Here is a 64,766-nt window from a genome sequence, read left to right as displayed (position 1 = left end):
TAATGGAAAATGAAGATCTCCATTTAATAAAATTTCTTTATCTATCAAATATTTATTTTTATATATAGAATTAAAATTTATAAATAAATAAAAAAGATTATAATGGTAAAATTTGGTCCACGAAAGCTTTATTTGGAAAAAAAAATGAACACAACTATGATATTATTCCTAAATTATGCTTACACATATCCTTTGAGATATCTTGATTTCAACTTATACAATTATGCTAATGTTTTCTAACAGGGGCAGTCTTTTTCATTCAGGGAGCAAACCGGTTCATAAGAGTCATTCTAAAGTAGTTTGATGCATCCATCATAACTCTTATATACATAATCTAGTGATACTAACATGTACAAGTTCTTAATATGTCATATTCAATTGAGAATGTGGGAATGTTTCCACAAGTCCATTCTTCTTTTTTTTATTTAGTTATTATCTTAACATTATGGACAACACGATTTCTTATTTTGTTGCTTATTTGTAATTGATATAACTTATGATATTATGGTTAAGAATTTTTTCAAAGTTATTTTTAATCTTATAGTTTAATTTTTATAAAATACATGCATATAATGGAAAATGAAGATCTCCATTTAATAAAATTTCTTTATCTATCAAATATTTATTTTTATATATAGAATTAAAATTTATAAATAAATAAAAAAGATTATAATGGTAAAATTTGGTCCACGAAAGCTTTATTTGGAAAAAAAATGAACACAACTATGATATTATTCCTAAATTATGCTTACACATATCCTTTGAGATATCTTGATTTCAACTTATACAATTATGTTAATGTTTTCTAACAGGGGCAGTCTTTTTCACTCAGGGAGCAAACCGGTTCATAAGAGTCATTCTAAAGTAGTTTGATGCATCCATCATAACTCTTATATACATAATCTAGTGATACTAACATGTACAAGTTCTTAATATGTCATATTCAATTGAGAATGTGGGAATGTTTCCACAAGTCCATTCTTCTTTTTTTTGATTTAGTTATTATCTGAACATTATGGACAACACGATTTCTTATTTTGTTGCTTATTTGTAATTGATATAACTTATGACATTAAGGTTAAGAATTTTTTCAAAGTTATTTTTAATCTTATAGTTTAATTTTTATAAAATACATGCATATAATGGAAAATGAAGATCTCCATTTAATAAAATTTCTTTATTTATCAAATATTTATTTTTATATATAGAATTAAAATTTATAAATAAATAAAAAAGATTATAATGGTAAAATTTGGTCCACGAAAGCTTTATTTGGAAAAAAAAAATGAACACAACTATGATATTATTCCTAAATTATGCTTACACATATCCTTTGAGATATCTTGATTTCAACTTATACAATTATGCTAATGTTTTCTAACATGGGCAGTCTTTTTCATTCACGGAGCAAACCGGTTCATAAGAGTCATTCTAAAGTAGTTTGATGCATCCATCATAACTCTTATATACATAATCTAGTGATACTAACATGTACAAGTTCTTAATATGTCATATTCAATTGAGAATGTGGGAATGTTTCCACAAGTCCATTCTTCTTTTTTTGATTTAGTTATTATCTGAACATTATGGACAACACGATTTCTTATTTTGTTGCTTATTTGTAATTGATATAACTTATGATATTATGGTTAAGAATTTTTTCAAAGTTATTTTTAATCTTATAGTTTAATTTTTATAAAATACATGCATATAATGGAAAATGAAGATCTCCATTTAATAAAATTTCTTTATCTATCAAATATTTATTTTTATATATAGAATTAAAATTTATAAATAAATAAAAAAGATTATAATGGTAAAATTTGGTCCACGAAAGCTTTATTTGGAAAAAAAAATGAACACAACTATGATATTATTCCTAAATTATGCTTACACATATCCTTTGAGATATCTTGATTTCAACTTATACAATTATGCTAATGTTTTCTAACAGGGGCAGTCTTTTTCATTCAGGGAGCAAACCGGTTCATAAGAGTCATTCTAAAGTAGTTTGATGCATCCATCATAACTCTTATATACATAATCTAGTGATACTAACATGTACAAGTTCTTAATATGTCATATTCAATTGAGAATGTGGGAATGTTTCCACAAGTCCATTCTTCTTTTTTTTATTTAGTTATTATCTGAACATTATGGACAACACGATTTCTTATTTTGTTGCTTATTTGTAATTGATATAACTTATGATATTATGGTTAAGAATTTTTTCAAAGTTATTTTTAATCTTATAGTTTAATTTTTATAAAATACATGCATATAATGGAAAATGAAGATCTCCATTTAATAAAAAAATTTTATCTATCAAATATTTATTTTTATATATAGAATTAAAATTTATAAATAAATAAAAAAGATTATAATGGTAAAATTTGGTCCACGAAAGCTTTATTTGGAAAAAAAATGAACACAACTATGATATTATTCCTAAATTATGCTTACACATATCCTTTGAGATATCTTGATTTCAACTTATACAATTATGCTAATGTTTTCTAACAGGGGCAGTCTTTTTCACTCAGGGAGCAAACCGGTTCATAAGAGTCATTCTAAAGTAGTTTGATGCATCCATCATAACTCTTATATACATAATCTAGTGATACTAACATGTACAAGTTCTTAATATGTCATATTCAATTGAGAATGTGGGAATGTTTCCACAAGTCCATTCTTCTTTTTTTTGATTTAGTTATTATCTGAACATTATGGACAACACGATTTCTTATTTTGTTGCTTATTTGTAATTGATATAACTTATGACATTATGGTTAAGAATTTTTTCAAAGTTATTTTTAATCTTATAGTTTAATTTTTATAAAATACATGCATATAATGGAAAATGAAGATCTCCATTTAATAAAATTTCTTTATTTATCAAATATTTATTTTTATATATAGAATTAAAATTTATAAATAAATAAAAAAGATTATAATGGTAAAATTTGGTCCACGAAAGCTTTATTTGGAAAAAAAAAATGAACACAACTATGATATTATTCCTAAATTATGCTTACACATATCCTTTGAGATATCTTGATTTCAACTTATACAATTATGCTAATGTTTTCTAACAGGGGCAGTCTTTTTCACTCAGGGAGCAAACCGGTTCATAAGAGTCATTCTAAAGTAGTTTGATGCATCCATCATAACTCTTATATACATAATCTAGTGATACTAACATGTACAAGTTCTTAATATGTCATATTCAATTGAGAATGTGGGAATGTTTCCACAAGTCCATTCTTCTTTTTTTGATTTAGTTATTATCTGAACATTATGGACAACACGATTTCTTATTTTGTTGCTTATTTGTAATTGATATAACTTATGATATTATGGTTAAGAATTTTTTCAAAGTTATTTTTAATCTTATAGTTTAATTTTTATAAAATACATGCATATAATGGAAAATGAAGATCTCCATTTAATAAAATTTCTTTATCTATCAAATATTTATTTTTATATATAGAATTAAAATTTATAAATAAATAAAAAAGATTATAATGGTAAAATTTGGTCCACGAAAGCTTTATTTGGAAAAAAAAATGAACACAACTATGATATTATTCCTAAATTATGCTTACACATATCCTTTGAGATATCTTGATTTCAACTTATACAATTATGCTAATGTTTTCTAACAGGGGCAGTCTTTTTCACTCAGGGAGCAAACCGGTTCATAAGAGTCATTCTAAAGTAGTTTGATGCATCCATCATAACTCTTATATACATAATCTATTGATACTAACATGTACAAGTTCTTAATATGTCATATTCAATTGAGAATGTGGGAATGTTTCCACAAGTCCATTCTTCTTTTTTTTATTTAGTTATTATCTGAACATTATGGACAACACGATTTCTTATTTTGTTGCTTATTTGTAATTGATATAACTTATGATATTATGGTTAAGAATTTTTTCAAAGTTATTTTTAATCTTATAGTTTAATTTTTATAAAATACATGCATATAATGGAAAATGAAGATCTCCATTTAATAAAATTTCTTTATCTATCAAATATTTATTTTTATATATAGAATTAAAATTTATAAATAAATAAAAAAGATTATAATGGTAAAATTTGGTCCACGAAAGCTTTATTTTGAAAAAAAAAAATGAACACAACTATGATATTATTCCTAAATTATGTTTACACATATCCTTTGAGATATTTTGATTTCAACTTATACAATTATGCTAATGTTTTCTAACAGGGGCAGTCTTTTTCACTCAATGAGCAAACTGGTTCATAAGAGTCATTCTAAAGTAGTTTGATGCATCCATCATAACTCTTATATACATAATCTAGTGATACTAACATGTACAAGTTCTTAATATGTCATATTCAATTGAGAATGTGGGAATGTTTCCACAAGTCCATTCTTCTTTTTTTGATTTAGTTATTATCTGAACATTATGGACAACACGATTTCTTATTTTGTTGCTTATTTGTAATTCATATAACTTATGACATTATGGTTAAGAATTTTTTCAAAGTTATTTTTGATCTTATAGTTTAATTTTTATAAAATACATGCATATAATGGAAAATGAAGATCTCCATTTAATAAAATTTCTTTATCTATCAAATATTTATTTTTATATATAGAATTAAAATTTATAAATAAATAAAAAAGATTATAATGGTAAAATTTGGTCCACGAAAGCTTTATTTGGAAAAAAATGAACACAACTATGATATTATAGGTTATATAACAAATGATTTGCCACACAAATAGTTAATGATAGAAACAAATACTGGTATTTTAATATGGCATGAACAATTGCCACAAAAAGTTCTCTACTATGGCGTTATTTTCTGCAGCAAAAATACATACATTTGTGGCATCCAATTACGCCATAAAACACATGCTTTGATGGAGTTTTATTATGCCACAAAATACATGCTTTGTGGCGTGATATTCTGTCACAATACTTCTACATTTGTGGACATATGGTTCGTAATAAAATAACTTGTTTAGTAGCGCCAAGAATTTGCTACTATACTATCGTTCGTGATGTTGTTTATTTCATCACTATATAATATCTAATTGTGGCAAACAATTTTGTTAGCCACTAAAGATTTTAGTTTCGCGTTCCTAGTGGCTAAAATTATATACGCCACAAAAATCATTAGTGGCAAAATTTTAGTTTTTTATGGCAAAAACTTTCCCCATAAAAAATTGTTGGGTAATTAATTTATTAGTCCCTATATTTTAATAAAACACACTGTTTAGTCCCTGTATTTTCAAAAACACATGGTAAGGTCCCTAACCTTTTTCTCAGTGAACTGTTTAGTCCTTCTGTCTGTTTGGTTATATTTTTTACCGTTTATGACTTCAAAAATGACTAAATTACCTTTTACTATTTACCTTCAAACTTCAGAAGAGGAAATCCAATTTAGAAGAAGAAGTTATTTGTATGGAGAACAAGAAAAGAACAGACTCAATGCTTACGAATTTGAACGAATAAGAAGAAAATCAAGAAAAAGAAAACTCAAAGTTGATTTCAGATGCATTAGAGTTTAAAGGAAATGAAAATAAAGGAAAAGAAGAACGCAAATCCAAATTGACTAACAGAATCTTCATGAGAGTCTAACGGCATGGACTAAACAGTTCACTGAGAAAAACATTAGGGAATAAACAGTTCACCGAGAAAAACGTTAGGGATTTTACGGTGTGTTTTTAAAAATACAGGGACTAAACAGTGTGTTTTGTCAAAATATAGGGACTAATAAATTAATTACCCAAAATTGTTTTTCTTTTAGTGAATGTACGTCAAACAATTAATTAGATGAAGATCCATCTAAAGGATTGTTGAGCGATTTCCGCAAGTGCACGGTATACGCTTGTAGTAATAATCGGTTAAATTTACTTTTAAGGTTTATAATATGGAAAATCGTTTAATCGGTTTTGGTTTTGAAATTGCTAGAATGAGAATTAGATTAGAGTATGAAAATGTTAGAAAATATTCTGATTTAAGAATGAATTTACGAGACAGGAACGTTTAGTACTTTTTAGAAAAGTAAACAAATGTATTTGTTTGCATTAAGCAAAGAAAACAACTTTAAACTTTGTATGAATTATAAAGATGAAATAAATGATGGAACCTCTAATTATTAGGCTTTGAACATGACAAAACCCTATCCGGGATAATTGCCCTTAATCAAATTAAAACTCTTTCGAGATAATAATTTGCCTAAGTGTTCAACAAAGTTTCCTTGTAAAGATTTTGAATTAAATACGTTTTAATGAAAACACCAGCATCCACTTCGGATCCTTTACCAAAGTGCTGCATAAAAATCTATCGAATAGAACGGACTTTATTAGATGAAATATAAATTGATACAAGTTTACAGAGAACATGGAGCATGGAAACATTCGACGACTTGCAAGTGAACGGGTTGACAATCCTTTCCTTGGGTTTCGTTAGAGTTTGTCAGGCTCAGGGGCGGATCCTCTACTCAATCTTCTCGTTGAATCTTCGTAATAGAGACTTGGTCGGTCTACTACCAAAATGAAAACTAAATTGGAACAATGTCTAAACGCTACTGAACTTGTTATTATTGAATAAACAATGTGTGTACAGCATATTACTTTTTACAGAATCGAAATCTAACTTCTGAATCACTTGACTCGGAATTTCTGCATAAATTCTATACTAATCTCTTTCTTCTACATATCTTCAACTCTCCATCAACTCTTTATTTATAGATGTTGAAGAGTCTTGATTGAAGTGTTGTGTCTGTTGTGAAGGATCGTATCCGTTGTGAAAGGACGTCTTTATCCACCCGAACGAACGTGTTTCGTCGAAAACGAAAGTGTGCAATTTGGCTTCTACAGACTCCTACTCGTACCGAGAATATTTAATTCTCTACCGAGAATGGGGGAGCATCAATTGGTCTTCGAACGAAGGGAAGGAGAAGTTGAAGAACGCGTGTCGCGACCGAGAATTTGGGGGCCGCGGTCGCGGCACGGAACATTTTTCACTTCTTCGGCTTTCGTTCTCGTCCTCGATTTGGCGTTATTAATTTTCGTCGTTTTCGACTCCTTTTGTAGGGTTTTTCTTCTGTTTTTGAGCTCTTTTCGTTCTTATTTGGATTTTACCAAATATTTATGTACCTTACAAGAAAGAAACATATTCGAGAGTAAAAGCTTTCTAAACAGTTATAAATAGCATAAATTCGTAGCAATATTGATGTAATTATTGATGATATTTTAGGTATATTTTGGGCTTAACAAATCTCCACACTTAATCTTTTGCTAGTCCCGAGCAAAATTTTACTGAATTTATTATCTAACTAATCTCTTTATGAAAATAAAACATATATCTCTGTATTACCTTTTGAATTAGTTAAGCCGAAAAGACTTACTTCGCATGGCAAATTTATACGCAAAACATCAAACTAACTTAGTATAATATACGATATATCACTCGTCTTGTATTTTCAATTTTGAATTGAAGTATTCGGGACGATATAAGCACGCATGTTATTGAGTCTTTTGTCTCAAGGCATTTCAAAGCACAAAATTTCTTTTCCTAAACCTAAACTAATATATGAGATATATTATTTTTAAATAAGTACTTAGGATTAATTTATTTACTTGGTTACGCCCGAGATAAGGGTGGTCTTGATCGTAACCTTATACGTATTTTATTGCTTTGTGTTCACTTAAGAGGTACCGACCATGCCATGGGTGGACGCAATCGTTACTTTAAACTTAAACACGCTTATTTTTTTGCTTTTAACGTTCCTTCCATACCTCGATTGTGATAAGGGTGGTCGCAACCGTGGCCAAAAGTAAACGGTACTTAATTTTCTTCCCTTTCATACCTCGATTGTGATAAGGTTGGTCTCAATCTTGGCCAAAAGTTAAGAATTCAACTAATTGATTAATTAATATGAATTTAAAATTAAAATTGGGAAAAAGAAAGATAGCACATTCATCCTATATTGACTTAAAATTCAACATGTATTATGGCTAAAGTTTCCTTGAAAACTTCAATTGGTGTTAATGTAAGACGAAATCAAACCGAGCTAAAAATTGTTAGTTCAATTTAATGCCTATAAACCTAATTGAAAATTTAAAATAAGATTTATTGTATCATGAATTGCATGATATAAAATAGAGATTTAAAATAAAGAATTTATTTAATTAAAATACATTTACTCGAGACAATTTTACTTAAAATCGTATTGGAGATTTGTGAAAAATTTGAAAAATATTACCCGTATACGTATAGAAATATTGTTTTTCTAACGATAATGATAACCTAAGCAAATAATCATATTAACTTATGATTAACTTATGAACATATGAAAAATGTGTTGCAATATATTAGTGTTGCATTTGCATAAAAAAAAAATTATTCGTTGTTATTCGTTGCATTTTTTCTTTTCGTTTTGCAAAATAATATTTTCGTTGCATTTATTCGTATATGTGTAAATGATATATGTATATCTCCTCCCACACTTAAATTGGACCATGTCCTCATTGGTGCAAAAATTGAGAAAACATAAAAATTAAATACGAAATAAGGCATACGATAATAAAGACAGAAATTGTAGCCAATGAAACATTCAACATAAAAGTAAAAATGGAAAATTGTACCAAACATAGGAAAATTAAAATTGTACCAAATTATAACAAGATAAAAATAAAATTAAAGAAAACAACCTATGCTTGAGGCGGGGAATCCGGAGGTGTAGGTGAAGTCTCCACATTTCGGCGTCGGAAAAATGAAAGCATCTGATGCCGAGTCGATCTATGCTCACGCCTCAAAAGGTTGAGGTTGTCATTCATCACCATGTTGTTTTCGACCAAATCATCAATTCTTAAGTTCATTTGACGATTGTTGGAATTGATTTGGTTCAAAATCCTCCGCAAATCCATCGGATCATCCGTTTGAGGTGCTTGGGGTTGTGGTTGAGCTTGGGGTTCATCCTCCTCTCCTTCTGCCTCTCCGCCGCCTTCGGTACCTACAAATTGAGAACTTGAAGCGCCACCACCCATAGTGCCACGAAGGTGGGCAATACAGGAGGCATACGAAATAAAGACGGCGGGACCTTGCGGAAGCAATAAATGAGCCCGCTCAAGAGTCGAAATGTCCAAGAGTGGAACATACCCACGGTAGGTGGACATGTCAAAATCCGCCAATTCACCCCGCGCTCCCAACACAATAGCGGTGATAAAATTACAAAGAGGGATTTGAATGGTAGTAGCCCTCGAAGCACGGAACAAATTATCAAACAACATACCAATGCTATCAATCTTCAAGCCTTTAAACAAACATACAAATCCCGAACCTGAATCTTTGAACTCTCAACACGCCCAAACAAGGAGAAACTCAAAAATTTATGAAAGAAGAACACACAGTTGTCCTTAATCAACTTGCTTGAGGTGTTTTTCGAATTAAAATAGTCTTGGTCCGAAAGAGTTTGCCAAACAACATCATTATCAAAATCTTTAGGCTTATCATAAAAATCAGAAGTAGGGAAACCAAACATGTTTCCCATTGCTTCATAATCAATGGTGTAAGTGGTACCATTATTCCTAAAAGAGATTGAGGTTTTCTTCTTGTTCATGGTCAAAGTGACCAAAAATTCCACCACATATTCATTAATACGCGGAAAACGCATATTAACGAATTCTTGCCAACCCAACGCCTCAATAAAAGCATCAATCTAGTAGAGAAATTCAATGCTCTTACCGAATGGAAGTCTAGGAAGTGCATGTCCACAAATTGGCGATCAGCTTGTGGAAAATGTTTGAAACGAGCGGCTTCCTCCTCCGAAACGATGTCGAAATAAGCTCCACATTGAACCCGAAGGCGATTAGCTTCCGTAACAGTGGGCTTGTTACCAACACGCTTAGTTCTTACCATGGTAATGGTGTTTAGGGTTTGAGAAGAAGAAGAAGAAGAAAAAGGAATTGAGAGAAAGAGCAAAGCTAGAAGATGAGTTTGGGAGTTGTAATTGGAAGTGATTGAATGGAAAAGAGGATAGAAATGGTAATGAATAAATTGGAAAGAGTAAAAGTAGGTTTATGGGGAAGAGTTTGGAGTAAGTGATTGGGTAAAAATAGAGGTGGTGTGAGGTTTGTGTAAGAGGTAGGTTTATATAGGGGGATTAGGTAAATGTATAGGTAGAATAGGAATAGGAATAGGCAAAAATTGAGTCAAAAATCGGAATCAAAAGGGAATATAAATCGCGTGTCGCGACCGCGAATAGCAAAGCCGCGGCCGCGACACGCGACTTTCAGGGAATTTTCGCCCTGAAATCGGTCCGTTTTTGCTGCTCATACCGATAATTATTAATTCTCGGTAGAGAATTGGTCAAAACTGGCTATTTGGATGCCGATTGACTTGGTTTGTGCAATTTTGTTGATGGAATGGTTCCTGAACTTAATATAAAGTGTCCCTGCACTTAAAAACTAAAATAAATGACATTAATTGCAAGGAAAACCAAAGGTTTAACCTCAATAAATTGAATTAAAGTGAAATAAATGGTTTATGAAGAATTAATGAAACTTAAGTGGTCATTTATGCATATAAGTTAAAAGAATCATATTAAGTGCATAATAAGTGCATATAAATATATATTAATTATATGAATTTAATCAATTGAATAAATTAAATAAAAAAAAACTTAATGTATTAAACTCAATGAATTAAGTTTGTGAAATTGGATTAAGTGTGAATATATGTGTTAATTAAGAAAATCATGCCAGGTTATTTAAAGCATTTTTTTTTATCTTCATGTGACAAAAAAAATAATAAGTAGAATTGTTCAACATTATGGATTATATATAGATTTAACCATGATTATATAAGAAATGGAAAAAAACATATATCTAACCATTGTAAAATTAATAAATTAACTAAAATGAAATAGAAATTTTATTGAATAAAACAAAACATAAAAACAAAAAAATGAAACTAAATAACACAAAATACACAAATATTTACAAAAATAAAACTTATAAACCTAAACTATTTTATATACTCATCCCTATCAAGCGGGATATTTCTAGCCTTAATACGATCAACTTGAAACTGCACGAAAGTTTCACGTTCCGGTGTAGACAGAAAGTGAGGCCATGCGCGAAAGACACGTTTCACAAGTCCTTCGTGCTCGAGAAATTCATAGTCTATCGTCGGGAAGAATTCATCATCACTCCAGGGAACATCAATGGTACCCTTGGTACCAAGAATTATTCCACAGATTATATTACCGAACCCAATCTTTTTATCCTTGGATCGAGAAGCGGCGACAAGACCCTCCATCAGAATCTTTGAAGAATCTACTGCATTTCCCTGGAATATATCTCCAAGAACATAAAGATCTGTGTCACGGGCCACACTACTAAATGTGCGACCGAATAAACTGTGACACAAGAATTTATGCAAATACAGCATGGAGTTGGAGTGAAAGGAGTGATTATAGGTGAGTTTTGAATTGAATCGCCAAAAACCGGTGAGCATTCTCCAAATATCCGTGGACGTCATGTCTTTTCCAGGATGACGTTTGATTATATCCCTCGGGGGAAAGCCAAACCAAGCATGCAACTCGGGATAACCGAAAGTGAAGATTTCACCATCTCGACGAAAACTGAGACGTACCCGTCGTTTGTTAGTGAAACGAACGGTACAAAAGAATTCGAGTATCCAGTCGCCTATTATTGGAAATCGCATTTTGGCGAATTTTGTCCACCCTAGGCGATCCAAATAGCAGCTCATGTCATCACTAATGCCAAGTTGGGTGTTAAGAAACTCATCTATATACAACATTCCAGTGAAGAATTTGTAACGGAGATTCCAGTAAAGCCTACCTTCATCGTGATTGAAGATAGGAAAAGGCGCCCCATATCGCTTGGATAAGTCTGGGCGTTTGTTGATTGAGGCAGCATTGTGCCTTGAAGGTTTGTATTTGGTAGGCATGGTGTAGAATTTAAAGAAACAAGGTTTCTGTTACCTAATGAAAAATGGTGTTTGAAGAAATCAGAAATCTGACAAAGATGAAAGGATTTGTAACAGAACTTGAATCTTCTAGGACTAATTTATAAGATTTTAAGATGAAAAGAGGTGTTGTTTTAATCATGAAAAGGTATAAAATTACACCTTTCGGAAATGAAAAAACTTAAGGTTTCGTTTGTCAAAGGGTTCGTCTAAAGGTTTAGGATGATTCAGACCTGATTGTGCAGGAAAAACGCGTGTCGCGACCGAGAATTCCAAATTCTCGGTCGCGACACGCTGATTTCCTTGCGGAAATCAGGCGTCGTAACCCTTTTCCTGATTCACGGTAGAGAATTTATTATTCTCGGTAAGTTCAGAAAAAACCTAACCTATTTGGACAACTCTGAAAAATAGGATTCTCGGCTGAGAATTCCAAATTCTCGGCAGAGAATTGCCTGAAACTTCAATTTCACTCTAATTTCCTAAAATCAAATCTAAAATCGTGAAATAAACATATTTTATGCATTTAAATCATAACATAAAGTCATCTAATCACAAAAATGGCATTTGGAAAAAAATAAAATAAAATAAAATAAAATAAAATAAAAATTAAATGAGCAAAAATAAAAAGATATAAAACAAAATAAACTGTGATCGAAAAACTGAGTGATTTATACGTTAGATAATCTTGTTACGAACGAAATTCCTATTTGTGAAATATTTTCGTAATAGATTTTACATCGATTACCATTAACTTTAAAACGAACTCCGTTAGGACCTTCCAGTTCTAAAGAACCATAATCGAATGTTTTGACGACTAAATATGGTCCTATCCATCTGGACTTAAGTTTTCCTGGAAATAAACGAAGTCGTGAATTAAATAACAGCACTTTATCCCCAACATTAAAGTGTTTGACTTTAATTTTGGCATCGTGCCATTTTTTCACTTTTTCTTTATAAATCTTTGCATTTTCGTAAGATAGATGGCGTAACTCATCTAACTCATTTAAATCGAGCAAACGTTTTTTACCTGCTTGTCGTAAATCAAAGTTAAGTTCCCTAATAGCCCAATGGGCTTTATGTTCTAATTCGACTGGCAAATGACATGCATTCCCATACACTAAGCGGTATGGAGTCATTCCTATTGGTGTTTTAAATACAGTACGGTATGCCCATAACGCATTATTTAGTTTACAAGACCAATCTTTTCTTGAGGATGAAACTGTTTTCTCTAGAATCCATTTGAGTTCTCTATTTGATATCTCCACCTGACCATTTGACTGAGGATGGTATGGCATAGACACGCGGTGACGTACTCCGTATTTTTTTATAAGCGTTTCAAAACTTCGGTTTATAAAATGAGTACCGCCATCACTAACGATGACTCTTGGACAACCAAATCTACAAAATATATCGTCAAGAAAATTAACGACAACTTTAGAATCGCTCATCGGGGTTGCAATTGCTTCAACCCACTTTGAAACATAATCAACAGCAATTAATATGTAAGTTTTACCGAAAGAAGGGGGAAAAGGTCCCATGAAATCTATTCCCCACATATCGAAGACTTCAACTTCTAATATGGTTGTGAGGGGCATCTTATCTTTCCTTCCTAGATTTCCTGTTCTTTGGCACTTATCACATCGAGTAATAAATGAACGGACGTCTTTAAACATCGTAGGCCAAAAGAAACCACATTCAAATATTCTAGCTGCTGTCTTGGTAGCTCCATTATGTCCTCCATAAGAGCTAGAATGGCATTCCGACATTATGGATTCATATTCATTTTCACCAACGCATCTCCTAATTATCCCGTCACCACAAGTTTTGAACAAAAAAGGATCTTCCCAAAAATACTGTTTAATGTCGAAGAAAAATTTCTTCTTTTGTTGGAAATTTAATCCTTCCGAAACAATATTGGCTGTAAGATAATTAGCAATATCTGCATACCATGGTGACATGACGCTTTTCATTTGATAGAGATGTTCATCAGGGAAATCATCTCGTATACCGTTAGTTTCACCTATAGGACCGTTCTCATCTTTAAGTCTCGATAGATGATCGGCGACAAGGTTTTCTACTCCCTTTTTGTCTTTTATTTCTATATCAAATTCTTGTAACAATAAAACCCATCTAATTAGACGCGGTTTTGCATCCTTTTTAGCAAATAAATATCTTAATGCTGCATGATCAGTATAAATAATAACTTTCGAACCTAACAAGTATGACCTAAACTTATCACATGCAAAAACTACAGCTAACATTTCTTTCTCAGTTGTGGTGTAGTTTAATTGTGCACCGGACAGTGTGTGACTTGCATAATAAATGACATGAAGTTTCTTACCCTTCCTTTGACCTAAAACACATCTGATAGCTAAATCACTTGCATCACACATAATTTCAAATGGTAAATCCCAATTGGGTTTAGCAATAATAGGTGCACTGACTAAAGCTGTTTTTAATGTTTCGAAAGCTTTAACGCAATCTTCATTAAAATCAAAGGTGGAATCTTTCATGAGTAGATTAGTGAGTGGTTTGGAAATTACAGAAAAATTCTTAATAAATCTTCTGTAAAAACCGGCATGTCCTAAAAATGATCTTATTCCCTTAACAGTAGTTGGAGGGGGTAATTTTTCTATTACTGAAGTTTTTGCTCTATCCACTTCTAATCCTTTTTCAGATATTTTGTGACCTAAAACAATTCCTTCGTCAACCATGAAATGACATTTTTCCCAGTTTAATACCAAATTTGTTTCTTCACACCTAGACAAAACTTTATCCAAGTTTTTTAGGCACGAATCAAAAGAATCTCCATAAACTGAAAAATCGTCCATAAAAACTTCCATGATATCTTCAATGAAATCATTAAAAATCGCAGTCATACAACGTTGAAATGTTGCAGGTGCGTTACATAGACCAAAGGGCATTCTCCTATATGCAAATGTTCCATAAGGACATGTGAAGGTTGTTTTATCTTGGTCATCCGGGTAAATGTATATTTGAAAGAATCCGGAGTAACCATCTAGAAAACAGTAGAAAGTGTGACCAGCTATCCTTTCGATCATTTGATCAATGAAAGGAAGAGGAAAATGATCTTTCCTAGTTCCTTTATTTAGATTGCTATAATCTATACAAACTCTCCAACCAGTGGTGGTTCGTGTAGGTATTAATTCACCTTCTTCATTCCTTACAACTGTTATGCCTCCCTTTTTAGGTACACAATGGATTGGACTAACCCATTCACTATCCGAAATAGGGTAGATGATTCCATTGTCCAGAAGTTTAGTAATCTCATTTTTTACTACTTCCTTCATATTGGGATTTAGGCGTCTTTGCCTATCCGCTTTAGGTGGCTTATCTTCTTCTAAGTGAATTCTGTGCATTACGATACTCGGATTAATACCTTTTAAGTCTGAAATTTGCCAACCCATACTTCCTATCCTATTTCTAACAACTTCTTTCAATTTCTCTTCTTGAACTTGTGTTAATTTGTTAGAGATAATTATAGGTAGAGAATCGCCTTCGCCTAAGAAAGCGTACCTCAAATGACTTGATAATTCTTTAAGTTCTAATTTAGGTGGAACTATAATTGAAGGCGGAACTGGTCCATTTTCACGAATCAAAGGTTCTGGGTACTTATCTTCTAGTTCCTCACTCATTATAGGTTCTATTATTTCTTCTTTTTGAACAATGTCATTTACACATTCTTCAATTAAATCAAGTTTCATACAAGCGAAATCTTCCATAGGATATTTCATCGCTTGGTTCATATCAAACTCAATCTTGTCATCTCCTATTCGTAAAACTACTTTCCCTTCCGACACATCAACTAGAGCATGTCCCGTGTTCATGAACGGTCTACCAAAGATTAGCGGACAATTAACATCATAAGAAAAATCTAAAATAACGAAATCGGTAGGAAAAATAAATTTGTCAACTTTAACTAAAACATCCTCGATTATACCGTATGGTCTTTTAGTGGTTTGATCCGCTAATTGCAAAACCATATTGGTACGTTTGATATATTCTTCTAAGCCTAACTTATTAAAAATAGATAATGGCATCAAGTTAATGCTTGCTCCTAAATCACAGAGACAACTGGGAAATTTAATATCTCCCAATTTACATGGAATGGTAAAACATCCGGGATCTTTGAGTTTAGTGGGCAAATTGCTTGACACAATCGAACTGCAATCTTCAGTTAGTGAAACGGATGAAATTCCTTCCCAACTGATTTTCTTTGAAATTAAATCTTTGAGGAATTTACCATAATTGGGAATTTGCGTAATCGCATTCATAAACATTAAATTAATATGCAAATTTTTAAGTTTATCTAAAAATGTTAAAAGTTGTTTATCATAGTCCTTATTGCGGACTTTGTGTGGAAAAGGTGGTTTGGGTACAAAAGTTTTTGTACTAGAGTCAATTGGTGCATCTTTTTGTTTTAAAGTATCTTCTTTGGGCTTTGGTAAATCAGTTCCAGGTAAGGTCGAATTTCCGGGCATTTCCGGGCCTAAGTAATTTTTCCCTGAACGAAGAGTGATAGCCTTAACATGCTCTTTCGGATTTTCTTCCGTATGGCTTGGAAGACTTCCCTCTTTGCGGGATGGAATTAATTTAGCGAGTTGTCCAATTTGAATCTCCAAATTATGGATGCTAGATGATTGGTTTTTAATAAGCTGATCGAATTTATTCTCGATCCGTTTAAAACCATCGTCGTGATTACTTATTTTTCCGCTCATAGCATCAATAAATTTATCGATTTTAGAAGATAAAGTGCTAATCGTATCTCTTGATTGGTTTTGATAATTAGCAGTACGATTTTGATTAGCAGTAGCATTATTATTATTATTATCTCTCCAGTTAAAGTTAGGATGATTTCTCCATCCAGGATTATATGTATTGGAATAAGGGTTATTATTGTGGTTTTGCCCTTGGACAAAATTTACCTGTTCAATTTCACTCATACCTTCGTAATCCACATCCGTTTGGATTGGGTTACCATTAGGATCACACGGTGCCATAAACTTATCAATTTTGTGCGATAAGGCAGAAAATTGGGCTTGCAACATCGCTACTGGATCAAGATTCACTATACCTTTAACTGATGACGTTGCTGAGGATGATGGTTTCACTATTGGTACGTGTCCACGTTCCGCGGGCCACATACATCTGTTCCATTTCCTCCAAAAGTTCTCTTGCTTGGGCAGATGTTTTCTTCATGAATAACCCTCCAGACATAGCGTCCAATGAACCTCTAGTTGTAGGATTTAGTTCATTATAAAATGTTTGTATTAAAAGTTCAGCGGGCAATTGGTGGTGTGGGCATAAACGTTGGAGTTCTTTAAAACGTTCCCAAGCCTCATAAAGAGTTTCATTATCATTTTGAGAAAAAGATGTCAACTCTTTAATGACTCTTGCGGTTTTTGCTAAAGGAAAATTTTTTGATAAAAACGTTTGGGCTAATTGTTCCCAAGTGGCAAAAGTTGCGGCTGGCATAGAAGTTAACCATTCTTTAGCCCTATCCTTCAAAGTGAAAGGAAAAAGGCGAAGTTTGATTGCTTCTACAGTCACATCTGGGATTTTAAAAGTGTCACAAATTTCAAGGAAATTTGTTAAATGGGTGTTAGGATTTTCGTTAGTTAACCCATAAAATGTTACATTATTTTGCAACATATTAAGCAACGCTGGCTTAATTTCAAATTGATTTGCGGTGATTCTGGGTCTAACGATACTATTGGTCACACCGGCCACACCTGGCCTAGCGTAATCCATAAGTGTTGGTGGGTCTGCCATTTTACTAGATTCGGTATTTGTCTTTACTGGGGTTTTGTTTTTGTTTTTGTTTTTATTTTTGTTTTTGTTGTTGTTTTTGTTCTTCTTAAGTGTCCTTTCAATTTCTGGGTCTAGTCGTTTTGGTGGTATGCCTGAACTTCGAGAACTGCGCATGAACTTGAAATCTTGCACGAACCGAAACTACCTACAAAACAGAATTTGAAGGATAAATATATTAGTAATTGAAAATTATTAAATTTAAAAAAAAATTAAAATAAGTATGAATAAACCTAGATTCGAAATAAAACACGAAAAATTTAAAATTTTGTCAAAAATTTTGGCGTTCCCCGGTAACGGCGCCAAAAACTTGTTGAGCGATTTCCGCAAGTGCACGGTATACGCTTGTAGTAATAAAAGATATCGATCCCACAGGGAACGTTTTTCAAACAAAACTTATTTATAATCGGTTAAATTTACTTTTAAGTTTTATAATATGGAAAATCGTTTAATCGGTTTTGGTTTTGAAATTGCTAGAATGAGAATTAGATTAGAGTATGAAAATGTTAGAAAATATTCTGATTTAAGAATGAATTTGCGAGACAGGAACGTTTAGTACTTTTTAGAAAAGTAAACAAATGTATTTGTTTGCATTAAGCAAAGAAAACAACTTTAAACTTTGTATGAATTATAAAGATGAAATAAATGACGGAACCTCTAATTATTAGGCTTTGAACATGACAAAACCCTATCCGGGATAATTGCCCTTAATCAAATTAAAACTCTTTCGAGATAATAATTTGCCTAAGTGTTCAACAAAGTTTCCTTGTAAAGATTTTGAATTAAATACGTTTTAATGAAAACACCAGCATCCACTTCGGATCCTTTACCAAAGTGCTGCATAAAAATCTATCGAATAGAACGGACTTTATTAGATGAAATATAAATTGATACAAGTTTACAGAGAACATGGAGCATGGAAACATTCGATGACTTGCAAGTGAACGGGTTGTCAATCCTTTCCTTGGGTTTCGTTAGAGTTTGTCAGGCTCAGGGGCGGATCCTCTACTTAATCTTCTCGTTGAATCTTCGTAATAGAGACTTGGTCGGTCTACTACCAAAATGAAAACTAAATTGGAACAATGTCTAAACGCTACTGAACTTGTTATTATTGAATAAACAATGTGTGTACAGCATATTGCTTTTTACAGAATCGAAATCTAACTTCTGAATCACTTGACTCGGAATTTCGGCATAAATTCTATACTAATCTCTTTCTTCTACATATCTTCAACTCTCCATCAACTCTTTATTTATAGATGTTGAAGAGTCTTGATTGAAGTGTTGTGTCCGTTGTGAAGGATCGTATCCATTGTGAAAGGACGTCTTTATCCACCCGAACGAACGCGTTTTGTCGAAAACAAAAGTGTGCAATTTGGCTTCTACAGACTCCTGCTCGTACCGAGAATATTTAATTCTCTACCGAGAATGGGGGAGCATCAATTGGTCTTCGAACGAAGGGAAGGAGAAGCTGAAGAACGCGTGTCGCGACCGAGAATTTGGGGGCCGCGGTCGCGGCACGGAACGTTTTTCACTTCTTCGGCTTTCGTTCTCGTCCTCGATTTGGCGTTATTAATTTTCGTCGTCTTCGACTCCTTTTGTAGGGTTTTTCTTCTGTTTTTGAGCTCTTTTCGTTCTTATTTGGATTTTACCAAATATTTATGTACCTTACAAGAAAGAAACATATTCGAGAGTAAAAGCTTTCTAAACAGTTATAAATAGCATAAATTCATAGCAATATTGATGTAATTATTGATGATATTTTAGGTATATTTTGGGCTTAACAAGGATGTCTCACGAATCTCAAACCGAGAAATTAGATAAATTATATATATATATATATATATATATATATATATATATATATATATATATACTAAATTAGTATGTATTAGAAACTCAATAGTGCATTAATAATTGTTTATCTTACTGATTTGTGTAGATTGAGGGTCTAATTGATTTTGACCCTAAGTTGAAGGGGTCAAATGATCTTTATTTTATGCGTACAAAGTAATAGGCCTAACGTACAGTCTTTTTTTGTTAACATCTGGGACCTACAATCTGAAATTCATTTTTTTAGGACACTGCTAATACTCATTCCCTCGTGTTGGGTTTTCTCCTTCATCTGGTTTTGGGTTTTCTCCTTCATCTGCATCTCTTCATTTCTAGTTTTCTCTATGTCTACATACACCAAATACTTGTACTTCAAATCCAGGAAAAGAAATCAACTCAAATACTTCAAATTCCTGAAAATAAACCTTTTTATGAAAAAAAAATGGCATACGTGGGTATCAGTTTTACCCAGGAGGAAGTAAGATCAATAGTCTTCCTTTAAGCTTTAAAAGACATTTAATACTTCCAAAGCCAGAGGATCAAAGAAAAAGTAATTTCATTTTTTATTTTTAGGCTTCTACTTCTATGATTTCACTTCTAATTAGTTTGTTCTTTCTTTTCATTTTTTTCAGATGACTCTTGTGTGATACACTCTACAATCAACACATTGGAGGCTAGCCGGAGGCTAGCTAAATGGAAGATTAATCTATTTTAGGAGACACCCAGACTATCGATCCAACATGCAGTCGATGCTGGTCCCACTATTGTTTATGTTTTTAATTTCTTAGGCTATGAATGGGAACTTGGAGGTTCTAGCGTGTTTAAGGACAATGAAAAGGGAGTTACGCTTGCAAGTGATTATCCTTACACGGGTGGGAAACGTCTTAATCAGTATCGAGAGGTAGATTTTTGTTCTCTTTTTTTGTTTGTTTGTATTATAAACTAGTGTGAATAATCTGTATTTTCCTTTGAAGTATTGGAATATATATGCAATAATCTGTTGATCTTTTTTGTCATCACTTATGTTATAGTGTCTCTCTCAAAGTATATCCATTATTGTTAGTTAATTCTTTTAATAAAATTTACATCCTTATTCTAAAACTGCAATTATTTGTTCTAAGCTGTGACAGTTAGGACCATAATATTGTTTAATTGGAAGATCAAGTTTACATGTATCTTCTTCGATTAAGGCTTGGTTGCACCTTGTTCATTATTACTGTCGTAATGCCTTGAATCAGTATGACACACTCTATTCCAAGGTAAATTCTTTGTCATCGTTTATAATCAAACTGTCATAATCAATCACGACCCCTACTTTTGCTTCCTTAGTCCATCTCTTTTGGATGTATTGGTCTGGTAATTTGACGAAATCTTGATATTTAACTAAATAACTCAAGATATGCCTACATTGGATGCCAGAGCACTCTAATTTTCGGTAACTATAAGAAGCAAAATTAAGTTCCTTGTTATATAAAACTTTGTCTTTACTATCTACTCCATTGTTTTTTTAACCGTAAACATTTGATGATTCTCGGTTTCACTAATAAGCTCAATCTTTTACTTCAAACAGACCCACATTTCATCCTCAAATATGTAATAGATTTCATTCGTATGAACCTCAACCATATGACCCAAAAGGTCATGATTTATTTTTATTTGAGGCCTCTTGTTCATATCTTTGATATCTTCAACCAATTCCCCATGGCGTTGCTTAAGGAGTCCTCTGCCAAACCTCACCATAAAATCAAACAAAGAGTTGCTTTTGTTGATATATTTCTTAAAAAATGTGTGGTTGGTCTCTGCCTGTTGAAGGAAAATTAGGCTAAGGTATAGCAGCAGAAATATAAAAATTTTAGCCTACTTCCTTTTAACCATAGGATCCGTTAATCGTTATTTCATATAAAGAGGGATAAGAAGAAATACCTTTTGAAGAACAATCTACCGTTGTTAATGAAGCGCCCACAACTCTTCTCCGAGTTCCCAAGCACGAAGTAAAACACGGTGAGGTTAAGTAAGAATCAACCATATGAGATGCAACCAAAATAGATTGCCTCTAATTAACCAACACAAGATCAAAGAAAAAGAAGATAGATGAAATTAATCGATCGATGGAAGCCGTATGAATTCTTGTCCACGAACTAGGGGAGTCGAATTCTCTTTCTCTCTCTAAGCTAGGGATTTCGAAAATCACTAGGTGGGATTAGGGAGGCTTAGGCGAAATTCATGTATAGAGGGGGTATGTATAATCGCTTGTATCTAAACCCTAATTAGATAGGAATAGGTTACTTAATAGGAATTCAATTCGGAATAGGATTCCCAATTATTATCTCATTATATATCTAATATATCTAGGATAATAATAAATAACCTAATTGGATAATAATAGGAGTATATTAATCTAATTAAAACTCCTAACTTAATTATCTCTTAATTAATTTAATTCATATTCCTAATCAAATTAGGATTAATGGAATTAAAATAATTCCTTATTATTACATATAAATTTTGGCCCCCTCTAATTAAATGGGCTTTACTGGGCTCAATTGGGCTTCCATCTATTAATGACATCCATCTCTCTTTTGGTTCCAAGTCTTATGTGTGATCCATTAGGTTCTTACTACTTCTGGCCGTATGCAACTATTAAATTAATTTCTTCAAGAATTATATTTAATCTTTGCATAACGGAATGATGTACTGAGTATGTTATTGGCAAGTCTGTAATCATTCCCCCAGAGTCCGTTAAGAAGACAGGTTGATTCTGTCGTTAACCCTTCCGTATTAGTTACAGTATAATTCGATCCTTTATCAACTACATCCGTGAACTGAATCTTATGACTATGGGTGATGTCAAGTCACATATAGCGAGACGTTCGTTTTACTTGTATAGGCCGAGTCAACTCAAAATAGATAGGTTAAGTGAAATCTGTATTTCTTACTCTTAAGCTATCACCTTGCAAGGATTTAGAGTTGAGTCTTCCACAAGCGATCCTTGGATGTATCTCCCATTAATCGGGAGTGATAAATGCTCAATCCAATGTATAACTACCCTGACATTACCTCCTGTGACACCCAACCTTTGCCGTTCACACCCCAGAGTCATCTCTGTTAAGGATCGTGGGACAGCAGGATCAAAGTCTCACATTCAGTAATTCAGGATGACCAATTAACATTCCTTTGAGTCTGAGGATTAGTTATACCTATTAATACTAATGAGATGAACAGGTGACAAGGATGAATCTACCCATCCTGTTATCTCAAATCAGATCCTCAATCCTAATGAACGACGTTTCATCGGATCTATGTAACTGTCCAAATATCTATATATATGAAGCTTGTGAGATCAGCTTTCTATCGGACAGAAGACATTGTTACATACAAGTCTCAACAGTGATATATCAATCCTAAACATATCACTTGACTTGGGGTGGTTTTAAGTTTATTAGTTTATTATAAAGTTTTATCTCACTTCATGCTTGTATGAACACTTTATAATCACTTTAAACAAACTTACGGATTTCCTTTTATTAGACTTTATTTAGTGCTTAAAAGGGATTGCCTTTATATAGTTATAAAACATATATCTCATTAAAACAAATGATATAAAGAACAATTCATTTACATTAAGTTTGTATCCTAGAACAATTGTCTATAGGACACTAAACCCCAACATACTCCCACTTGGACTAAAGCCAATTGTTTCTAAAACTTATCCCAGTAGAAGTTAAATGACGATCATGTACTTTCTGGGTTAAAGGCTTTGTCAACGGATCTGCAACGTTGTCCTCTGTAGGTACTCTTTCTATTCTCACATCTCCTCTAGCCACAATCTCTCTTATGATGTGGTATCGCTTTAGGTAGTGCTTGGATGCATTATGAGACCGCGGTTCCTTTGCTTGCGCAATGGCTCCATTGTTATCACAGTACAGAGTAATGGGATTGACAATGTCAGGCACCACACCTAGTTCTGTAATGAACTTTCTAATCCAAACTGCTTCCTTTGCTGCTTCCGCAGTAGCGATGTACTCTGACTCGGTCGTGAGAAAGCTATGCTTCCCTGCTTGGAACTCTTCCAACTGACCGCGCCCCCATTCAAGATAAACAGGTATCCTGATTGGGATTTAAAATCATTCTCATCTGTGAGATGACTAGCGTCTGAAAATCCTTCAATTTTCAGATCTCCTTCTCCGTACACTAGGAACATATCTTTAGTCCTTCTCAAGTACTTAAGAATGTTCTTGACGGCAATCCAATGCTCGTCTCCCAGATTCCCTTGGTAACGACTCGTTATAGATAACGCGAACGCTACGTCAGGTCTAGTGCACAGCATATCATACATAATCGAACCGATCGCGCTGGCGTACGGGACTACAGCCATGCGTCGTTTGTCATCATCAGTTTTAGGACATTGATGATTGTTTAACTTTACTCCATGTAGCATGGGTAAGTTACCTCGTTTCGATTCAAGCATGCTAAACCGATTTAGCACCTTTTCAATGTATGTAGCCTGTGAAAGACCAAGTAGTCTTCTCGATCTATCTCTATAGATCTTTATACCAAGTATATAAGCTGCTTCACCAAGGTCTTTCATTGAGAAGTTACCGGATAACCATACTTTTACCGACTGTAATAGAGCAATGTCATTTCCCATTAATAGTATATCGTCCACATATAGTATGAGAAATGCTATAGAGCTCCCACTTGCTTTCTTGTAAATGCAAGCTTCTTCGCAATTTTGTTAGAAACCAAATTGTTTTATGGTTTCGTCAAAATGCTTATTCCAGCTTCTAGATGCCTGCTTGAGTCCATAAATGGATCTCTGAAGTTTGCAAACTTTATTTGCATCCTTCGATATGAAACCTTCAGGCTGCATCATGTATACATCCTCAAGCAGGTTTCCATTTAGGAAAGCTGTTTTCACATCCATTTGCCAAATCTCATAATCGTAGTGAGCGGCAATAGCAAGCATGATTCTGATTGATTTGGACATAGCTACAGGAGAGAAGGTTTCGTCATAATCAACACCTTGTTTCTGACGATATCCTTTCGCTACCAACCTAGCCTTGTAGGTGCTAACCTTTCCATCCATGTCAGTCTTCTTTTTGAAGATCCATCTGCACCCGATGGGTTTTATCCCTTCGGGTGGATCAACCAAAGTCCACACTTGGTTAGTATACATGGAATCCATTTCAGAACCCATGGCCTCAAGCCATGCTTTAGAATCTGGACTAGTAAGAGCCTCTTCGTAGTTTTCGGGTTCATCGTCTAACACGGGAACCTCATTATCATCTCCCACTAGAAAACCATATCTAACTGAGAGTTCACGAACTCTTCGTGATCTACGAATAGGTGCCACTGGAGTCTCATCTAATGGGACTACTTCGGGTACCTCAACCGCTTCTGTTGTTTCAGTCGGTGTTTCTTCCTCTTGAACTTCGTCGAGTTCAATCACGCTTCCCTTTTGTGTTTCTTTGAGAAACTCTTTCTCTAAGAAGGTTGCGTGCTTGGATACTATTACTTTCTGATCATCTGGATGATAGAAGTAATACCCTACAGTTTCCCTGGGATATCCAATGAAGAAACATTTATCAGATTTAGAATCTAGTTTGTCGGACGCAATGCGTTTGACATACGCTGAACAACCCCATACTCTCATAAACGAGAACACGGGTTTCCTACCAACGAACAATTCATATGGTGTGGAACTAGCGGATTTAGTTGGTACTCGGTTCAGGGTGAAGAGGGCAGTTTCTAAGGCATAGCCCCAGAACGTCTTTGGAAGTAAGGCCATGCTCATCATGGATCGTACCATATCTAATAGGGTACGGTTCCTCCTCTCGGATACACCATTGTGTTGTGGTGTATAGGGAGGTGTCCATTGTGAGCATATCCCACATTCAGTTAGATAATTCAGAAAATCATCTGAAAGATATTCGCCACCTTGATCGGATCGAAGCGTCTTTATTTTCTTTCCTAATTGATTTTCTACTTCATTCTTGAAGCATTTGAACTTGTCAAAAGCTTCTGATTTGTGCCTCATCAAGTAGATGTAACCATATCGAGTATGGTCATCTATGAAGCTTATGAAGTATCTGAATCCTCCTCTTGCTTGGACCGACATAGGACCACATACATCTGAATGAATGAGTCCTAGAGTGTCTGATACACGCTCACCTTTATTGCTAAAGGGTGTCTTTGTCATTTTACCTTTTAAACATGATTCGCATGTTTCCAATGATTCGGAATCGATTGGATCTATAAGCCCATCTGAATGTAGCTTTAGCATGCGTCTCTTGTTTATGTGGCCTAAACGACAATGCCACAAGTAAGTTGAATTATCTAGCTTATGTCTTTTGGTATCAATTGAAAAAGCATGAATTTTGTTATCTAACACATAAATCCCATTTTGTGAAATTCCTGAAAAATAAAAGATCGAATCTTTATAAAAATTGCAACTCTTGTCTTTTATTGAAATATGAAAACCGTCATCAACAAGACGGCTAATAGAAATAATGTTACGAGACATCTCAGGAACGTATAAACAATTCCTTAATTCTATTACAAGCCTAGAGGGCAAAGGTAAAACATAATCTCCAATTGCGAGGGCGGCAACTCTTGCTCCATTTCCTACTCGCAAGTTTATGCTTCCTTTCTTTAGTTCCTTAGTCTGATTTAGCTCCTGCATATTTGTACAAATATGAGATCCACATCCGGTATCAAGTACCCAAGATTCAGACTGTGAAACTGTATTTATTTCAATATAAAACATACCAGATGTAGAAGCACCGCCTTTGCCCTTCTTGAGGGTGGCTAGATACTCCTTGCAGTTTCTCTTCCAATGCCCGTCTTTACCACAGAAATGGCATTCTCCTTTGGGCTTCTTCACTTCCTTTCCCTTGGACACAGCTTTCTTACCTTTCTTGGGATGTTTAGGATTGGGAAAATTCCCTTTCCTCTTCTTTGATCCCTCAATTACAAGAGCCGGTATGGTCTTGTCTTTCTTCATATTGGGCTCAACTGACTTGAGTATATTTGCAAGCTCTTCAAGAGAGGTTTGCAAGTCATTCATCTGATAGTTCATGATGAACTGTGAATAACTTTCTGGGAGGGATTGAAGAATTAAGTCAACACTTAATTCGTTATCCATCGCAAATCCAATACTAGAAAGTTTGGTAATGTAGCCAATCATCTTGACACAATGTGTCATGACTGATGTGCCCTCTTGCATCCTGCAACGATATAACAGCTTGGATATCTCGTAGCGTTCGCACATGGTTTGTTTCCCAAACAATTCCTTTAGGTGCATGATGATGGAATTGGCATTCATCTCCTCATGTTGCCTTTGTAATTCCGATGTCATCGATGCAAGTATGATGCATCCGGCATGATCGTCATCAGCCTTGTGCTTCTGATAAGCATCAATTTCCTCTATGGGAGCATCATCTTCAGGGACAGGGGGTATCGGTGTATCAAGTACATACCCAATTTTCTCGAACTTCAAAACAATTTTGAGGTTACGAAACCAGTCGGTGAAGTTTGAACCATTCAGTTTGTTATCGGTAAGAATGTTTTGCAGATTGGTTTTAGTCATGATTTTAAGAGTGTGTGTTTAAACAAAACCTGAGAGTGATAAAGAGTAAACGTATGTCATTCATTTGCTTTAAAGTATAACAATCTAAAATTATAGGCCTTTTAATTTATTTCAGATTGCTCCCACTATTTTGCCAAATTAATAGCCCTCCATATTAATTCGAAGAATTTCACAAATCCTTTAGTGAGCTAGGATCCTAACTCCTGAGATTTTACCTTGAGTTTGCTCAACAAGCTAGTCTCATTTGTTAGGTAGATTCATGTAATCAATCACATCTCGAATGTGACTCCTAGGTTATTGGGTTACTAACCACATTAGTAACTAATATGCTATTCACATTAATCCCAACCATATTGCCCATTAGTTTATGACAACATGAGTTTGCTCATCTAATTATCATAATCTAATTTAAGTATTACCCCATATTCATGAAAGAATGACTTTCGATAATTCAAGTGTTACCATAAGACCCCGAGCTTGAGTTTGCTCAACAACCCAAAGGCCCCCAGTACTGCCGGCTGAATTATAATATTAGGAAGGGGCAACCGATTTTAATAACTTGCTTATTTACTTAACTTTTTAACGAGGGATTTTATTTAGGTCTCATAATCTAACTTAGTCTTGATTTGCTTTAGCATACATCAGACGCATACATTCACATACATTGGCGTTATGGACATATCATCTAAATTATTCCGTCGAGCCAGAGACGGAATAAAAGGGCAAACCTAAGGAAATACTAACTATTACATATTTCTCTTTAGGTCATTCGTCTTCTCCATGGCGCCTTGAAATTACATATTAATTTCTATACTACTATAAGAAAACTTCAATTGAAATGAAGGGAATCAGATGAGAGGAGAAATTACAATAGATAGTAGAAAGGCAGGACGCGCAGGCCCTATTTCAAAAATACCAAAAGACTAAAAGAGGGTCCAAATATGTCCATAACTCCAAACATGCATAGACTCAATTAAATAAATTTAATTGGTTGATTACATAACCGTCTTATGTAATATTTAGGTTAATCACATTAACTCGTCAAATTAACTTTCATCCAATTTTACTTCTAATCGTTTTGTATCTTTATATTAATTCTTAGATTAATATAACCATATAAAACGTCGATTATGCATGTCCCAATTATTTTGATTTCAATTCATTTAACACTTTGATTTACAACTTGGTAAAAACAAACTTTTAAACGAATTTTCATTCGATAATCAAAACAGAAAACTATTGATTTCCGAAACATATATATATATATATATACACAAATTATATTCAAGCCGATTTTAACAATTAAAATCAAGTGGGATTCGGGCCGGGGGCTCGAAACTGGGTTGCTGCCGCGAGGCAGCAGCCCCGCGATAGCGGCTGGTCGCGCCGTGAGGCGCGACCCGAGCCGCTGTCGAATTTATATATATTTTTTTTTATTAAAACATATATATATATATATATATATATATATATATATCAGATTTTAAAACGGTTTTAAAAACGATTTTCAAAAATAGGAAAAACTACAATAGATTTCCGTTTTATCTTTTAGAATTAATAAAACTAATTTTATTAACCTAACTATAAAACTAATAGATTTTGTTATAATGATTATCAACCGAAATAATTAGGAACATACGCATAATCTATTTTAATTAACAATTAACTAAAATTTATTTATCTTTAGAATTAATTAATCAAACAATTTGTTAATTAATCGTAACCATAAATATTTATTCAATCCTATTGAAAAACTTCTAAATTTTCATATATGAAATAACGGATTCAACGATGGCTCTGATACCACTGAAGGAAAATTAGGCTAAGGTATAGCAGCGGAAATATAAAAATTTTAGCCTACTTCCTTTTAACCATAGGATCCGTTAATCGTTATTTCATATAAAGAGGGATAAGAAGAAATACCTTTTGAAGAACAATCTACCGTTGTTAATGAAGCGCCCACAACTCTTCTCCGAGTTCCCAAGCACGAAGCAAAACACGGTGAGGTTAAGTAAGAATCAACCGTATGAGATGCAACCAAAATAGATTGCCTCTAATTAACCAACACAAGATCAAAGAAAAAGAAGATAGATGAAATTAATCGATCGATGGAAGCCGTATGAATTCTTGTCCACGAACTAGGGGAGTCGAATTCTCTTTCTCTCTCTAAGCTAGGGATTTCGAAAATCACTAGGTGGGATTAGGGAGGCTTAGGCGAAATTCATGTATAGAGGGGGTATATATAATCGCTTGTATCTAAACCCTAGTTAGATAGGAATAGGTTACTTAATAGGAATTCAATTCGGAATAGGATTCCCAATTATTATCTCATTATATATCTAATATATCTAGGATAATAATAAATAACCTAATTGGATAATAATAGGAGTATATTAATCTAATTAAAACTCCTAACTTAATTATCTCTTAATTAATTTAATCCATATTCCTAATCAAATTAGGATTAATGGAATTAAAATAATTCCTTATTATTACATATAAATTTCGGCCCCCTCTAATTAAATGGGCTTTACTGGGCTCAATTGGGCTTCCATCTATTAATGACATCCATCTCTCTTTTGGTTCCAAGTCTTATGTGTGATCAATTAGGTTCTTACTACTTCTGGCCGTATGCAACTATTAAATTAATTTCTTCAAGAATTATATTTAATCTTTGCATAACGGAATGATGTACTGAGTATGTTATTGGCAAGTCTGTAATCATTCCCCCAGAGTCCGTTAAGAAGACAGGTTGATTCTGTCGTTAACCCTTTCGTATTAGTTACAGTATAATTCGATCCTTTATCAACTACATCCTTGAACTGAATCTTATGACTATGGGTGATGTCAAGTCACATATAGCGAGACGTTCGTTTTACTTGTATAGGCCGAGTCAACTCAAAATAGATAGGTTAAGTGAAATCTGTATTTCTTACTCTTAAGCTATCACCTTGCAAGGATTTAGAGTTGAGTCTTCCACAAGCGATCCTTGGATGTATCTCCCATTAATCGGGAGTGATAAATGCTCAATCCAATGTATAACTACCCTGACATTACCTCCTGTGACACCCAACCTTTGCCGTTCACACCCCAGAGTCATCTCTGTTAAGGATCGTGGGACAGCAGGATCAAAGTCTCACATTCAGTAATTCAGGATGACCAATTAACATTCCTTTGAGTCTGAGGATTAGTTATACCTATTAATACCAATGAGATGAAAAGGTGACAAGGATGAATCTACCCATCCTGTTATCTCAAATCGGATCCCCAATCCTAATGAACGACGTTTCATCGGATCTATGTAACTGTCCAGATATCTATATATATGAAGCTTGTGAGATCAGCTTTCTGTCGGACAGAAGACATTGTTACATACAAGTCTCAGCAGTGATATATCAATCCTAAACATATCACTTGACTTGGGGTTGTTTTAAGTTTATTAGTTTATTATAAAGTTTTGTCTCACTTCATGCTTGTATGAACACTTTATAATCACTTTAAACAAACTTACGGATTTCTTTTTATTAGACTTTATTTAGTGCTTAAAAGGGATTGCCTTTATATAGTTATAAAACATATATCTCATTAAAACAAATGGTATAAAGAACAATTCATTTACATTAAGTTTGTATCCTAGAACAATTGTCTATAGGACACTAAACCCCAACACCTGTTGGCTACTAGACATGTTCGCTGAGAAAACATGATTAACATATGCTAAAATCCACTTGGATCAAATTTTACATTTTTATATTTATTTAGCCATATAACAAACAGTTATAAATTAGAGTTAAGAATGAAAAGCATAAAAAAAATATTATTAGTCATGGATTAAATAAAAAAATTATAATAACTATGAATGGAAAAAGTTTAAAAAAATCATTGCATTTAGGTGCAATCCAGTTCATCATCTCAATCAGTAGGTTCAATCATTGTCACAATAATATATAAACCAAATGCAAGTAATATATAAAAGAAAATAATCTGTGGAAGGTATTCGGTAAGGCTCCCGATATGGCTATTGTCATTGCTAGGTCTTGATCAGTAATTATCATTTTTGGTGCATCTCCAGGCATAGCTTCCAAATTTTGTTTAAATAACCACACAAAATTGGCATAATGTTCCCTACTCCATTGCATCCTTTTAACTTCACCCGCTTCTTTGTTTCATGATTATACAAATCCTTCTGTGTGCACCCGAGATTTTCCATCCCCCCTGCTTGTACCTGGAGAAAACTATATTGCTGATGTGTAGGTATATTCACCATCGACAGTTGTTCATTCAATAATTTTACAACATATGAAACTTGGCGATGAGACCGTATGAAGGGTGTTTTTGATTGGGTTAGTAACGACTGATTGTGATCCTCGTTAAATGTTTTCACCATAAACAATTGTTTTTTATTTCTCATGACCACCAATTTAGCGCTACAGCCAGCTTTGTATTGTCCCCAACGCCTTTTGGCATCAATATCACTGAACTTTTTGGATTTTTCTTCCTTTGAACATACATATTCTTTCCAAATAATTTCTCTGGTGCTTTTTTATCTTTGACGAAGACATTTGAACGTTAAATCCAACTTTTTTGGCATAAGCATTATAGAATTTATATACATCATCTAATGTTTCGATTCTTTTTCTTTTGTTAGCTTAAGTTGGTCACTTATAATTTCATTGTCGGCATATTATTCTCTGTCACACTCTTCGTTATTCATAATATTATTGCTCAAGTCATGAATTTGAAAGGCAGAATCATTGTTATCTTTCATCTGTATAAAAGAAAAAAAAATCAGACGATTTCATATTCCATTAACAGTAAAAAAACAGCATGTAATTTAGACCAAAAAAAAAAAAAAATCAGACGATTATTTAGAGTTTTGCCTTTATTAGAACTAGTTCATTTACGGATTCTTAAACTAAAACTAATGGAAGTTCTAATAAAGGAAAAATTTTGTAAATCGGACATTTAGACAAAAAATCAAAAAATAAAATTCTATAATGAATCTGTCTGAGTTTATTTGATCTCAATGATATTCCCAGATAAATTCTATAATGAATCTGTTTGAGTTTATTTGATCTCACCAAATAAATTCTATAATACTTATGATAGAATTCTATAATGCTTCCATATTTATCAACTTTTTTTATTATCTTAAGAATTTATATGAGAATGTTATTTAATCTTTACTTTTTTAATCAAACTAGTTCATTTATAAATTCCCAGATAAATTCCATTTTCTTATATCAATGCTTCCATATATATCTAGGAATCTATGCTTGATCACCTCTTATACAGTTAGCACAAATCATTAGTATTAGCAATAACAAAGTCAATGATGAGGAATGTGGATCAAAGGCGGTCCGCTAGGCCCAAACTAATCAAACCCAATACAAGCAAGGCTCTCTACGTCCACCATACTCAATATAAATATCCTTACAAAGGGAAGGTATAGGCTTCTCTCTCTCTCACTACTTTATCTCTCTATATCTATACTCCTACTAATTTTAGCATCGGAGTGTACACCTGAGGCCTCCCTCGGCTTATGTACCCGATCAACTCTGAAGGTCCAAGGTCCTCATTAGTCAATAAAAGCCATTAAGGGTCCAGTAATTAACAACGACACTTACAACTCAGACGCTTATTTGAACTCAATAACAGAAAAAAAAAATGAAACGATTATTTGCTATTAATATCATACAAGAAATAAAAAAGTATTGCCTTTTTTATAACACATGGAAAATCATGAGTTGAACCTCAAAAAGAGGTCCCCAAAACAAATGTCTTATGTAAGCCTAGCGAGGGGTTCTAAAAATGATATCATGTTGCCAAGAAAAGATCCACATCTTGAATTACAGAAACCCGAACCTTAAAGCCTATAGAAGGAATCATGAACCTGGAATATGAACGATAGGATCAAACCAAATAACCAAAATTGCACGCACAAAATGTTCATATAATTAAAAAATCTAAAAAGCAGATTTGTTTTCTTTCTTTCAGATCTATCTTCTCTCTCTCAGATCTGTCTTCTTTCCTTCAGATTTGTCTTCTCTTTTTCAGATCTGTCTTCTCTCTTTCAGATCTATCTTCTCTCTCTCAGATCTATCTTCTCTCTCTCAGATCTGTCTTCTTTCCTTCTTACTCATTGTTTGAGTAAGGCGTCTTGGGTTTGTCTGAGGTGAGTCCGGTGCATGGTTGGTTGTTTATAAGAAGAGAGAGATCGTGAGGAGCATCTATAGAGAGCGATAGTCTTGGAGAGAGAAGCTGTGAGAGATCCAGATCTGGTGATGGCGGTACAATGTTGGCGGCAACGATTGCGAGACGGGGAATGATGATGGGTGGGGCGAGCGGGGCCCTGGTGGGTGTGACTCATTCCATGAAGGCGATGTTGGATAGTGATTTTGCAGGAGATCGTAACCGCGAGAGATCTGAATCGGGCGATGGCGGGCCATCTTTGGCAGCAGCTGTGATACGGGGATCGATGGCGGGTGGGACAAGCGGAGATCTGGTTTCTCTGGTAGAAGGCAGAGATTTGGTTTTGACTAATGGGATGGGCAACGATCCGGTTGTCGATGTTCATTCCGTTAATTATTCTGTGCAATCTCCGTGTAGTATGAAAACTTCTTAGAGAGATACAGTGATGGGAGTGGTAAAGGAGGCAACATCTATGAACGGAGGTCCGGAGGAGGGAGGTTTGGATGATATTTTGTCTGATTCTGATATTGAGGATGGGGAGCAGGATGATCCGTTGTGCCCTGTGATTCGTCTGTCCTCGGCTGATAAATGTTCCTTGCGTTCAAAATGGAAATTGTCTTTAATTGTGACAGTTCTGGGGAAAATAATTGGCCTCAAATACTTTGCACAAAGGATTCAGGCTCAGTGGGCTAAAAAATGAAAAGTTAGTATAACTGATTTGGAGAATGAATATTATGTGATTAAATTCACAGAGGTTAAGGACTATGATACTGTTATTAATGGGGGGGCCCTATATTATTTCTAATCATGTTTTAGCCTTAAGGCCATGGGTTCCTAACTTTAATCCAAGAGATTATTCTGTGAATAGAATCCTAACTTGGGTGAGATTTCCAGGACTTCCGATTGAATATTATAATGAAATTTTCTTGAAGAAAATTGGTGGGCTTATGGGTAAAGTTCACCATGTGGATAAGACAACTATTGGAGCGGAAAGGAGGAAGTTTGCTAGAGTATGCATTGATATTGACCTATCTAAACCTCTACTATCAAAATTTTGCTTACAACATACCATTTACTATATTGAGTATGAGGGAATCCATAATATATGCTATGAGTGTGGTATGTTTGGACATACTTATGAAGGTTGTCCTAGCAAGAAAAAGGTGAACGAGGGTTTGCAGGAACCTGTTGAGGTTAGGAGTGATGGTATCCAGGGGGAGGGTAATAATTTTGGCCCTTGGATGGTTGCTAGAAGATCTGGGAGACGGAGGATGCGTGCATCTGTGTGCCAAAATATCCCGCCTGATATCAATAAAGAACAAATTCCGATTCAAACTAGTAATGGTAGAAAGGTTATATCTACCCTGAAGGCAAAAGAGCTTGCTGTCAGCCCTATGGATTTCAGTTCAGGGTCAAGATTTGGGGTTCTTCCTGTGGATGAAGGAAATGAATGCTTGGTTGATGATCTTGGTCCACCTCCTGAGCAGTTGAATCTGGGTATGCCAGACTTGGAACCTTCTGAACCTTTGGTGAGAAACGTGGTTGCAGTAAACCCCCTTTTTGAGTCTAAAGAAGAGGTCCAGGGATGTCCTCAGACTCAAAATCTGCAGGAGACTGAAAGGAATAGGGATGGTGTCATCCCTAAAGTTATCAATGAATCCAGGAATGTTAAAGCCATAGGAATTAATAAGATGAGTCTGAAAAAACTCAAAGGTTCTCATAAGAATAACCAAAACTCCTTTGGATTCTTAGAGAAATGGGGGGCGGAAGGGACCTCTTCTAGGCTCGTATGAGCCCCTAATAAATATCTGGCCTAATAGGGCGGGTTTGTTTTTTGTTGTCCTCCTTGTTGATGGATTTATTTGTGTGGAATGCAAGAGGAGCGGCAAGCAAGGCTACCCGTCTCCATGTGAGTGATTTAATTAGACAGTTTAACCCTTGTTGTTTTTCTTTACTGGAGACTAAGATCAGTGGAGGTAAAGCAGATGATGTAGTTAAGAAATTTAAAAGCTGGAAGTGTGTTCGGTTGGAGGCTATTGGTCGTGCTGGTGGGATTTGGCTTTTCTGGAAGCCTGATCTTATTCATTTCGATATCGTGAAGATGGATAAGCAATTTATTCATAGTAAAGTCATATGTCCTGGTAAAGACCCTTTCTTTCTCACCATCGTGTATGTTGATCCTATCCTCGCCAATCATAAACGGCTTTGGGAGGTTTTATATGGTATTAGTGCTAGAATGGTGGATGCTTGGTTTGTTGCTGGTGATTTTAATGATATTTCTCTTATGAGCAATCAAAGAGGTGGAGGTAATCATTATATTAATCGGTGTCTGAACCATAAATAGAATATGGATTTGTGTGGAGTGTCGGATCTTGGTGCGGTGGGTCATAAATTTACATGGAAACGTAATAGCACTTTTGTTCGCCTGGACAAAGTCTATGCTAATATCATGGCTCGCAGTCGGTTTTCGGAGGCGGTAGTGCTGAATCTTCCCTTCCGTCATTCTGATCACTATCTTATCTTATTCAGACTGGTTAGAGCTTCTCATCCTAAAGGGGTGAGACATTTTCGGTATTTGGTGGCTTGGGAGTCTCACCCGGAGTTCAAAAAATTTGTTCATGGCAATTGGAAGCCTCAGTCTAACGTTTTACAAGCTGTGGATGGTTTTAGAAGCAATGTTGTGGGCTGGAATAAGAACGTTTTTTGCCACATTATCAGAAGGAAGCATAAAATTCTGAGTAGGATTGCTGGGATTCAACGCTCTTTGGAGATCAGGTTTGCCCATAGCTTAAATTGTTTACTCAGGTCTCTTCAGCATGAGTTGGAAGCTGTGTTGCATCAGGAAGAGTTGCTTTGGTTTCAAAAATCAAAGAAAGCTTGGATTAAGGACGGAGATCGAAATACTAGGTATTTCCATCTCTCTACGATTATTAGAATGCAAAAGAATCGGATTGATGCTATCAAAAATCCTAATGGAGAGTGGGTTTATGAGGATGAGGATATTTGTCATTTGGCCTTAAATTTCTATAAAGAGTTATTTCAGGAGGATCAAATGGATTTAGAAAGAGCTCAGACAAGGGCTACTTTTCCTTCGATTAGTGAGGATAAGATTCTTGAAGCCTTTCACCCAATTAATTATAAAGAGATTGGCCAGGTTATCTTTAGTATCGGGGCTACCAAAGCTTCGGGTATTGATGGGCTCCCGGCTGGTTTTTATCATAAACATTGGGAAACGGTTAAGGATAGGGTATGCAGTTTTGTCGAGGGGGTTTTTAGAGGATCTGAGGATATTAGGCTGGTTAATAAAACTCTACTTGTTTTGATTCCTAAAGTGGAGAATCCTTCTTCTTTCTTACAAATGAGGCCGATTAGTTTGTGCAATGTTCTGTATAAGGCTGACACCAAAATTGTGGCTACTAGACTCCGTTGTATTCTCCCAAATATTATCAGCCAGAACCAATGTAGTTTTGTGCCTAGTAGACAGATGATGGATAATGTCATTATTGCACAGAAAATGGTTCATTCGATGAAAGTTAAGAAGGGAAAGCTTGGTTTTGTGGCTTTAAAGCTTGATCTGGAGAAAGCATATGATCGGCTTAACTGGAGTTTTCTTCTTGAGAGTCTGAGAAGAGCTGGGATCCCAGAGAATTGGAGGAGGTTAATTGAGGTTTGTATTATTTCTCCTATTTTTCAAGTATTGATAAATGGGGATATGTCCGATGATTTTACTCCTTCTCGGGGCATTCGTCAGGGTGACCCTATGAGCCCTTTCTTGTTCGTTATTCTATGGAGAGGTTGACTCACCTTATACAGGAGGCTGTGGTCACTGGGAGATTTTATCCTGTGACCATTAACAAGTTTTGCCCCCCGGTGATACATTTATTTTTTGCGGATGATGTGATTATTTTTGTCGAAGGAAGTGAGGAGCAAATTGGTGTGATTATGGATATCCTCAATTGCTTTTGCTCTGCTTCTGGACAAAAACTTAACATCCAAAAATCTCGGATGTTGTGTTCTAATAATATGGAACAGGGTTTCTGTAAACAGCTGAGTGAGTTGTCAGGCATTCCTCTTACCAAATCTTTGGGTAACTATCTGGGGATTCTTCTCCATAGTGATAGAGTGTCTAAAGCGTCTTTCAAGGATGTTTTGACAAAATTAATAGCAAGTGTGCTAGTTGGAAAGCAAAATCACTTTCTCTTACAAGTCGTCTTACTTTGATTTAGTTAGTGAACTGCGCGGCGCCTAATCATATTATGCAAACTTGTCGTCTTCCTGAACCAGTTCTTAACGGTTTAGATAAAATTAATCGGCGTTTCCTATGGAGGGACTCGGTGGAAGGTAGGAAAATTCATATTGTTCCTTGGAAGGAGGTTTGCCAACCTAAAGGTTTGGGTGGCCTTGGGATTAGACAGGCTAAGGATAATAACAAAGTGTTGTTAATGAAACTCCTTTGGAGGATGTGGCAATCTCCGTCTGCTCTGTGGGTCCGGCTCCTTTGCGGGAAGTATAGGAATGATAGGATTTTTGGGGGGCATAAAGAAAAAGTTCAGGTTAGTTCCTTTTTATGGAAAGGGGTTAATGCAGTTTTTTCTGAGTTTTGCACTGGTATTGGATTGTCTGTTGGCAATGGGAGATCGATCAGTTTTTGGAATGATGTTTGGCTAGGGAAGCAGCCTTTGTTGGAGATTTGTTCTATTCCTCCGCCTCTGGAGTTTCGAAATTGGATAATTGTGGATGTTGTGACTGAGGATGGAGAGTGGGATTGGTCTAAATTTGTTCTTTTTTTCACCCTTGAAACTCTCCTGAGAATCCGAGGAGTTAAAGTTAGCTGCATGGAGGAGGATGGCGATACTCGTTGTTGGTCGTTTACTAATAACGGTGCTTACTCTTATAAATCTGCTTTTGAGGCCTTTAATCAGGATATGGATATTCCTCCTTCAAACCTTTGGAAGGTTATTTGGTCCTTGAAGGTTCCTTATCGTATTAGGAGTTTTCTTTGGCTATGTGCTAAGAATAGGCTCCTGACGAATGTTGAAAGGAAAAGATGACATTGGGTAGATTCTGATGCATGTAGTAGATGTTGTTGAAACACCTTTCCAACATGATTTTGATTTGCCAAAACTATTTATGTTAATCCATGATTAAGACAATTAAATTTAAGTGCTTTGATTTAATTGTACTAATGCGTTTGTTCAATATTGAGTATAAGAATATTTAAGAACGGGAATCAAATTAAGACAGAATGTAGTCAGCATGAGAACACAGCACAAGCTGAGTGGAGTGTAACTCAACGTGATAGAAGATAAGTCATCTTCAGAACAGAAGTCTTCTTGGGAACTATATCTTGCAGAACGAAGCTGACCATGGAAGCTGAGTAAAAGAGAACTCAGTATCGGAATTGGCAATAATCAAAGACAACGGCTATCAAAGTCAAGCTGAGTGATCTTCAGGACAGCGCGAATGATCCGTTTGCTAAAAAACAAGATCCGGCAACTGTCTGCACCAATTCAGAAGCCTTGGAATTATGCATGGATACAGTTTCAAGATGCATGGGTCAACTGTTTGTTAGCTAAAAGACGAACTGGCACAAGAAGACGAAACCTGCAGGAAGAAGACAAGCCTGACGACTGTGGAATTCAGACGACAGGATTGGCCTGCAAATCTGAAGCTGACCAGAACATGTCGCCGGAAGGAGCCGTTTGAATCCAACGGATAATTCCGGATTCAAATGATTGTGCCTACAGGTTTCAACGATAAAAGGACAAGTACACTTCTTGGATCCTTGGCTGATTACAAAAACAAAAAGAGAAAAAGAGGATATATACAAAGCACACAAAAACAAAGAAAAAGATCTTACACCAAATTTCTATCTCTGTGTAAAAGTCTAGATTGATTTTCTGTAATCATCTAAAGTGTTCTTCATCTGAAAAGAACAAATTTGTATCAATTGTAAAATTGAGAGTGTTGTGCTTAGTACTCGGTTTTAAGTACTCAGTGGTAGAGAAACCTAGGTGTTCGGTTATAGCTCTTAGTAGGAGTTGAGTAGACGAATAGAGGACGGTACTCTTGCATATTCAACTGCCTTGTAAACAGTTTGTGCTCTACCTTTAAAGAGCTCAGTATTGGATTGAAAAATCCCGGAGGGATTCTGGGGACTGGACGTAGGCGGAGAGGCCGAACCAGGATAAGTCGTGCTGAGTAATTTCTAACTCTCTCTCAATATATATATCTGTATGTGTTGCTTGTTATATTTACTCAGTATATAAATTGTTTAAACTGACACTAAGTAAATCAGAGTGCTGAGTTGGAAGCTGACCACAAAAGTGTCATTTCCCAATTTGCAAGTAAAACATCTCTAGTCAGTATCTGACTAAAACTGTCTTACGCCTCACTCGGCCGTGCTGACCAAAGCTGAGTTGTAAAACTCAAAGAATTATATTAAGTCAGCATAATTAAGAAGCAAAAAAAAATTATATTAGTTCCTAACCCCCCCCCTGGAACTAATCACACGGAACCAACAAGTGGTATCAGAGCCTAATAGCTCACTACTCAAACATATAACTATCTTGAGCTGATCCCGTTAAATGGCTGAGAACAGCACTCGTTTCCTTCCAGGGAACCAAACAACACAGATACTCCCTGAAGGATTATCAATTAGTCGGCCTCCCCTATTCTTTTGATCTAATTATACATTCTGGAAGAATAGGATGAATAACTTTATTCAAGCCACAAATATGAGTGCATGGCTTGCAATAGTTCAAGGCCCATATGTGCCTTATAAAACTGTTGACAATGAGAAAGTTGTTAAGAGTGAAACTGAGTGGTCAGAAGATGACCTTAAGAAATTACAAAATAACGCTTCGGCTATCAATATGCTTCACTGTGCTCTAGATGCTGCAGAGTACAATAAGATTTCAGGTTGCGAGTTAGCACAGGAGATATGGAAAAAGCTGGAGGTGACCTATGAAGGCACAAGCAAGGTCAAAGAGTCCAAAGTGAACCAACATATGAGACTATACGAGCTGTTCGAGATGAATGAAAATGAAGACATCTCGGAGATGAACTCAAGGTTCACCAATATTATAAATGAGCTCAAGAGGCTCGGAAAGATCTTCACCGAAGAGGAACAGGTGAAGAAAACATTGAGAAGTCTTCCCAAAAGTTGGCAAGCTAAGAAGACAGCTGTGGAAGAAGCTCAGGACTTGACCACGTACAAATACGACGAGCTGATCGGATCTCTGCTGACTCATGAGATCTCTATGAAAAACTTCGAAGCAAAAGAAAAGTCAGAGGACAAGAAACAAAAATCACTTGTCATGTAAGCATGGACCTCCTTGCCAAATTAGCTATAAAGCAACTAGTTGAGGGACTGCCCAAACTCAAATTTGAAAAAGATCAATTGTGTAATGCTTGTCAGCAAGGTAAACAAACGAAGAAGTCTTTTCAAAGTAAAAATATTGTCTCAACCAAGAGACCATTGGAATTACTACACTTGGATCTTTTCGGACCTATCCAGCCACTCAGCTTGGGAGGTAAGAAATTTTCCTTAGTCATTGTAGACGATTTCTCTCGGTATACTTGGATCATCTTGCTGAGTAGCAAGGATGAAACATTTGAGATGTTCACGACATTGATGAAAAAGCTTGAAAATGACAAAGACCTAAGAGTAGCTCATATTAGAAGTGACAATGGCGGAGAATTCAAAAACCAACAGTTTGACGAATTCTCTGAAGTCAGTGGTATTGACCACAATTTCTATGCTCCTAGAACACCTCAACAAAATGGGGTTGTTGAAAGGAAGAACAGAACAATTGTCGAAATTACTAGGACAATGCTGAGTGAAAATAGGCTTCCAAAGTATTTCTGGGGTGAAGCTGTCCACACAGCATGCTATATACTCAATAGGGCTTTAGTTAGACCTATTCTTAAGAAAACCCCATATGAACTTTGGAAAGGACGAAAGCCTAACATCGGCTACTTTCGTGCCTTTGGGTGTAAATGCTTTATACTCAATACAAAAGATAACCTTGCTAAATTTGATGCTAAAGCTGACGAAGCGAACTTTTTAGGGTACTCAACTAACAGTAAAGCATATAGGGTGTATAATAAATGAACTCAAGTTGTAGAAGAGTCTGTCCATATCGAGTTCGATGAAACTGACCCTGCAGAAAAGACAACTCAGTCTGCCGAAGATGAACCAAGCTCAGCTTCCGCTGACCAAATTGGAGCCGCTGAGTCATCAGTACAAGGGCTGACAAAGGTAAACACGAAACCGAAATTACCTTTACTGACCAATCTACTCCTGCGGATATTGTAGAAACACCTATTCCAGACAACTCAACATTACCCAAAGAAATAAAAATTCCAAGAGGACATTCGGAGAAGTCCATTCTTGATGCTGCTGAAAACAAGCTGATGACAAGAGATCAGCTTAGAAAGTATCTCGGCAATGTTGCATTCGTCTCAGTACATGAGCCAAAGAACTTCTCAGAAGCTGAACACGATGAACATTGGATCAATGCTATGCAAGAGGAGCTTGATCAATTCAAAAGAAATGAGATATGGGATTTAGTACCTAAACCTAGGAATCAAAAGACCATAGGAACTAAGTGGGTCTTTAGAAACAAACTAGATGAGCATGGCAATGTAGTCAGAAACAAAGCTCGACTTGTAGCCCAAGGCTATAGTCAGCAAGAAGGCATTGACTACGGTGAGACCTTTGCTCCTGTTGCTAGGTTAGAAGCTATATGAATATTGTGTGCATATGCTAGCTATATGAACTTTAAATTATATCAAATGGATTTTAAAAGTGCTTTTCTTAATGGCTTTATAAACAAAGAGGTATATGTTAGTCAACCTCCAGGGTTTGAAGATCCAAAACTTCCAAACCATGTTTATAAACTCAAGAAGGCCCTATATGGCCTGAAGCAAGCTTCAAGAGCTTGGTATGAGAGGTTGACCAACTTCCTGCTGACCAGAAATTATGTCAGAGGCAAAGCTGACACAACCTTGTTCATTAAGAAAAAGGGTAAAAATACCATGCTGGCACAAATTTACATAGATAATATAATTTTTGGTGCTATTGACGAATCTATGTGCAAAGAATTTAGTAAACAGATGCAAACTGAGTTCGAGATGTCTATGATGGGCGAACTCAACTTCTTCCTTGGTTTACAAATCAAGCAAGGGAAGAACGGCATCTTCATTAGTCAGTCCAAGTATGCCAAAGAAATGTTAAAGAAATTCAATATGGAAGAATGTAAGCCCATATCAACCCCAATGGGTACTGACACTGTCCTTTGTGCTGACGAGAAAGGTAAGTCAGTAGACAGCAAGTCATATCGAGGTATGATAGGCTCTCTACTTTATCTTACTGCTAGTAGACCTAACATTCAGTACTCAGTATGCTATTGTGCTAGATATCAAGCTGACCCAGAGAATCACACCTTATAGCTGTGAAAAGAATTTTTAGATATTTGCAGAGCTCAGTTAATGCAGTTTTGTGGTATCCAAACTCAAATGACTTCACACTCATTGGATACACTGATGCTGACTATGGGCGGGACAAGCTAGAGCGTAAGAGTACTTCTGGAGGATGCCACTTCCTTGGAAGCTGTCTAGTGTCTTGGTTCAGCAAGAAGCAGTCATCAGTTGCCCTGTCTACAACTGAAGCTGAGTACATTGCTGCTGGAAGCTGTGTCGCCCAAGTCCTATGGATTAAGCAACAGCTTGAGGATTACGGAGTCAAAACAGAAACAATTGAAGTCAAGTGCGATAACAAAAGCGCTATTGACCTATCCAAAAATCCAATCCAACACAGCAGGATGAAGCATGTCAGCATAAGGCATCACTTCATTAGAGATCATGTACTCAAAGGTGAGATCAAGCTGACCTATGTACCAACAGATGAACAGCTTGCGGATATCTTCACTAAGCCTCTGGCTCGTGAGCAATTCAGCATATTAAGGGAAGCTATCGGTATGTGTAATCCTGTTCAATAAATTCTTGATCAATATTGAGTGATTATACTTTATGCCGAGTAGTTATTGCATGCTAAGTAACTTACTCAAACTGAGCTAAACTAAATAACATAGAATCACCCTATGCTGACTAGACATACATGCTGAGTGATTACTACAGGTTGAGTTACTTTTGTATGAAAATTTCTTCTACGTAAAACTGAGCACTTAGCATCTCAAACGTTTGGACTAAATGCCGAGTAACGTTCACTTGAACATTAAATAGCACGCACGCATTAAATAGCCACCTAGGATGACGTAAGAGCAATAAATTAGAAAACAACTGCGGCGAACATGTCATAAATGCCAGATTATTGTCGTTTGATCATCTCGAGGTAAAACGGCTACTCCAACGTTCCAGATCAACTCGACTATCTATAAATAGTGGACGAATTCCCACTCACATCTCTTTACACTTTGAAATCTCTGGCAAATTGATTTCTGTCTAAATCTCTAATCTTCAAATACTCTCAAAGAATCCCTAAAAATCATGTCGGATTCCCAAAACATCTCCGGAGCTGGTTATGACAGCAATCACTCCGATGAACAGTCCTCATCTCCTGCTCAACAGGAATACATCGAGACTCCCACCAAGTCTCAAGGACAAGGTCAGCATGACCAAACTCCAAGCAAGAGCCCCCAAGCTGACCTCGCAACCTCTTCGAAAAGGAAGAAGAAGAAGAAAGACAAGCAACCTGAGGAAAAGGAATTTGTTATGGTCTACGACAATGTCAAGAACTGTGAGGTACTTCGTTGCCGGTGGTTCTCCCTGAGTTTTGTAACCGCTGAGAAACCATTCTGTGAATGGATCTCCAAGAATGGGTGGTCGGAATTATTCTCTCTCTCCGGTAAAGCTTACCCTCGATTAGTAAGGGAATTCTATTCGAATCTGAAGGTGGATAAGGACAACGTTGACCATCTAGTCACAAAGGTCACGGGCAAAGACATCACGGTAACTCCATCATACCTTGCAACCTTACTAAAACTGCCCAACAAGGGTAAAGAATTTAGAACCACAAACGTCAAACTTGACTATCCAGTTGAGTTCTGTAAACCAAAGAATCACAAGGGAGAAATAACCAGCACGTGTATGGGTCAATATCAAAAGATGGCTCATTACATCTTGACCAACTTTATCTTTCCTAAAATCAACTCAGCCTCATCTGCCTCCAACTTCGAGAAGAATTTTATTTGGCACATGCTGACCTACCAACCACTTAATATGCCCGTCTTTCTTATCGGTGCATTCCAACAAAGCACTGGGAAACTCAGGTTGGGCTCCCTCATCACAAGAATTCTTGAAGACCATTAGATTAGCACGGTTGGTGAAACTGAGTCATGCGAAACTGAGATTACAGTGGCACTGCTGTTCGGGTTAGCATACAACCAACCTCTCAAGTCTAAGAAAGGAAAGGGGGTTGTTGAAGAAAATGAGGAAGAAGTTGATGCTGAGGAAGACGCACAAGCTGTGCAGACTAAAAAGGGAAAGAAAGCTGCAGTAAAACCTCGTACTGACCGCACCAGGCAGGATAAAAAGCGAAAAGCTGATCAGTCAGCAAAGGATGTCAACACAGTTCCTAGGAAACTGAGAATAATCTCCAGTGCTAAGAAAGTAGATGCTGAGCAAGAATAGCAGGTACATAAGTCGGCAGAGAAAAGGCCAGCTATGCCTGAAGAAGTCGAAAGTGAGGAAATTCCAGAAACACTTTGTTAGACGAGGTGCCGCGGCCTAATCTCCCGGGCGGACCGGGGGGTGGACACCTCATGGCGACGTAAGCGGTGATTGGCGCCGAAAGTAACCAATCGTGGAATCAAGCTGCTCGGCAGGACCGGAGCTCGGAGTATGGAAGAGTCGCCACCCACGAATGGGAAAATGAACACTGATCCCTTGCGGGAGACCGGTGTGGGTTCGAAAAACTTAGGTACGAGCCGAGAAGGCTAGCTCCTTTCCGGAGAAATACTACTAGGCACCCCGACATCACCCGGTTATGAACCATCGGCCTCCTACTTAGCGTGTTAGGCGATAACGGACTAATCGTATATTTCTTTAAGTTTAAAATTCATTTGAAACCTTTTCTTTCTCGTTTTGGAAACCGTTTTGAGCATATATAATTGAAAAGCCACTTTAGTAAAGAATCACCCATTTACATCAGTTCAATATACATATAAAAGAGAGGGGAGGAAGGAAGAAGTGATTTATTTCACGTGATTTACATTTCTTGTTACATGTTAATTCTATACTAACTCATTTCCCCAAAACGAGTTTATTTACATGATTCGCACCTTAATCGCCGTTGGAATGATTTAGGTGCGTTTTTAAAACCCCGTTTGATGAAGTTCACCCGAATTGCCGTTGGAACGACTCGAGTGTTTGAAAACGTTAAGGTAAAAACCTTTAATAAGAAAACGTGGTTAAGCATACAAGTCAATTTATTTTATATAAATCATTTAAGAAAACGATTCAAAAACTCTATTATTCACAATGAAAACGATTTTAATTACAAGGTTCGCTTAATCCATCGTTGGAACGGACTAAGGTTTTAAAACGTGGTGTTTTAAGAAATGATTTGAAATGTCAAGAAAACACTATTTATTTACATTAGGAACCTCTAAAAATCCATTGGTTTAAATAATTAAATTGAAAACTCTTTTTGTGATTTATTTTCCCATTTTCACTCAATGGACTCTTTACTTGTCATAATTACAACAATAAACATATTAAATCAAAATTCACTCCCAAATAAAGCCCATTTGAAACATGGACCCATAAATGTCCAAAGAATAAAGAAAATAATATAGGTATACATATACATTTTAGCCAAAAAAGGAAGCATGAAATAAGGATAAGTGAAAAGATACTATATAATACATATATAAGGAATAATAATGAAAATACTAAGTATAATACATGTTTACTTTAAATATGTGAAAGTAATAAATAAAACCTCTAAATAAGAAAATATTATTTGTCCCCCAAAATAGTTTTATCTAATAATAACTAATATAGCCCAAATAGTCCAAAACTATATATATACATACATAATGTAGTTTAAATATCAAAATAATACCCATTTATCCACAAAATATCTACAAATTAATTACTTTCAAAACACCCAAGTAAATAACATTCTAAAATAAAACCCATTATCACTTAAATGAATAAAAAAGAAAATATATATATACATATACTTATATTAGATTAAATTAAAAAATGATATATAAATATTCTAAATAACTATATGCACCAATTATCCAAAAATAGTTTGAAAATATATATTACATAAATATACATATATATATAAAGGATTGAAAGCTTAAAAGTTGAGAAAGAGGGACCAAAACAGCATTTTTTACATTTCAGCAGCTTTACCGACGGAAATTCCGTCGGTAAACAGCCTTTAGTGACAGAAAATGGAAAATTACAGCAGCACTCCAATTATTTCCAGATTTATTCAAAAGCTTTAAATTAAGTCTAATTCAATCGTTTTGGATTTCCGAACTACCAAAAATGGATCATAGTCAATAACGGAAGTTCCTAAAACGGCGTTTTTATTTTAAAACATTATTTGGAAACTTCTTTAGTTAAAACTTATAATTACAACGTTTTCAATACCCGAACTACCTTTTAATCGGATCACGGTTCATATTGGGATATCAAAACGAGGTTTTTTACTTCAAAACAAAACCGAACGTTTATCTAACAAGAGACGGGAATTAAATAAATACGAAAAATTAAATAAAACGTGATAAATAAATAAATGACAAAATAAATAAAATTATAACATAAAAATAAATAAAGGAAAAGAAATAAATTAAATAAAATAAAACGAGTCTAGTCCTCGGATAATACCTCAAGTTCGGTATCTGACAGTCGAAGCCGATGGATTCCACGAGTCGTGATTTTCCGGTTTTTTGGTGTTTTTTAGTAAAAATTTAACTTTGGGAAAATTTGGATTTTTTTGGGAAAAAAAATATTTTCTCCAAAAAATTGACTTTCTCTCTCTAAAAATGTTTAGAGTGAGAAAGCTCCAAAGAATCCACCCCCTCAAATGCATGGGGATCCGTGCCTTTTATAGGCATTTGGATCCCCGGAGAAAATGGGCGACGCCCGAGCAAAATCGGACGTCGCCCAAAAGGGTTGGGCGGTTCGTTGGGCTATCGCCCAACATTGTTGGGCGATCGTTGGGCGGCCGCCCAACGGAGTTGGGCGAGCGCCCAACTATCGTTGGGCGCGCGCCCAGCCGACGTTGGGCGTTCGCCCAACGGCCGCCGGGGCGCGTCTCGCGCCGTCGGGCGCCCGCGCGTCGCGGCCGCCGAACGCGCGTTCCGTGCTGCCGGGCGGTCACGCCCCGTGGCCGACGAGAGCGCTCTCCGCGCCATCGGGCCCGTGCATCGCTCGGACATCGAGCGCGTGCCACTTGTGGTTGAATACGTGCATCCGACGGGCGTCGAGCGCGCGCCCTGCGCCGCCGAGCGCGCGTCCGACTGTGGTCGACCGCGCATCGGATGCCGCTAAGCACTCGCACCATGACGCTAAGCATTCGCGAGCCACCCCATTGGCAACAGCGGCCCACAATAACTCTTTCTTCCTTATTATGTACTTGTTACTCTTTATATATTTTTTGTTTGTTTTTTTTTTTTTTCAAAAACTTCCGGAATCAATTGCTTCAACCGTGCTGTTTCCAGGTTTTCGTCACAGGTCCTCCGACTCGGTGTCTACAGTTGCCCCTACTTTTCTATTTTGACAGTGATGTGTGTGTTTTGAAAACGTTTTTTGCTAACGTAACACATGCAATGTAAAACATATAAAAGTAAAAGACACGTAAAGAGTAGGAGGGAGTATACCTGACCTTCACGCTGCGCGTTCCGGTGTCGTTCTCCGATTCTTTCCAGCCTTGCCTCTGAATCGGTCGTCGGTGGATGTTCTTCTCTCGGAATCTAGCCTATATTGACTATGGGTAAGAAAGGCTCAAGAGTAACCCCGATCTAAGATCGTAGGTGGAAACGGCTCAAAAGCAACCCTGGTCTACGACCGTGGGTAAAATGGCTCAAAAGCGACCCTAGTCTACGGCTATGGGTAAAATGGCTCAAAAGTGACCCTAGTCTACGGCTATGGGTAAAATGGCTCAAAAGCGACCCCGGTCTACAACCGTGGGTAAAAGGGCTCAAAAGCGACCCCGGTCTATGACCGTGGGTAAAATGGCTCAAAAGCGACCCTAGTCTACGACTGTGGGTAAAATGGCTCAAAAGCGACCTCGGTCTACGACCGTAGGTAACATTGCTCTCTCTAGCTACCCTAGTCTCTAAATCAACCGCAGGTAAAATTGCTCTTTCCAGCTACCCTAGTTTCTAAATCAACCGCAGGTAAAATTGCTCTTTCCAGCTACCCTAGTTTCTAAATCAACCGCAGCTAAAATTGCTCTTTCCAGCTACCCTAGTTTCCAAATCAACCGCATGCAAAATTGCTCTTTCCAGCTACCCTAGTCTCTAAATCAACCGAAGGTAAATATTGCTCTTTCTAGCTACCCTAGTCTCTGAATCAACTGCAGGTAAAGTTGCTCTTTCTAGCTACCCTAGTTTCTAAATCAACCGCAGGTAAAATTCTTTCATTCGCATATCTCGAAATCAATCGTTCGACCCTAATCTCTATATTGATCGCAGGCGTTTCCTTGTATTGTAGATCTCCAAATCGAATATTCGACCCTAATCTATACATCGATCGCAGGCGTCCTTTCGTTGATGATAGCTGGGCTTTATCACTCGTCCGAGAGTTTGTGACCACAGTCGCTTTGATATTCGGGCTTTATCACTCGTCCGAGAGTTTGTGACCGCAGTAGCTTTGATATTTGGGCTTTATCACTCGTCCGAGAGTTTGTGACCGCAGTCGTTTCTTTTTACCAGAATCGTCTGCGTTTGACCGGAGTCGATGATGCCGTAGATCGAAGTCCGTAGCAAGGCCTGTGCCTATTGATGATGCCGTGGACCGCAGTCCGTAGCGGGGCCTGTGCCCATTGATCGAATTTTAATTTACCTATCGGAGCCTGCCTAAACTCGCACGGATTTCTTGGAGCTATCCGAGTATTTCTGCATGCGGCTCGACTTGAGTCACGCCCATCACCTGGTGAATATTTTTATGGTATGACCTAGTGTAGTGATATGTATGCACATGATTATGAATGAACATTTTTCTCTCTTTTTCTCTTTTTTTTTCTTCTTTTTTTTTTTTTATACATGTTTCCCTCCTATTTTCTTTACAGGGAAACCTCCATCCTATTGACCGAAGATTACAAGAGAACGTGGCGGTTAGGCAAGAGGAGTGGCCACTGGATGCTGACACTTAGATCAGACGTCGTTGTCGGGATAGGGAGGATGAGCGCTCCGACTGGGAGGAGTGAGGCCGAGCAACCGATGAGAGGGGCCGTGTGGATATAGAAGCCCAGCGAGCTGCTGAGGGGAGTTTGCGGATTGCGGTGGAGAACCGCCGAGTTGTTCGAGGAGCGGGAACCTTACTTCGGAGGCTTTGATTCGTTTGAGGGCTTTTGGGACTTTGGGATTCCTTCTTATTGATAGTCCCGTCATTATTTCGATTTACAACTTTATTAGTACTACCGCGATGTATGGCGGGTATATGTGAGAAAGATATTTGGGTAGGCTTTTTATTTGGTGGTGGGGAAAAGAAGTGTATAACTCATGACTTACAATACCATGCATTCAGTCGATCATAATAATTCCAATCATTCTCTTCAAATATATTCATGCCTTTATTTATTTACAAACAACAGAAATACTTAGCCGCTTATACATCATTTTTATAATTGCTCAAGATACAACTACTGTTACCAGGACCCGCCTTTTTTCGGTTTTCAGATCCCAGCGATTTTTCAACTCTCCTTTTATTATCCCGGAATTTTCAAATGAGCGCCCTTTCGGGTTTTCACCCATTGGGATGTCCCTTATTGTTGCATAGGTCGCCCTCTGCGGGTTTTCGACCTATCGGGAATTTTTCTTTCTTTTTTTTTTACGAAAAGTATTTCTTAAGCCTATCCAGGTTGGTAGGTTCGGAGAATTCCATGCCGTCCATAGTAGTTAACTTCACCGCTCCTTTGCTTAGTATCTTCTTCACGAAGAATGGCCCTTCCCAGTTAGGCTTAAACTTGCCCCTAGGGTCGGTGTGCGTCACACGGATCTGTTTCAGCACCATGTCCCCCTCTTTGATAGGGCTGGCCTTGACCTTTTTGTTGAAGGCTCGGGCCATCCTTCTCTGATATAGCTGCACATGGTAAAGGGCTTCCATCCTTTTCTCATCAACCAAAGCCAACTGCTCATATCGCTTCTTCACCCATTCCGTCTCGGGAATCCCTGCTTCTACCGCAATTCTCAGCGATCGCTTCTCAATCTCAACGGACAGAACTGCTTCTTCCCCATACACTAAGGAGAATGGCGTTGCCCCAGTTGACGTTCTAACCGTCGTGCGATAAGCCCATAAAGCGAGCGGAAGCTGCTCGTGCCAATTCCGATTCGATGCTACTGTCTTTACGAGAATCCTCTTAAGGTTCTTATTGGCGGTCTCCACCGCACTGTTAGCTTGCGGGCGATATGGAGAAGGCCTATGATGCTCGATCCCGTATTCTTGGAGGAGACTTCTCACTTCCCCCTGAAACTGGACCCCATTATCCGTAATCACGTGGTGAGGCACTCCGAACCTGGTGATTAGGTGCTTTTCCATGAACTTCCTCATCTGCTTAGATCCCAACTTGCTAAACGATTCTGCCTCTACCCACTTGGTGAAGTAATCAATGGCGACCGCGATGAATTTGTGCCCATTGGATGCATTAGGCCTCACTTCTCCGATGATATCAATGCCCCAAGCTACGGACGGCCAAACTGGTGCCAACACGTGCAGTTCCATAGCTGGCAAGTGATTATAATCTCCGTGGATTTGACAATCATGGCATTTCTTCGCATATTCGTTACAATCTCTTTCCACGGTGAGCCAATAGAAGCCTTGTCTTACGATTTTCTTTGCTAACACTGCTCCTCCCATATGGGCTCCACAAATTCCCGAGTGTACTGACTCCATTGCCTCCCGGGCTTCTCCCTCATCCAAGCACTTCAGTTGTAAACCATTGGCGTGCCTTTTGTAAAGCGAGTCATTATGGATGACAAATTGCTGAGCTAACCTTCTGATCACAGCCTGATCCCTAAGTTTTGATTCTGCCGGGTACGTCTCACTTTTCATGAAGTTTACGATATCGAAATACCAAGGCTTTTCATCTGCTCCCAACAGCATTACTTTTTCATAGCACGGTTTGTGGGACCTTCTCAGCACCAAAGGCTTCGAGGCAAGGTTCCGAGGATTATCCCATACTGACACCAAAGTGGCCAAAGCATCCGCTGCTTGGTTCTGTGCTCGAGGAATGTGATAAAAACGACACTCGCTGAATCTCTGCGCCAATCCCTCCAACTGTTCTAGGTACGGACGCCACCTTTCTTCCCTTACTTCCCAGCTTCCCTGCGCTTGTTCGATAATCAGTTTTGAGTCGCCCCAAATTTCAACATATGATGCTCCCAGCGCTGCTAATGACTCCAACCCATAGATGCACGCTTCCTATTCAGCCATATTATTGATGAGAAGGAAGGATAACTTCTTTGCCATTGGGATCCTTTCCCCTTTCGGTGAGATAAGTAGCACTCCTGCCCCGGTTCCATTCGAGGTAACCACTCCATCAAAGAACACTTTCCACCGTATAACTTCTATGGCGCTTAAATGCTCGTCGGGGAAATCATAGTTCGTCTCCTCTTCTTTCGCACTTAGGGGCTGATTGGCCAGAAATTCTGCTACGGCTCTCCCCTTGATAACCTTCTTCGTTACATATTCGATGTCGAATTCTGACAGAAGCAACAACCATCGGGCTAACTTCCCTGTTAGAGACGGAGTTCGGTACAGATACTTCACGGGGTCCATCCAGGAAATAATGATCACTTTGTAAGATTGAAAATAGTGCCGTAGTTTCTTTGTTAGCCATACTACTGCTATGCACGTCTTTTCGATCATGTTATACTTAAGCTCGTACTCCAGGAACTTCTTACTCAGGTAATACACCGCGTGCTCCACACCGGTGTCTCCTTCTTGGGCCAACATTGCCCCAATAGATCGCTCTTCGATCGCCACATAGAGGAGAAGCGGTTTTCCCAGTTTAGGCGGTCTCAGCACTGGCGGATTAGACAAGTAGTTCCGGACTCTCTCCAAAACTTGCTGACACTTATCATTCCAGATTGTGGGTTGGTCTTTCCTTAACAACTTAAAGATTGGCTCGCAGATTGCGGTGAGTCTCGCTATGAACCGACTGATATACTGAACCTGCCCCAGAAATCCTCTCACTTCTTTCTCATTCTTCGGTGCTGGCATTTCTCGTATGGCCTTCACTTCTTTCGGTTCAACCTTAGCTTGAACTCTGCAATTCGGGCCAAAAACTTCTCAAGTGTAGCGAAATGCCCCTCTCTCTTCTCCGACTTGACCATCATGTCGTCCATCTAAACTTCCACCTCCTTGCGTATCATATCCTGGAACAGTGCCTTGACCATTCGTTGATAAGTTGCCCCGGCATTCTTTAAACCAAACGGCATTATCCTATAGCAGTAGGTTCCCCCCTCAGTTGTGAATGAGGTTTTTGCTTTGTGCTTCTCGGCCATCTGAACTTGCTTGTAGCCCATGAAACCGTCTACATTCGTGTGTAAGACACTTGATGCTGCACTGTCGATCAACACGTCAATATGAGGCAACGTGAATTCATCTTTGGGGCACGCCTTGTTGAGATCCCTATAATCGACGCACATTCTCACTTTACCGTCCTTCTTCGCGATTGGCACTACATTTGCGACCCAAGGGGAATAGTCAATTACTTCGATGAACCCTGCTTCTAACTGTTTCTTCACTTCCTCTCTGATCTTATCCGCCCATTCCGGCCTCATGCGTCGGAGTTTCTGTTTCACGGGCTTAGTATCGGGGTATGTTGGAATACGGTGAGTCATGATTGATTGATCGATTCCGAGCATGTCTTCGTATGTCCAAGAAAACACTATTTTGTATTTTTTTAATTATTCTCTCAAATTCTTTCCTCTCTTCAATAGTTAATTCTTGAGCAATTTGTATAAGTTTAGGATTTTCATCCGTGCCAAGATTGAAAGTTGACATTTCTATTGTATTGATTTCAAATGTAGGCATGTTATATGAATGAGAATGCATGGAATGATCAGAATCAACATCAAGCAAGTAAGCAAAATCAGAATTCATTCCATTGATAGTGTTGGCGAGTACATCATCGGATTCAAATAAAGCAGTAATACAATTTTCATCATCGGGGTTCTCGGTTTTCTCATAAGCCTTGGAGGTGTTGGGCTCGTCCCCCGCTCCCACAGTTGCCTCAATGGTGATGACCTTCTCCTCGGCATTCAGGTCTAACATCATGATCCTCGACGAAGCAGCTTGCCTCTCCTTTGCCCCAGCTAGCGACGTCATTGAAGATCTCAAAGCCCGGCAGAATCTTTCCTTCGATGCTAACAGCCATTTCCGACACATCATCAGACTCATCCCAGATGTTGATCGGAACCCTCTGATTGATACCTTCCTCGTCGGAAGAACTTCCCCAAATGTCCACGACCATCAGATCCATTATGTGAGGGACATTCAGATTTACGTAGGAAGGGTCCGACGATCCATACCGAGCCCAGCCTATCAGTTCTTCATAGTCCTTGAGGAACACTCCGTTCATTCTTCTAGCCACGAGTGGAATGGCACCCTTCCGGATGCACATAAGTTGCTCCTGATCGCTCAAGGTGATCCGACATGAGGCATAATTGAACCTCCATCTTCTAGCATAGTCCACGAATACTTCTTCAAGGAATTGCTTGATCCTTTCTAAATCTTCCAACGACCCTGTCCACGGAATGTACATCTCATACCTCTGCACAAAGGCCTCCATGAGGGATCCCCAGTCCCCTTTTGTCTTTGCCGAGAGCATTCGGTGCCACATCAAAGCTCCTCCTATGAGTGTCTTTGGAAAATGCTGGACTAACTCACTTCGGTAGAGTCCCGCGTCAAACATGTGGGCACGGAAACGGTTTATGTGATCAATGGGGTTCTCATCTCCCTTATACTTAGACATGGCTGTTACTGCCTCAGGTGTCTCCTCTTCGGGTAATGCAGGCATTTCCTCTGGACATTCCCATGCGACGTATTTCTTGATGAATCTCTTAGTCATTTTTGCCCAATCTGCTTTAATGTGCATTGGAAGAGACATGTACCACACCAGTGACTCTCCTGCCAATGAGTTGCAAAACAAGCTCGTAATCTCCTCCTCTTTGAAACCTAGAGGACCCATAGCCGACAGATAAAAGTGCAGGTGCTCGATGGGGTCCTTCCCTTCATTATACTTGCTGACAGTGGGAAACGGACGTTTGATAGGCCTGATTTGCATCGTGCTATGTTCCCCTACCTGTGTTTTGTCTCTTCGATACTTCATCAAAAACAAGCTCGACATCAGTGACCAATCATGCTTAGTCGAGTCAGGTAACGATTGAAACCACTTCAAAGGTTCGCCCACCAGTGAAAGATAGAACCATGGAGCGACTTTTTCCACTTTGTATGGCTCCCCAAACATAGCACACACGTATCCATACAAATGAGCTTCGGGGTCTTCTACCCCACTAAACAATTTCAACATAGGCATGATCCTCCGAGATGATGCTTCCTCGGTTTCCGCAGTTTTAGTTCTATCGTCCATCACTTCTTCCGTCGGCCCTTCCTCCAAAACAGACACGTATAAACCATTTCCCACATTCCTTTTCTCATCGGAGTCCAACAGCTCCTCCTTATTTTCCTTGAAGGATTCCATGACTAAACTTGCTCCGAGACCAGACCCGATCATGCTCACCCTATGGTTAGGCAATGGATTACGCCTAGTGGAAGGGTTCACTGACGAAGGATCAGCTATCTTCTTTTCCTCAATCAAATCCTGAATCTCGTGTTTCAGTCTCTCGCAGTTCTCAATAGTGTGCCCATAAATACTGTGGAACTCGCAGTATCCCCTAGCTTGTATCTGCGGAGCGGGCGGTGCCTTGTTATAATGAGTGAGGGCTTTCAACAACCCCTTTTTCTGCAACCGTTCAAAAACTTTTGCGTAGGTCAGATCAAATTGGGCGAACTGCCTTTTCCCGATAGCGTTGAGTTCAATCACCTTTACCGCGGCAGGTTCTACATTAGAACTTGGCCCTCTGGCACTATACCCCGACTTCGTCCGTTTAGCATAGGCTCTTTTCGGCTCTCCATCCCCTTCAACTGTCAAAGCATAGCCATACATCTGATTAAAATCGGTGAAAGGCATACACCGCAGCTCATTCCTAATATACGGCAAAGTATTACCGATTACCGCTCGGATCTGGTCCTGCTCCGACGGCTTCTGTTCCATAATTGTCGCCTTAGCTCTCCACCTACTCATAAAGTCGGACAAAGACTCCCCATCCTGCTGCTTGGTGCTCTCTAGCTCCCTCAAAGTGACCTCAAACATAGTGTTGAAGCTATATTGGGCGATGAATGACTTCACTAACTCCTTCCAATCCCTCTTTGTCACCAGCGGCAACGCATGAAACCACACGAGGGCACCCCCCTCCAGATAAGCACTGAACAGCCCCAAGATCTGTTCCTCAGTCAGAATTGTGTGCTCCATTGCTGCCACATATTGGTTCACATGGGCGGTAGGATCCCCAGTTCCATCAAACTTCTTCATGTCAGGAAGCCGGAACTTCAAAGGCAAAGCCGTTGCCGACGAATAGTTTTTCAGATTATAAAAGTCTTGACCTCCAGAGCTTACCCCACGTAGATCGTGCACTTCCTGAGTGATGTGTTGCTTCCATTCCTCTTCCCTTTGCTTTCTCTTCCCCAAACTGCTTGTTACGCAATCCTGATAGTTATCTCCAAAATGGGGACCCGTGCTCACAATGTTCTCAGCTGGTTTACTGCTACTCTTGTTACTCTTAATTGCAAGCTCGTCCAGCTGGACTAAAACCGCGGTTAACTGATCGTTGAGGTTGTTTACCACTCTTTCTAACCTTGATATTCTCTCATCTGGCGTAGACATACTGACCGAATACTGAGCTGATTCGGACAACGATGATTCGGACGTCACAACTGCTGATTTGGAACTGACGATCCGTAACTGATCCAACTGCCCGACTAGCCGATTACTCTTACGGAACCACAACCGCTTAATGATGAAGTCTGCGTGAACGGTATCCATTAGTATGTATGCATGATTTTATATGCATGATTCGTGGTGTGTGCGTTTATTTATTTACAGATATATAAGATAAGAAGGACAAACGTTAGTCTAATTACATGTATCACAACATCTCTCTTCCACCCTTATTCCTCCACACACTCGACGGTCCAAGTCTCTTTCCTAGGATTTTGGTTTGGGGCTCACATTGCGGTCCAAGGGACGCGTGATGCCGTCGATTATTGCGGAAAAATAAATCATTCACCATACAACACAGTTCGTTTTTGACGCATCAGCGTTCAGTGACTAAGAAATCGACCAAGTTGGATTGTCCTTTCGGAATAACTCGTCTTTCGTCCTTTCGTGAGACGCATTAGTTCGGGTTTTGACTCCCTTTGAGCGCATCTCAGTTTTTAGACGTGGTACCAGTTATTCTTCTATTCCAATCGTTCGTTATTGTCAATGACTCGTTCCCTTTTGTTCGCGCGGGTTCGTGTCTCGATTTTTGGATTACAACGGGATCTTTTGGATCTATCGAGAGACGTAACCACGTGTTTATTTAGTGATGGAATCACTTTTGGATTTTATTTTAGGGAACGGACTCATCGCGTAACGCGTTGGTTCTTAGCGTCGAGGATCCGTTTGCTCATTTTAGCTATGTGAAAAGACGGCGAGTCTTATTTTGAGCGCACGGTAACCCTTCGGCTAGCAACAGTTCGTTGTTCTTCCCAATCCACGGGATATATCATCTTAGTGTGGTTATAGAAAATCAACGTTTCGTTGAATCGCATGCTTATTCAAAGCGAGGATATCACCGTTCTCTTTCCTTTAGGCACGACTTAAGCAAACACGTACATCGGGCCATATTTCTTGCAGTTTTGGTAACGGTCGAAATGATCGAGTCGTTAGTCAAAACCCGCAGTCTCGTCCATATGGCGTAATTATATGGTTTGGCTTAATTCGGCTTCGAGATTTTAAACGGGGTATACACTCGTTCGAGGCACGTATTCAACGGCATTGGTTTATTTTCTTTAACTACGCTCGGGATTGACATATATCGTAAATTCGGAATGATTTTGGTCGTTTAGTTCATTTTTCGCTTTTCTTTTCTTGGTCGCTTCTGCGGGCACGTCCATTTCTCTTAAGAAGGACACGGGGCATAACGTAAAAGCTCATCTTTTATTCGGAAGGGACGGGCTACGTGCGTGAAACTTTTCACGTTATGACAGGGTCGTTCGAAACAGAAATGTTCTTCGTTTTCGTTTCGTTATGATCTCATTTTATCCCAATTTATTTAAAGAATGTGAATAACGGCTACTGTTAATATAGTCTTTTGTATCGAAATGTAACTATCCCTAACACCAAACCGACGCATACTAATACGTACTTACGTCGTAACGCATTTTCTGAACATGTGCCTTCGTCGGGACACAGAAAGGGACAAGGCGGGCCACACATGTTCATTCATACGAGATGACTAAGTCGTCTTTAGTTTAAATCGTTTCGATGTTTTAGGGTAATTAGTATGTCGACTCAAGAGTATATATTAACGCATCATTTCATTTTCTTTACATACTTTAGGATTTAGACACGTATCATGGCAATTTGAAAACACGAACTGATTCATTTATCACGCCAAAAATAGTAACGGGTAATCCTATGGCAACTTCTAAGGCTACAATATGCTGACACGGCTGATCGCGGGACCTCACAGGACCGCACAAATTCGCCCCTAACGAATGGATGGGGACCCTTTGGCGCCTTACTGTAAGGGGGAACTTACACTAGCCTCTTTCGAGCGACGAATGGACTCTCGCTAGAGGTTTCGCGGAAATTACCCAAAAGGTTTGCAATAATGCACATGAATGCATACGAAAAGAAATAATACGATCCATCCCCGTTAAAGGCTTAATACACGCCTTCCGGAATCAAATTTCTCGCTTCCCCAGCAGAGTCGCCACTTGTTAGACGAGGTGCCGCGGTCTAATCTCCCGAGCGGACCGGGGGGTGGACACCTCATGGCGATGTAAGCGGTGATTGGCGCCGAAAGCAACCAATCGTGGAATCAAGCTGCTCGGCAGGACCGGAGCTCGGAGTATGGAAGAGTCGCCACCCACGAATGGGAAAATGAACACCGATCCCTTGCGGGAGACCGGTGTGGGTTCGGGAAACTTAGGTACGAGCCGAGAAGGCTAGCTCCTTTCCGGAGAAAGGCTACTAGGCACCCCGACATCGCCCGGTTATGAACCACCGACCTCCTACTTAGCGTGTTAGGCGATAACGGACTAATCGTATATTTCTTTAAGTTTAAAATTCATTTGAAACCTTTTCTTTCTCGTTTTGGAAACCGTTTTGAGCATATATTATTGAAAAGCCACTTTAGTAAAGAATCACCCATTTACATCAGTTCAATATACATATAAAAGAGAGGGGAGGAAGGAAGAAGTGATTTATTTCACGTGATTTACATTTCTTGTTACATGTTAATTCTATACTAACTCATTTCCCCAAAACGAGTTTATTTACATGATTCGCACCTTAATCGCCGTTGGAATGATTTAGGTGCGTTTTTAAAACCCCGTTTGATGAAGTTCACCCGAATTGCCGTTGGAACGACTCGAGTGTTTGAAAACGTTAAGGTAAAAACCTTTAATAAGAAAACGTGGTTAAGCATACAAGTCAATTTATTTTATATAAATCATTTAAGAAAACGATTCAAAAACTCTATTATTCACAATGAAAACGATTTTAATTACAAGGTTCACTTAATCCATCGTTGGAACGGACTAAGGTTTTAAAACGTGGTGTTTTAAGAAACGATTTGAAATGTCAAGAAAACACTATTTATTTACATTAGGAACCTCTAAAAAATCCATTGGTTTAAATAATTAAATTGAAAACTCTTTTTGTGATTTATTTATTTTCCCCTTTTCACTCAATGGACTCTTTACTTGTCATAATTACAACAATAAACATATTAAATCAAAATTCACTCCCAAATAAAGCCCATTTGAAACATGGACCCATAAATGTCCAAAGAATAAAGAAAATAATATAGGTATACATATACATTTTAGCCAAAAAAGGAAACATGAAATAAGGATAAGTGAAAAGATACTATATAATATATATATAAGGAATAATAATGAAAATACTAAGTATAATACATGTTTACTTTAAATATGTGAAAGTAATAAATAAAACCTCTAAATAAGAAAATATTATTTGTCCCCCAAAATAGTTTTATCTAATAATAACTAATATAGCCCAAATAGTCCAAAACTATATATATACATACATAATGTAGTTTAAATATCAAAATAATATCCATTTATCCACAAAATATCTACAAATTAATTACTTTCAAAACACCCAAGTAAATAACATTCTAAAATAAAACTCATTATCACTTAAATGAATAAAAAAGAAAATATATATATACATATACTTATATTAGATTAAATTAAAAAATGATATATAAATATTCTAAATAACTATATGCACCAATTATCCAAAAATAGTTTGAAAATATATATTACATAAATATACATATATATATATAAAGGATTGAAAGCTTAAAAGTTGAGAAAGAGGGACCAAAACAGCATTTTTTACATTTCAGCAGCTTTACCGACGGAAATTCCGTCGGTAAACAGCCTTTAGTGACAGAAAACGGAAAATTACAGCAGCACTCCAATTATTTCTAGATTTATTCAAAAGCTTTAAATTAAGTCTAATTCAATCGTTTTGGATTTCCGAACTACCAAAAATGGATCATAGTCAATAACGGAAGTTCCTAAAACGACGTTTTTATTTTAAAACATTATTTGGAAACTTCTTTAGTTAAAACTTATAATTACAACGTTTTCAATACCCGAACTACCTTTTAATCGGATCACGGTTCGTATTGGGATATCAAAACGAGGTTTTTTACTTCAAAACAAAACCGAACGTTTATCTAACAAGAGACGGGAATTAAATAAATACGAAAAATTAAATAAAACGTGATAAATAAATAAATGACAAAATAAATAAAATTATAACATAAAAATAAATAAAGGAAAAGAAATAAATTAAATAAAATAAAACGAGTCTAGTCCTCGGATAATACCTCAAGTTCGGTATCTGACAGTCGAAGCCGATTGATTCCACGAGTCGTGATTTTCCGGTTTTTTGGTGTTTCTTAGTAAAAATTTAACTTTGGGAAAATTTGGATTTTTTTGGGAAAAAAAATATTTTCTCCAAAAAATTGACTTTCTCTCTCTAAAAATGTTTAGAGTGAGAAAGCTCCAAAGAATCCACCCCCTCAAATGCATGGGGATCCGTGCCTTTTATAGGCATTTGGATCCCCGGAGAAAATGGGCGACGCCCGAGCAAAATCGGGCGTCGCCCAAAAGGGTTGGGCGGCCGCCCAAGCCATGTTGGGCGGCCGCCCAACCTTCGTTAGGCTATCGCCCAACATTGTTGGGCGATCGCCCAACAATAGTTGGGCGGCCGCCCAACATTGTTGGACGGCCGCCCAACAATTATTGGGCGCGCGCCCAGCCGACGTTGGGCGTTCGCCCAACGGCCGCCGGGGCGCGTCTCGCGCCGTCGGGCGCCAGCGTGTCGCGACCGCCGAACGCGCGTTCCATGCTGCCGGACGCTCACGCCCCGTGGCCGACGAGAGCGCGCTCCGCGCCATCGGGCCCGTGCATCGCTCGGACATCGAGCGCGTGCCACTTGTGGTTGGATACGTGCATCCGACGGGCGTCGAGCGGGCGTCCTGCGCCGCCGAGCGGGCGTCCGACTGGTCGACCGCGCGTCGGATGCCGCTAAGCACTCGCACCATGCCGCTAAGCATTCGCGAGCCACCCCATTGGCAACAGCGGCCCGCAGTAACTCTTTCTTCCTTATTATGTACTTGTTACTCTTTATATATTTTTTGTTTGTTTTTTTTTTTTTTTCAAAAACTTCCGGAATCAATTGCTTCAACCGTCCTGTTTTCAGGTTTTCGTCACAGGTCCTCCGACTCGGTGTCTACACACCTCTAAGGAAGAAAAGAAGAACATCTGATCTGAGTCCCATTAATGCTGCACCTCTTAACTTTGTCGTCTCCGACGATTCCCACTTCGTGAGAAGTCAAAAGATTGATCTTGAGAAAACACCCTCTGAACAGGAAGATGATTTGGGAGATTTTGGAGGCCAGTTTGAAGCTGAGGGAACAGCTAATGTTGATGATGAGCAAGATAAGGATGCTGCTGAGCAAACTAAGTCAGTTGATGCTGAGCCAATTGAACCACATGCTGACCCAACTGTAAGTGTTCATGCTATGAGGAACTTTAATGATGTCCTATGGCTCAATTATTCATCTGAGTCTCTTGACTCAATTGCTGCTGACCCCTCGCCTCCAACCAACAAGGTCAGTTCTGAAAAGCGTTTCAAACACAAAGCTTACAAGTCCAACTCCCTCGATCTGTTGGCTGATTCTCCACTTCGAGAACCAATTACTGACCTAACTAGACTGCAGTACGAATTCTTCTCATCTGTCATCGAGCCAACTCCTGACCAGTTTCAGCAAAAACAAGCCTCTGTTACTCATGCTGAGGAACAATCCAAAACCCCTGAAAATCCAATCCATGCCGAGCAAGAGCTCGAAGTTCAAGCTGCTCAAGAAGGTGAGCGAGCAAAGGAAAATCCCTTAAATTCTGAAGTACCTCCTCCTGCACAAACTCAATTTCAAACCAATATTGAGCATGTCAACATCTCTGCCGATCCTCCCCTTCCTAACCAAGCATCGCAGAATGTTGCACAGTCAGTTCCTGGTGCTGACTTGAACAAAAGTCCAACTGTTGATCATGCTGGCCCATCTGGTACTGGAAAGCAACCTACTCAAATACCGGCTGCTGAGCGAACTCCTGAGGCAAATTATGCCTATCTAAATGCTACTGAGTCTGGGTGTCGAATCATTGACTCAGCTCAAACCATTCTCCAGGATTTGACTTCCTCTCATGCCGATGCTGCTGGGTTCGTTAATGTTGAGTCAACCCAACTTTCTTCTGTCACTCAGCTCCTGAATGAGATCAAGGGTCTCAAAGATCTTGTGAGTGTCATGACAACTGTTCAATCTCAACAGCCCAAGCAAGACTCCATAGTGAAGTTGGCTGAACTGTAGTTAATGATGGTGAATCACATGGATTCCCTCCAAGGCCAAATAAATGCTCTATCTGCAGTCAACACGGGATATGCCACTTCTGCTGAGGTTGACCACCACTTCACCAAGCTACACTCTGAGCTGATCGATACTCGTGGGCTAATTTCCTCTTCTTCCCAGTGTTCGATTGAGCAAATTAGTGAAGCTGTCCGTCTACTCAACTTGAGTAAGGAAGAGATGGACACTGACTTGGTGAAAACGAATGAAATCCTGCAATGCTCCCAAGCAACCTTCAAACATGTGCGCCATACGAATGCTCAACGTCAGTTCTACGATTCGGCCCTGCTCAAAATGTATCATCAAGCTTATGCTAGGCTGACTGACATGCTGACCTGGATTGGGAAATCACAAGAATATATTCTCAGTATGATTAGTGCATCTATTCGAGTCCCCGGATCCATTATAGACGATGGCTTTCCTGTTTTCGATGGTCTCAGGGAAAGCACAAAACAACTTAAGGCATACTCAGTAAAATTAACTCGTGATGCTCTCAACGACACTTTCATTCCTCCTCCACCCGATGCTGGCAAAACGGGGGATAAAGAACAAGCTGATAGAACTCAGCATAGATCAGGGGAAGCAGGAGAAGCATCAGGTAGTCAGCAACAACGAAATGCCAAAGGGAAAGGCAAAATGAATCCTGCTCATCAAGCCCAAGTTAACAAGAAGAAATAGCTTAGTCAATCTTAAAACTTGGCTTGTATTCTATTTTTGTGTGCTGACTCACCATCTATCTATTTTAAGCATCCTTTTACTTAAACTGACTTATCTACATATGATGCTTACTTAATTGTGCTATAGGTTGAACTGTCTTAAATGAACAAACAATCGAACTTAAAAAGGAACATGTATGAAACTCTCAACACACATTTACTCAGATACCTGAAATCACTTTGCTCTGATACATGAATAAATTTTGCGATATAATCTCTCTGATACCTAAAACTGACCGTGTATCAAACTGAGTAAATACATGTTCCAACAATTTGACCTCTTCTGAAAGCTGACCTAGGCTCATCTGAATTAGATCTTAGAAGGTCTAGAGTTGAACTTAGTCAGTACAAGCATGCTTTGATTTTTCTCAATTAAATCTTGGAAGGTTTAGAGTTAAATTGAATCAAATAGATGCAACCCTTACGGGGGAGTAATTTCAGAAGAATGAAAGACAATTCAATCATGGGGAATTTCAAAACTGAGTTCCATAACTAAATATTTTGCCAACATCAAAATGGGGGAGTTTATTGAAACACCTTTCCAACATGATTTTGATTTGACAAAATTATTTATGTTAATCCATGATTAAGACAATTAAATTTAAGTGCTTTGATTTAATTGTACTAATGCGTTTGTTCAATATTGAGTATAAGAATATTTAAGAATATGAATCAAATTAAGACAGAACGTAGTCAGCATGAGAACACAGCACAAGCTGAGTGGAGTGTAACTCAGCGTGATAGAAGATAAGTCATCTTCAGAACAGAAGCTTAAAGATCAAGCTAATCAACGAAGCTGAGTGGAACGCAACTCAGTATCAAAAGTAGAGAAGTCTTCTTGGGAACTATATCTTGCAGAACGAAGCTGACCATTGAAGCTGAGTAAAAGAGAACTCAGTATCGGAATTGGCAATAATCAAAGACAACGGCTATCAAAGTCAAGTTGAGTGATCTTCAGGACAGCGCGAATGATCCGTTTGCTAAAAAAACAAGATCCGACAACTGTCTGCATTAATTCAGAAGCCTTGGAATTATGCATGGATACAGTTTCGAGATGCATGGGTCAACTGTTCGTTAACTAAAAGACGAACTGGCACAAGAAGACGAAACCTGCAGGAAGAAGACAAGCCTGACGACTGTG

The 64,766-nt window shown here is 37.6% G+C and overlaps 1 non-coding gene across 1 annotated transcript; it reads left to right on the top strand.

Moving 5' to 3' along the window:
• The first annotated feature begins 17,289 nt into the window (after positions 1-17,289).
• On the top strand, positions 17,290-17,396 carry LOC136234311 (small nucleolar RNA R71). The gene has a single exon (XR_010691201.1). It is a non-coding gene; the product is annotated as a small nucleolar RNA R71 (small nucleolar RNA).
• The last annotated feature ends 47,370 nt before the right edge of the window (positions 17,397-64,766 follow it).

Source organism: Euphorbia lathyris, chromosome 6, assembly GCF_963576675.1.
Source record: "Euphorbia lathyris chromosome 6, ddEupLath1.1, whole genome shotgun sequence".
NCBI lineage: Eukaryota > Viridiplantae > Streptophyta > Magnoliopsida > Malpighiales > Euphorbiaceae > Euphorbia > Euphorbia lathyris.
Note: the sequence above shows the minus strand (reverse complement) of the source record. Positions and strands in the feature narration are given on the sequence as shown.